The following is a 61,745-nucleotide window of genomic DNA, read 5'->3' as shown; positions in this document are numbered from 1 at the left end:
ATACCTTTTGGTTGAATAGTCAAAAAGTGAACATCCGTTTTCAACGGAAGCAATTGCAATGAAAATAATTATGTGTCAAACTGGAACATGCAGACGATTTAAACATGCAACAAAGGATTATTTAACAAATTTAATCAGTGAAACGTTACAGATATGGTGGACTTAGGATATCATCGTTATTTTGTCAAAAACCGTGCTAAGAATATTCTGGAAACAGAAGGATCAGATTTCACAGATCATAACCATGTAAATGGGTTAGTGTTTTGTTTCCTAAATAAAACCTAGCTTATTGTATGTTTATGATTTGTAGATATCATCACTTGCTTAAAGAATAAAAGAAAAAGAAAACTTCTCAAGTAGGCCTACAGTAAAGTACACTTAAAACTTAAAAGGTAAGGACAGTTTAGTTATTGTTACTCTTGGTTTATTTTTGTTACAGTTAGATTTAGTTGACAATTTCAGATCATCTCAGTATTTTTGTTCGGGGTAATAAAATAAATAACACATGGGTTTGTGAGTAACAGTAAAAATATCATCCCTCGTAAAAATACTGTTACCCTCGGCTACGCCTCGGGTAACAGTATTTTCCTCGGGATGATATTTTTACTGTTACCCACAAACCCATGTGTTATTTATATACTGTTACCTATGTAACAGTACAAAATTCTTAGTCACGTGGTACACTTGCATTAACAGTAAGAATAACTCCCAGAGGCCTATGGGAAATTAACATTACGAAAAAAGTGAGGGGTAATAATAATCGCTTAAGCAAACTGGATTCAATCGAACAGCAAATAACAGTCATAACCAGTAAAATGACTTCATTGGATACAAGAGTTACTTTCCTTGAAGCAACGGCCCGTGAGTCGGATTCCAAAATGAATGATATAGAAAAAAGCAAAGCCTTTGACTCACAAATTTGTGATGAACTGCAGAAAAAAAATTCTGAGCTCGAGAAAGCTTTAAAGGAAGAAAGGTCGAGGATAGCCTCACTGAATAAGGATCTTAGCACCTTAAAATCTGTATCTGAGGATGTCACAGATCTACAATCCAGATCGATGAGAGATAATCTGTTATTTTTTGGGTTTGAGGAGGGCAAAACACCAGACGATAGAAGAACTGAAAATTGTACAAAACTCATATTGGACTTCCTTTCAAACTCTCTTAAGATTCCAGAAGCCCATGTGGCTATCAAAATTGAACGCGCTCATCGCCTCGGATATAAATACGAAATAGGCAAAAGTCGTCCGATTGTGGTGAAATTTAATCATTACCCGGATAAGTTACTCGTAAAACAATTGTCACATGAATTTAACCAATCATTTGGAAAAGGAAAATCTGACGAAAATTCCACGGGAGAGAACAATAGTACAAATAACAGTTATCATGTTCAACGTCCGAAAATCCGAGTTAGCGAGCAGTATCCGAAAATCATTCAAGATCGACGAAAAATGCTTATTCCAACATTAATCAAAGCTAAAGAAGATGGGAAAAAGGCATACTTGTCATATGACAAACTTTACATCAATAACAAAATGTTTACTACAGAGAACGTATCAAGTGCAGGTTACAATTAGGGGCGTGACGTCACACAGTTATCCTTTTTGCTATGGAATGTCCAAGGCATCAAATCCAAATTACGAGAGAATGAATTTATAAACTTTATTTCAAATTATGATATCCTATTGTTCAGTGAAACCTGGAACTCTAACATGACAAATATAGATATAAATGGCTACGAATATTTTAATTGTCCTCGTCCAAAGTTTAATAAAAATGCAAAGAGACATAGCGGAGGTGTAATTATTTATTTTAAAGAATGTTATAGGAAATTTATAAGTCTAGTTTCGCTAGATAATAAGGGAATTATTTGGTTTAAATTATCGAAAGATATGTCATGTTCATCTAAAGACTCCTATTTTTGTTTGTGTTATATACCGCCGGAAGATTCAAATGTATACAGAAATATTAATTCTTCCCTACATGATTTTGATTTTTTTGAGAAATTGAACTCGGACATACGGAAATACAGAGACTTCGGAAATGTGTATTTAAATGGTGACCTAAATTCACGCACTGGTGAACTATTGGATTACATACCTGACCTACATTTGGGGCGTTTCGTTAACTTACCTATGAACGATAATCTCGCGTCTATGTTACCTGTGCGTAGAAATTGTGATAAACAAGTTAATCCATTTGGAGTAAAACTATTAACTATTTGCAAAGAAAATGATTTATGTATATTGAATGGTAGATTGGAAGAGGGTTTTTGTACTTATCATGCATTGTATAGAAATAGACCCGTATCTAGTATGGTCGATTATCTGATTACAGGCTGCGATAATTATAACACAATCAATGAACTGAAAATTTTAGAATTGAACAATTTTTCGGATCATTGTCCGATTAAGTTTTCCATTAATTGTTTTGTTGAAGGCACAGAAATTACTTCTCCTGTATGTGATAAAATTATATGGGCTTTTTCAAAGACCGACTATTTTCATAATGTTTTACAAAGCAAAACTATCCTGTTTGATGATATAAATGAGAATCTTTTATCTGGTGACTATGATATTAACCAATGTATAAACAATTTTTCTGAGCTTATTCATGATATCTCAGCTCAATGTTTCGGCAAAACTTTTAGAGCAAGTCCGAAGTCACGCAAACGTAAATCACCCTGGCTTAATGAGGATTGTAGAAGAACTAAAGCTATTTTTTTTAGCTTCGAAACGCTCATTTTTACTTAATATGTCTGATGCAAACAAGTTAACCTTTTTGCAAAACAGAAGAATTTATATGAATTGTAAACGGAAAGCAAAATGTAAATTTCATTATACAGAAAAAAATAAATTGTCACAAATGAGTAAATCGTCCCCTTGAAAATTTTGGAAGTATATAAAAAAATTTAAATGTTCAAATTCGAACAACAATGATATAAACTTAAATGATTTTTTGAATTATTTCTCAACTATTTCAAATGAACCCCAAGGTCAGTTTGACCCAGGAGCGTATGATTGTGAGCGTGAAAATGTACATAGTGTAGAATTGTTAGATTGTCCTATAACATGTAATGAAATCAAAAAAACTATTTCATTGTTAAACCGCTATAAAAGCGGCGATTTTGATAATAACGTTGCCGACTTTTTTATAGACGCAAAGAATTTCATTTCTCCATATTTATGTACAATCTTTAACCATATATTTGATAATTGTGTATATCCTGAGGCCTGGATCAAGGGAGTGATTGTTCCTATATATAAAAAGGGGGATAGAGATAATCCCTCAAATTATCGTGGAATCACATTGGTAAATGTTAATGGTAAAATATTTTCTCTACTATTGAGAAATCGTATAAATAAATGGTGCGAGACCGAGAATATTTTTAATAATACGCAGTTTGGTTTTCGTGATGGTCGCTCTACAGCTGATGCTATATTTCTATTACATACTGTAATTCAAAAAGTTTTATCTAAAAAGTCAAAGTTATATTGCGTTTTTATTGATTATCAAAGAGCTTTCGATTCGGTAAATAGAGATGCCCTATGGGTTAAACTTATTCAAGCAGGTGTCAGCTGTAAAATGACAAATATGATTAAACTTATCTATAATAATGTACAATCATGTGTAAAAATATCAAATACTATGGAGTTATCTAACTTTTTTGATGTTACAATAGGATTAAAGCAAGGCGATCCATTATCTCCCCTGTTATTTACATTATTTATCAATGATATTGCTGAGAATTTGAACTTTGATACTATGACAGATAAGGATCTAGAACTTTTATCAATGTATTTAATTTTGTTTGCTGATGATATAGTTTTATTCACTACTGATCCAACAAGCTTGCAATCTCAAATAGACCAGATATATAACTATTCTGAAAAAAGGGGTCTCAAAATTAATGTTAATAAAACAAAAGTTTGTGTTTTTGAAAAACGTAAACAAGTCAGGGGAAATGAGTTTTTTTATAAATGGAGAGAAAATTGAATATGTTGATAACTTTACTTATTTAGGTGTCCGATTTACATATACTGGTAATATGTCTGGTGCAGTAAAAGCATTGAACGATCAAGCTCTGAGAGCCTTCAACAATTTATTGTCTTTATTCGATAATATTAGTCTAGACATTAAAACAAAACTTAAACTTTTTGATTCCATGATAGCACCAATTTTATTATATGGGTCAGAGGTATGGGGTCTGTACAATTTTAAAGATGTTGACAAACTACACTTACGTTTCTGTAAATATATCTTAGGTGTTAAAAAACAAACTCCAACATCTGCCGTTTATGGTGAACTTGGCAGAATCCCATTATCAGTCATTTGTAAAGAAAGGTCTATAAAATTTTGGTTAAAGTTTATGAAAACTCCCGACTCCCCTATGTATATGTTATATAGAGACCTATGTAATAATGTAAACACAAATTGTTGTGCTTCTAAACTCCATTCAATTATTGATCATTTAGGTCTTACAAATATTCGCTTAAATTACGACTGTAATGCAAATTATTTAAGTTTATTTAAAAGTAGGATTCGGGACCAGTTTATTCAAGATTGGAATCATACAATTAATACTTCACCGAAATTACACTATTATTGTAAGTTTAAACAATTTTTTGAGTTTGAAGATTATTTAGTTTCAATTAGCAATGAGACTACAAGAAAATCTCTTACTCGCTTTTAGACTTAGTTCACATAATTTGGAAATTGAACAAGGGAGATTTAATGGGATTGATAGACAGAATAGATTATGTAAATTATGTAATCAAAATGTTATTGAATCTGAGTATCATTTTTTGCTATGTTGTAATAAATATGATGATTTAAGAAGACAATACTTGGGAAATATCCCATGGCCAAATTTGCATAAATTCAAACAGCTTATGTCAACAAAAAATAAATTTAAACTTTTTAAAATAGCGAAATTTATAGATGAGTCAATGAAATGCCGAAACAATTATTAAGAATTTCTCACGGCTTCTTAACGAATTCTTAAATCATTGTCTCTTAAGTATAAAATTGATTGATTATTAACTTGTATTTTTCTGTACATTTGTTTGATTATATCAGTGTAAAATGTAAACATGTTTATAGTTATATTGCTGTTAAATGTCTTTGCCATATAATGTATGTGTGTAAATGGCCAAAGACAATGTTCATTGTCGATTTGCCAATAAACTTGAAAATAATAATACTTAAATGTTTGATATCAATGCACTGTTTAAAATGAACGAAAACTATTTTTGAAAACAATCCTCTTTGAAGCAATTTGGTTGTCTGCAGTTTGAAAATGGTGCTAATTAGCAAATACTTATGTTAACGGTCAATGTTTGAGATGAAATGTGTTTCATGGTATTCGTATTGTAATTACGCGCTGTCATACAAATCTTTTGAATGAAAATTTAAAAATATGAATTTGTTTTCTTTTGTGTTACATGTCATTGATTAAAGTCATCACATTATTTAATTTTACCCATGAAATATGGTGCTATATCAGTCAAATATATTTCATATTTTTTAAAAATAAATATGAAATATAAATATGAAAGTGGGTGGATTCAAAACTCATATTTATTTTAAGGGACTTCTTTCGCCATTTTGTTTGAAAAATCTGATAAATGCAAAACAACTTTTTGTTAAATTTCGTTTTGAAAACTATCTAGAATGATTGTCTTACTAAGAAAATAAATCCGAGCACCAATATCTTTCATTCGGTCATCAACGCTGTACAGGCGTTTAAAGAGTTATTTACGTGACGTAACAATGTAGCGCCAAATATCTCATGCAAAACGAGACGCATCTATCCTAATGCGCGCTGTACAATTGCAGTTGCGTAGCAAGCAAGGGGGTTCGTAACCATTTTTCTTTGATTATAACATTAAATTAATGCATTTTATCATGTTTCGTGAAAATATATTCCATATTTCACTCAAACAAAAAATATCCTTTTAATATTTAACGTAAATATAACGTAATACATGGGAAAAATGAAACAGATTTAAAGACTCATGTTTATCTTCGAATATCAGCCATAACGGAAATAAACGTATTTCTTTTTGTAGCAGAACAGCCATTAAGCAGCGTTCTGTTGAAATTTTTTTGTGGTAATTTATTGTTAAGATTGAGATAAGAAAGTCCACAACAATGCATTACGGACCTTTCGTATTCTTCAAGTAAAATTCTGCAAATTATGTATAGAAAAGCTATTACAGTACTTTTCGTAAAAATAACGATTTAAACGGGGGAAAAATGAAACAGATTATAAAATCCATAATTGTCTTCCAGTGTCAGCCATAACAAATAATACGAATTTTTGTTTTTAGCAGTATAACCATTACGATACATTTTGTTAAAATTCGTTTTGTAGTAAAAACGCCATAACATAATTATAATAAATTGCTGTAAAGATGTAGATTAGAAAATCCACAGTGTATGAAAAACGTTTTTTTCCGTACCGTTACGGTACATTTTGATGTTTTACGTAGATTTACGCTAAGGCTATATGGATAGCTAAATTTCCTACCGCTTTATTACGCTATGGACGTATTCCGAGTAAAGAGCATGGCTGTTGAGGAATCAAAATTTCGAGACGCTTTTCTACGTTGTGGCAGATCTACGGGTAGGGTGTGGCCGTCGAAAGGATATACATGTAAGTTATTGAATTTAAAGCAACAAGTATATGGAAAAGGCAAAAACAAGTTTGAGGTTAAAATTCAAGTCATTCAGAGGAAAATGTTTTCATTTACCTATATAAGTCTTCACTAAAAAGAAAAAAAGAAAAGGTTGTTAGTGTAAACTTGGAGAATTTACTTCCAAATTATTGAAATTCTCTAAATATTAGTAAAGGTCACTGATGGAAGGTCTGTCAGGAAAGTGAAGTGTCTAATATTGATAGTTAAACAAGGGGTGTCTACTACTTAATAATATCAATAATTTAACAGTTTCACTAACTTACTAATTTTTTAAAACATTTCCCATGAGCGTTCAAATTGTTCATATTGAAACAACTGTCTGGCACTGTATTTTTCAGTAGTATAACTAGAAACTATTTGTTTCTTGAACATTTCCAAAGAATCCCTTATTTTCTTCAATCTGTTATAGTATATGTACTGTTTTTGCTAGCAATATAATATTATTTAGGATAATGTTTATATTAATATTCCCGAATAAGATATCAAAATTACTCCAATTATTGAAATTCATATTACATTTTTCTTTGATATATGATTGTAATTGTTGCTAAAGCTGTTTAATAATTTCACAATAACAAAACAAATGTATTAAAGTTTCTGGCTCATGTTGGCAGTAAGTACAGTCTTTTTCTCTGATAATATTCAGTTTTTAAGAAGATAGTTTGTGATTAAAATTCGATGGTTGATTATGTATTGAAACCAGATCAATTATGGGTCTTTTGTTACTCTAAAAACATTACTATATAATAAATTGAAATTCAAGTTATTCATATCATCAAAACTTATTAATTCATTTTCCATTTTAGCAATGAATTTGGATATTCTTCTATATATAGATCTGCATCCTTTTTGATCTTTATTTATAATAGCCAAACCTAAAGGAATGAGGAAATTGAATGATTTCTTAGGTAAATGTCTAATATTATTATTCCAAAGAAATTCATTTACTGCAGCTAAAACCCTAATTTGTTCTAATATTGAATTCACTAATAAAATCTTGCCATGTGTAAAATTCACCTTCTTGATTGATAAAGTCCCCTAAAAATATTACTCCCCTAGATACCCATCTGTTATAACAAACACTTGATCCTGCTACTTCAATGCCAGGATTGTGCCATAAATTGACTGAGTAACTTTGCATACAAGAATTCACTTCTACATTTGAAGAAAATAAATAAAAACTGTAAAGTACATCTTTCCAAACAGGATTTAAATCTTGATGTAATTGTATTTTTGTAAAATCTGTACCATACTTATATATTTTATTTAAAAAGGGGCATGCACTTTTAACAATATGTAAAAAATTACGATTAACTGTCTTCTTAGCCATGTTGCTTTTAAACTATACATAAAACACTTGAGGTCATCCATCTTAAGCCCTCAAAACTTGTTTTCCTGTGATATAATATTTTTTTTAACCTTATCTCTTGAATCACGCCATAGAAAATTGAAAAACATTTGCTGGATAATATTTAATTTTGCAAGTGATGGGTGAGGAATACCCAAATCAAATGATTTAATTTTGACAAAGCAAGGGTTTTAATAACCACCAATTTGACAAGTGGCGTTACACTCTTTTTGACTAGCAAGCAAACAACTTTTTAATTTCCTCAATTTTTGAGTCATAATTAATACCAACTATATCAGATAAATCTACTGAAAAATTAATTCCAAGCAGTGTGAATATATTATCATTGATTATTATTATTAAAATGATTATTTTCAATATTATCTCCCCATGATACATTGTATTCTGGGCAAAGTATTGTGCAACTGTATTTTTTTACCCAAACCAAAAAACTTTTGTTTTCTCCATATTTATATTAAGGCCTGAACTGTTTGCATAAAGTTTTAAAGTTAAAATTGTGTTTTTTAATGATTCTGAAGTGCCATCTAAGAATAAACTAGTATCATCAGCATATTGAGAGAGTTTGTACTCTGTACCATTAACACTAATTCCTTTTATATTATGATTATATCTTATCAATATTGAAAGAATTTCTGCGCAAAGAATGAACATGTAGGGGGACAGAGCATCACCTTGACGGCAGCCTCTTTGTAGCGAGAACCAATCGGACAATGACCATTAACAATAACACATGACTCTATATTTGTATTAAAAAGTTTCCGTTCCAAGGCGGCGCCCAACTATGTTCCTCAGATGTATGTCTATGTTGTTTCATACTGTTTTGGTGACACTTTTGCTTGTGTCCCTTGTTGTTTTCTCGTCTACGGTAAGTGTCTTCCCCATTGCCTCTAGTTTTTATTTCTTTGATTAACGCCCCCCCCCCCTTCCCCGGGTCTCATGTCCCCTTCCCCTTTGTGGGTCTATTATTCTTCTCTTTGAATTCCTAATCAGTTACAAACTATTTATCATTTAGTGATTAACCTGTCCGTGCTCTGTCTTTGCCCTGTCCTGTTTTTGTTTGGGGTCCGCCTGGACTCCTTGCTATTGGTTCTTGTTGCTGGGTCATATGGGGGTTGCGTTCATTGGACGCCGCCTTTCCTTGTTGATCTTGTTTATCATATTTTTTTATCCATGATCTGACAGAGGGTCCAAAATTAAAAAAAAATCTCGAACTTGATGCACAAATTTCCACGAAACAATGTCGAAAGCAGCTGCAAAATCTATTAATAGTAACAATCCAGGTATATTATTCTTTTCTGTGTAGAACATGAGATCATAAACTAATATTATATTTGTCTCCATGAGTCTTCAAGGTAAAATGCATGTTTGGTCATCGTTAATGATCTTTCGTAAAATATTTTTTATGCGAAAAGCTATTGAAAAAGAGGCAATTTTATAGGATATATTTAGTAGTGAAATTGGTCTCCAATTTTTCAAGTAGGATTTATCTTTGTTTCCTTTTGGATTGCAGGTTATAAGACCTTTATTTTGAGTTACTGACAGTACACCTATATTATATGCATGATCAATTGATCTTACTAAAAATATACCTAAATCATTCCAGAAAAAATCCAAAAAAACATCTACAGTAAAACCATCATTGCCTGGACTGGTATTATTTGACATGCGTTTCAGACTATTCAACATTTCATTGTAAGTGAGGGCGCTTTCAATAGACTGTTTATCATTATCTGATAATTTTGGTATGTCCGTATTTTACAAAATTTGACTTAAAGACACTGTTTCTGTATTTCTGACTTTATATAAATTTTCATAATGCCTCTTTGCTTCGGCAAGTATTTCTTCCTGATTTTTGTAAATGTTTTCCTTTTTCTGTTATTAAAGAATTCATAAATTTTGACTCATAATTTCTGTTTTCCAAATTGCAAAAGTATCTTGTAGGTTTATCCATTTAGCTCTTCATCTGATAAATACACCATCCATTTTATTCTACCGTTAATCTAAAAGTTCTTTTCTTTTGTTTTCTAAAAGTTCATAATTAGTGTTAGGCTGGGATTCAATATCCTTTATTTCTTTTTAAAAGTTTATCTTTATCATTGATGTTTTTTCTATGAGACGCATAACGAATGGTTATTCCTCTAATAGATAAAAGAAGAGTTTAAAAAAAATAACTGGTCTTTAATGTTGAACTGAAGTTCATGAAGCGGAATGTCATTTATATCATTTATATTTTTTTAATGGCTTTTTTTAACTTCATTTACATATGTTACTTATTTTGATAAAGAATTTTTAGATTTCCAGTATGATATTCCTTTTTTTAAATTTGTCAAAATCGAGGGAAATAATTTATAAATTAAAGAATGATCCGTTCGGTAACCCGACAAAATTAGTGAACAGTCAAGATCTGTATACAAATTATCAGAAATAAGAAAAAAATCCAAGCGTGCCTTTTTAACTGGATTTCTTCTAACCATGTGTACTCTCTATTTATTAATGATTTTCACTCCAGCACTCTTAACGATTGTATTCTGACATAATATTAAAAACTTTATCTCTAGCGTTAAAACTTTATCTCTAGCGTTAGGATTATTTAAATGAACATAATTAAGGCAATCCATTTCTGGGTTTAGAATCAAGTTGTAATCTCCCGCCAAAACGAAGAGAGAATTTTCAAACTGTGACATTTTGTCATGAACCAAATGATAAAAGTCTGGACTATCTCTATTAGGTCCATACACATTTACAAGAGTTATATTTTTTCACATATTTTGCAATTTAGAATCAGCAAATTCTCATTATTGTCCCGGTCAATGCTTTAAATTTCACAATCAAAATTATTGCTACACCTCTAGACTGGCTATTAAAATTTCATAACCCCATTGTGCCCTGATATACTTTTCTCCTGGTTGAGTGAAGTGAGTGTCTTGTAGCATACATTTAGTGTTTGTTACATGTATTTGTTGTTTTGTTTTTTTTTTTCATTCAAAAGGTTTAACACATCTTTGCGTTTACTTTTGTCTCCCAAACCTTGTATATTCATTGAAACAATTGACATTTTATTACTCATAGTAATTCATAATTCCTGACAAATGGTTTTTGAACCTCTTGAGAATAATATTATGTAAAAGCATTTTAAGTGAAAAAGGATATTGTCATTGCTGTAGAACCCAAAAATCTTAAAAGTAAAACCTCCAGAAAGACCATCCATCATTGAATCATTAGTATAAAACAAAAGCATGAGATGCATTTTCGAAGAAAAGTGGGTAGTGATATATCTCAAGTGAAACTACAAAATTGGTCATACTTATATACGAGGGCTGTCCGGAAAGTTCGTAGACAAGGCTATAAAATTATTATAAGCAGTCATATCAATATGATGAGTAAATATTTTGCTTTAGTATTTATTCTGCTACAAATTTCTAAATTAAAAAACTTGATAAAAGTTGTATTCGCAAATCGCCAATCACCATGGCAACATGATCAACGAATCACGGAGCACTTTGATTTCATGACAATAGCTACTCGAATAAAAAGTTGCTAAAAGTTGTAATTCTAACGCAAACTCTTGTTTTAATGTTGTGACATCAAGGGTACTATTGCTTGATATTTAGTGCAAATAACGACGTCATACGCTAGGAAACAACTTGTTAACGACGATTATAGGCAATGAAGTTGCGTAAGTTTTGTGTCGCAAAAAATGACGTCAAATTCAAGGACGGAGCAACGTAATGTTATTTAACTTCACAGCAACGCTAATAATGGCACCAATTGAGATTATAATATTTTCTTTAAAAACAAAATCAACCATAAATTGTTCAGGGAAACTTGTGTTTAATTGTCAAACACTATTAGAAGCGGTAATGACAGTATTTTGTATAAGAAACATATGAGGTGACCAAAAGTAGCATGGCCGAAATGTCGCAGATTGCGTTACAACAATCCTTGAAAAAGACAGACATCTCACACACTGTATGGGAACCAGTGACACCTTTGTTGTTTTTTTTTTTAATGTAGTATATGAAATTCATAAAGTAATAGCAAGGAAACATAACATGTATAAATTATACGCCAGACAGGTTCCATGGCTGTTTAAATCGGAAGAAGTTGAATAGTAGATAAACATGAAGTTAAATTGACGCCGTTGACGTTGTCAAAGTGCTCCATGACGATGTATATATGTTGTATGTAAATACTGTAAAAATACAAACGTAAGTCACAATTCAGTAATTTTTGGTAAATGTGTTTGCTAGATATGTATATTTTTGCTGACAAAATTTGTACAACGTATGTATTGTTATACAATAAAAAATTAAAAAGTATATGAACTTTCCGGACATCCCTCGTACATGTGCCTGTAAATCTACCGACAAAAAAATTGGCTTAGTGTTTGTTAAAAAATAAATATTGCTAAATATAAAAAAAAAACAACCAAAAAGGTAAATGGTTAGTTTATGTTTCAGACAAGAAGAAAGAAAAGAGATTAATGAGGTCTGTTTAAAATACATTAATCAAATTTTTCTACATGGAGACCCGGAGTACTACTGTTACAGTAGATTGACTAACTGTTAATTATTTTCATGAATTTTGATGCAAATGGAGTTCTTTTATTAGAAAATATTTTAACGGAAAGTCCCTGATACAAGCAAAAAAAAAATCATGTTACATGGAACATCCGATAATATGTAACGTTCCACATGTAACATCAAAAATATGACACAAAACATGAGTCTTATTCTACATAGAATATTAGATAAAAGGTAAAGCATGTCTCTTACCACATGGTACATTTGATATATAACAATTAATATGTTTCACAGTCCGTGTAAGTTGTAACATAAGAAATATGGCAAATGATATGTTTCATGCTACATGGAACATCAGGCATGTGGTTAATAATATGTTTCATGATGTTACATGGAACATCAAGCATGTGGTAAATAATATGTTTCATGTTACATGGAACATCAGGCATGTTGTAAATAATATGTTTCATGTTACATGGAACATCAAGCATGTGGTTAATTATATGTTTCATGTTACATGGAATATCAAGCATGTGGTAAATAATTTTGTTTTATGTTACATGGAACATCAAGCATGTGGTAAATAATATGTTTCATGTTACATGGAACATCAAGCATGTGGTAAATAAAAATGTTTCATGTTACATGTAACGTCAAGCATGTTGTAAATAATATGTTTCATGCTTCATTGAACATCAAGCATGTGGTAAATAATATGTTTCATGTTACATGGAACATCAAGCATGTGGTTAATAATATATTTCATGCTACATGGAACATCAGGCATGTGGTAAATAAATATGTTTCATGCTACATGGAACACGACAAGGAGCATCATGTAGAAATTTATATGTCAAATAATATGCTCCAGATACATGCATCATGTATTTGGCAAATATGGTACATCATACTAGAAAAATAACCAACAAAAAAATTAACGATCAACTTTATTCAGGCTATCAAGAAGAAATCTAACTTCAATCTCATGCGCATTTTGCATCATTATCTCTGGCTCTTGCATGTACAGTTCATTGCGAAAGGGAAGGCAACCGCTTGACAGCATGTCCATGACGATGTTGTGGCTGAACTGTGCTCTGTGATTTCAATGTGACTGCCATGGTCCAAAGGATAAACTACCAACATCAGCACAACTGCGTATTTTAGTATTTACAAATTAAACTTAAATGTTTAATAGATATATTCTATTTTAGATACGAGTTTAGAGTTTAGTAATTCCATAACCCAATACAACATATAATTTGGGAGTTCAGAAATTTCAGTTTAAAGCGTATGTCAAGAAATAGATATCTTAATATTTTGAGTGCGTTGTTGTAAATAATGTACGGCTCAAGTTCAAATGAGCAGTATTATTATCACGAACATTAGTAGGCCTGAGCAATTGATTACTAAGAATTTGAACGATAAACCGTGCATTGTTATACTACAACGCTAAAATATTGATATATTTTTTCCATTCTTAAAAGCTTCTAGAAAGAGAGTTCACTTAATTGAGCTGAGAAGTTATTTTTCTGACATCACTTGGTTTATTGACGCAAGAGGCTCGCATTATATATTTTATTCAACTCGTTCGATACATTCAGTACTGAATCTAAACTTATTTAATATCATATTCCCTAAAGCTCGCAAAGATACACTTTCTCGCTCACTGGATTCCGACAACAACCACGTATTTTCTACTTATTCAACTCGTTCATTAAATTTTGTAATGAACCTACACTCATTTAATATCCTCTATTTATTAAAACTTTACATTATGTTTGCACAGGAAAAATGTTAAATGAAAGGGAAAAAATGTGTTTTGTGTCCACGGAAAAAAAGCATATTAAACTGATCGTAAAAAAGCTTTGTGGGACAACGTTGTGAAATATTATGTGAGACTTGACTCGGCCACTGCGTTACTAAATTATCATCAATGAGCAGTCATAAACAAGTTGTTGCAAAATCAATAGCGCTGGAATATTATTGAAATGAAAAAGTAAGTTTTGAAAAGTTAAATCCGTGAACGGTTTTTAACATGATATACCTTTTATGACACGAAAAACATTTACATGTATATTTTATCAATTTTTATTGAATAACTAGTTTATGTCTAGTGTTATCTAACCTTTATCTTTGAAAGACATAATATCACGAGGGTATTTCCCAAATAGTTATTTTCAATGATGAATCATTGGAATCAATAAATGTTTTTCGTGTTCCGTTGAAAAGAAAGTAAAAAATATTCCTCAGAATAAAAAGGTGAAAAAGGTGTGAATAAAGGAAAGAAACAAAATGGTTTGGAGGATATGTTTTTTTTCTGCGACATTAACTATATCTGTAATACTTCATTTAACCTCAGGTAAGCCGAATATTCATTTGTTTTTCTTTTTTGTTATTTAACACTGAACACGATATACTGATTATAACATTACAATTCAATGTACATAAGAATGCCATACAATTGTAAGTAATATCTTCTACTACCCTAAACCAGGCTTTTCACTGTTAATCTTAACCAGAGACATAGATAACAATTATCTCCATTGAAATACAAAAAAAAGCATTGATGCAAAGCATCAAAGGGCGTCCAAGCAAGAAATGCAGCAAGTAAAGATGAACTATAGTAGATATCTGATGACCAGATATTCTTATATAATTTTTAATGGTTAATTGGTTTTTACCAGAAGTGTATATAATTTATGAATGGGCGGACGAAAGACATTGTTCATCATGTACTTTGGTAGGCATGCTAGAAATTAGTATATTACTTTTTTCCTCAGGAACTTGAAATTCTATCAAAAGTAACGATTATATCCAAAATATACAGGTCTATAATACCCAAAATATACCCCATTTATCGTATAAGTTTATATATACTATATATTGGGTATTTTTGGATATTATCATTAATATTGGTTATTTGATAATATTTCAAATTCATGTGGTATTTTCTTTGGAACATACAAAATAGTAGTAAAAATGAACAAAGTCTGTTAACTGATTTATTGGGAGGTCAATCTACTATTTTAATGAATAACTAGTACTTCAAAAACCTTGTTTGACCCTCAAGTATGTTTACATTCCTATCAATGAACCCATAAAAACTCAAGTTAAAATTGCAGACCAAAGTTTCTGTTGTTTAAATGTGACAATATCCGGCAAATCAACATTCCACTCAAACTACCATAAAATCGATTTTCTACAAGCAAAATATTGAACAGCAAAAATTCGGGAAATCAGGGTCGATTATAGCTAAAGAGACTTGAACAGCGAATAGGTTTTATATTATACTACTGTTATGCTAGACCTGTTAACTGTCGCACAGCCTCAAAATAAAAGCGACATTTAAAGTTATGAACTAGGTTTATTTAAATATTCACGGTTAAAATATCATAAGTGCAATCCTGCCGTAAAAGGAAAACCGAACAGAACCTACGAAAAAGGCAATTTCAAAATGATAATACTATGATATAACAATTCGTAAAACCGGCGTTCTTAATTTTTTCAATACATTTATAAAGAGTGCAATTAATTGTTTGAATATGTTTGCATTTCATTTCCTGCAAAATTCTTCAGTTCGTTATTCATTACCATAGCGCGTCACGAATGACCGTTTCGTTAAACTAAAAGTACACCTATAATAGATGTTTGGACTTTTACAATGTTAAGTTCATCATGCTATTTATAGGTACAGCAATAACATACATAATAACCCACTGATAAATTAAAAAACCGAAGAGCGTGATTAATAGACGGATAAGATAATTTCATTGAATATGTTTGCATTGCGAGATTCTCCAGTTCGCTATTCATTGTACATACCACGTATTTCATTTTTGATAATCAAACACCTTCATACCAATCGGAATGATCGGCTATTATGACCGACGAAAAGGCCCGAGAAGTTGCAATTGCCCTTTCACAAAATCTAATTTTATTCCATAAAGGGCGTCAAGCTTCGGGGCGGACGCCAATCACTCATGTCTATCAAAAAAATAGATTCTGTGTAGCAATTAATACTTTATGCATGTAAATTTCATCCTTTTATACTTTACACCATTTGAAAGTTAAATCTTTTATCCATTGCTGCAAGTTAAAAATATTGGTAACTTTCTATGCATCTCACTTAAAATAGCATAGTAAAACAAACCCACGAGCAAACCCACTGAGCCATTTTTTTCCTCATATGCATAGTTTTGTAACAGTTCTCTTTAACACATGATGTATCATTTATCTAAATGGGAATTGTAAATGTTTTTACCTGCAGCCATATACAAATGTATAAGCTTTCAGAAAATATATTATTTTACTGATTTTGATATTTGGTTGAAAAGTTTTACTTGCTACAAGCACGGGTGTTAAGAAGTTGCCTATCTCTACGTTTCTGCTTAAACCAGGGGGAGGTTAAAATATGTAATTCTATTTGAAATCACTGCCTACAAAATTAAACATATCGTAAATGTGTTAATGCGATACGTACTGTACTGCCTTTTAAATGGGTCGACTTAAGCGTTGGAATGTGTGAGGGAGAGATATTCATTGGAGTAGGGAATCGTGCTGTTTGAGCCAGTTTCTGACTTTTAAAATTCTGAAAGTATAGTAAAATGTTGTAAAGATTTATATAATTCATTTAACAATTTGTTTTAAAAGAAAACTTACTTATTACGCAGACAATGTGTAACAATATGCTACAGGTCATACAAGTAATAGATATCATTTTATGACTGTTTAACCAGGTTGGTCTTATCGATTTACTTTACTGATAAGAGATATGTGTTTTAACGAATCACCTAAATCATTGTGTTATCTTTCCAATAATAAAAAATGAAACTAGCTAAAACTAGTTGTAGACGCAAAAAAATGAATAAATTTTACAAATTCGTGTCAGATATAATTTCATCGCCTCTTAATTCACAAAAAGAATTTGCAGCCCTTTCCGTCAATCTACACAGGAAGGATAAGATGTTTCGGGCTTACCTGCGCATGTAAACAAATCCTAAAAAAGGTCTGATTTGTTGGCTTACTTCATGTAATTTTTCACCTAAAAATTAAGTTAATCTATAGATATATAAGAAAACGGTAACTTAAAGTACATTATTTATATACTTTTTCATGTTTGCAGAAACCGAAAGTACAAATGTTATATGTTTACAATATTAAATTATTATCATTTTCCTGATTAATATTAATAGCAAGACATTTCGACCAAAATGATTAATATATAAACAAGTTTGCTTCTTTAAAAAGAAGCATGCAAGAGTCTTTCTGCAGCTGTGGAAGATCAGTAAAACTCTAATTCTTTGGAATAAATTTAGTAAACAAATCATATCATTGAAATACTATTTGTTTACATGTTTGTTTCTTTCTTAGCGAAGATTACCGTACCGTACCCGTTCTGCGTATTCTTACTGTATTGTGTTCAAGGGTTTTCGGAAAGGGCAGAGAAGATGCTTACTTTCTGTGTCTGGGACGTTCACTATATGGGATTATACTAACGATCTTTTAACCCATTGCCAGATATACACGCCTTTAACGCCTCTCCCCCCCCCCCCTTTGTTGTCTCAAATGGTGAAAAAATGCCTTATTTAGGCCGCCAACACTTGTTTTTGTTTGAGATTTGTTGTTTAAAAAAGTGACCACTTTTTCGGCGCTGCTTTGACTCTATTTCAATCCATTGAGAAGTTGAAGTACTTTGAGATCAATTTTGATGGAAAAAACCAACACGAAATAGTGATTTTTGGCCATTTTGAGATCAACAGTCAACATTTGTGCCAAGTTTGATTATTTTTGAAGCAGTTTTATAGTTTTATAGCAATTTGAACTTGTAACGGGAGACTTTTCATGAAAACAGCCATTTTTTACAAAATGCTTCCATTAATGGGTTTAACCAAAAAATAATGGTGTTTTTCTAATGCAATTTTAATTTTCTGTTTACCATATTTCCGGTCCAATTTAACCATTTCCTATTTTGTAATATTAAGTTTTGAACGAAGTTAGTCTTTATCCTTATTATAGAAAACTTTATTGCGATTGCATATCCATCTTACGCCATTTAATAACGTTAACAATCTGCTTCCCATTATTCCATTTGAAATCACTGCCTACAAAATTAAACAGATCGTAAATGTGTTAAATGCGATACGTACTGTCTTTTACTGGGGCGACTTAAGCGGTTGGAATGGGTGCGGGAGAGATGTTCAGTGGAGTAGGGGATCGTGCTGTTTGAGCCAATTACTGACCTTTAAAATTCTGAAAGTATATTTAAATGGTGTAAAGATTTACATAATTTATTTAACCATTTGTTTAAAACCATACTCAGATATTACTCAGACATGTGTGGCAATACGTCACAGGTCATACAAGTAATAGATATGATTTATGATTGTTTAACTAGGTTGGTCTTATCGATTCACTTTACTGATAGCAGATAATGGCCTACTTCTCAATTATTAAAAAATGAAACTAAATTAAACTAGTTGTAGACGCGAATTTAAGAACACTGTATAAGAATTCGTGTCAAATATAAATTCATCCACTTTTAATTCACATTAAGAATATTGCAGCCCTTCCCGTCAATCTACATCATGATGAATTATTACCATTTTCCTGATAAATGTCAATAGTAAGAATTTTTGACAACAATGTTAAATATATAAACAAAATTGCTTTAAAAAAGAAGAAGCATGCGAGAGTCTTTCTGCAGCCGTTGAAGATTTGTGAAACTGTAATTACGACTAATCGGCGAGGTCGGTACATGTAAATTAATTTAATTAAGGAGGAATTTTACTTTATTATCTTGGAATAAATTTAGTAAATCAATCATATTATTAAATCACTATTTGTTTACATGTTTGTTTTGTAAGCGAAAGTTAGACCGAAATACCGTACCCGTTCTGCGTATTCTTACTGTATTGTGTTCGAGGTTCTTGGAAAAGGGTAGAGCAGATGTTTACTTACTGTCTGAGACGTACTCTATATGGCATTAACTTTATAAGATCTTTTAAACATTTGCATTTTTAAAATTTTTTTACCGTATATCCTGTCCAATTTAACCATTTCCTATTCTATAATTTTTAGTTTTGAACAAAGTTAGTCTTTATCCTTATTATGGAAAAGTATTGCGATATTGCATATCCATCAACGTTAACAATCTGTTTTCAATCTATTTATCAATATTCCAGCACAACTATCTACGAATGAAGCATTACTTAACATGACAGCATGTGATTCATCTAAAATCACGTTAGACTGTGGACCGGGCTCAAAGATTGCTATAAACTCATTACATTACGCCTATCATGTTAGCTGTGAGACAACATGTTGTACATACGACAAGTCGCACTGCTTTGTTGAAGCCGAGATAAACGACATTCGAGCTGTAACTCGTGATTGTTCTGGAAAATCATCCTGCCCTGTGCATATAACTACAGAACCAACAGACTTCACAACCACAACTTGTGCCCTAGGCGTTCAGCCTATTTCATATGTTTATTTAGAGTATTACTGTATACCAAGTAAGTTCATTAATAAAAATATAGTAAAAATTCTAATGTAGGACTGAATATTTAAATTAATAACAAAAAATGTTAATCTGTTATTCATTTCTACTATTATATCAATTTAAGTAAATATGTAATAAGTTACTAATAACTAATAATGACAGGCTTTCATTGATCTATTTAGGAAAAAATATCATTTCAAAAGTATATACAATAAACATGTCACAAATACTAATTTAGTTGTTCTTTTTGGTTGCTCTTTATCATCCAGGTGCACGAATAATGTCAGTATGTTCTAAAGGACATCTGGAGGAGTCAGACGGCAAGCCCCTGTATCTAACCAGCGATAATTATCCTGCTGTAACAACTGGAAGCACGTCCTGTTCATGTTCCTTTGAAGTATTCTCCTGTACATCAAAAATAAACATGTATACTATTGATGCAGACTTATATCTAGATACAAATAATTGTGAACAGAATCTGAATTTCCTCGACACAGACAATAATACCTTATCAACGATTGGTTGTGATGAACATTACAATAACAACATAGAAAGTAGATTGTTAAATAGTCACTACGTAAAGATTGATTTCATCAACAACAGTACATCAAACCAACAAGGCTTATTTTTCGTCGGACTTGATGGTAAGTTTATTCTTCCTATACCAGTAAATATTTTCAATATTGTTATTAATACAAGCTGAATAAATCTAACGCGAAGGGGCACAATGTTTGATTATTTACGATATATACCTTTATTTTATGCTTTTCAGTGGATTACTGATTTATCCGTGAAAATTATATTTGATAATTTCACAGTGAAAATTATCAAAATATAATTTCACACTTTTCAATGACGAAACTACTTTTTTAAGATTTTCCCCATGTGGTACCTCAATTTTATTTTTGCTGACAATTCTGACAATGTCAGGCTGTTTAAAGAAAAGCAAAGCTGAAATTGATAAATAACTTAAATGTCAAAAGTAATAAAAAGAAGAAAACTTACTTCTATTCATTCAAATTCCAATTACCAAATTTCGTCTCTAAATTTTATTGTTTCATTTTTACAGTCTGAAAAATACATTCCTTCCACATTCAAAACTGCTCTTGATAACATTTGGGCATATTAAAGTATCCTACGAGCAATAACTCCCGTATGCTTTATGAAAACTTGAAAAGCAATGACAGCTATCCCCGTAGAATAAGTAAACAGCCCAGCGTTCCTGAGCCAGCCTTTGATTAGTTTGCAGTTTTCCATTTTCCTTGCTGCTATTTGAATGATTTCACATCTGTCAACACTTATTTTTTGTCAGTTACAATCCTCAAATAAGTTTTCTTTCTTTTAAAAAGGTGTATTACTAACAAATCCAAATGATATCCCTTGAATCAAACACAATTATTTTCCACCCGTGAAATACACAACTTTAAAAAATGGCTGCTGCTTACATTTAACAAAGCCAGGTCTAATATATATTCGCAGTAAGTAACGGAAATATGGATGGATGGTTGGACTTTTTCTCCTACAAGAATTGTTTGTTTTTATTATTAAAACAAGCGATCATTCTTATTTTTTTAATAAAATGAATAATATCACCGTCATTTAACGTTGATTGTGGAACTAATTTTTCAGCTCAAGACTTCTTGTATTTAATGAGAAATTCCGACTAAATGGGGTTCTCAATGGGGAAAACAGATTTTAATATTAACGTTAATATTATGGAAATTTCGTTTTAACTTGTTTTTAAGCATAAAATAAAAAGAAAATTTTATTTCATCTCGTGAACTTATAAAAACAGTATTCTCACTCGTGGCTACGCCACTCGAGAGAATACTGTTTTTAAAGCCCACTCGATGAAATAAAATTTCATCTTACACACAAACAAACAAATATCCTCTATATATTAATTGATAGGGAACTGGGTAAAATACATGAGATATATCGATCCTGTTAAATGTAACCATATATAACACAACATAAACAAGTTCAAGAGTATAGTCAAAATAAAACTAACAAGATATAATAAAGAGGTCAAGATTGTGTAAGAAACAAATGTAAATAATATTGTAGAACCAATGATAATTGTTGGGAAAGATATAAGACGTTCCCGTATATAGGGTGGTATATGTGCTGCGTTCAATGACAACAGTAACACACCAACTATAACAAAACTATTCTGAAGACGAACAATAGATACAGATACAAATGTACCTGTATTATAAACCGTCCGAACTTTAGTTTCTTGTATTATATGCATAAGATGTGGTTACATTTGACACTGTAAGGTAACATGAGAAAGGTTCAGGCTCTTGTTATCTATCATTTTCAGGTATTCTAATACAATGGCTGTATTCAATATGCACAAAACGTTTATCAGTTCTGAAGTAAAATAAAAAACTTTCACTTTCTTCATTTTAATTTTGAATGGCAGTATTGTGCGACGATGGTTGGGCCCATGGTTTTCAACAAACTATGTCCGTAAATAAACGAAATCCTATTAAATCTCTATTTAAATTTTCATATCAAAACACAATATTAACTTTCATACTTATTGGAATATGAAGCTTGCATTATTATATTAATGCAATTAATGTCAATCCATGTTTGTGTGGGTATTGGCAGATAATTCTAAAGATGAAAGATTTATTTTACTTATCAGTTTCTTTGTTTGATTTATATCATATATTTAAGCTTCAGATACGGGTAAGCGCTATAAGCTGACTTGCAGTTCCCAACCGGAAACATGGTGTGCCGGTATGTTAAAATGGTACCTCGTTTTACTTCTCGCTGAATAACGCAATGAACGCAATTTTACTATTAACTACTTTCAATAACACACGCTTATTCATTTTTTTATTTGAGATTCTGGGAAGATTTCCTTTTTGCATTGGGGTCATTTTTGGACTTAAGATATTATTAAAGATCAAAAACTGGTTTGTTATTTAATAATATACAACAGGAAAAAAAAATTGTACTTATTCAACCAAACATTGTCAGTTCTATATTCTCGAAATCAAAAGATTTTTATTGTTGATTTTGATTTTATAATAATTTGTGACATGTGATCACGTCTAGGATGTGGTAATCTTCCAAATATCGGCAATGGAAACATTACACTTAGCAAAGAGAACGATTTTTCTTATGAAGCAACAGCCGAGGTTACTTGTGATTCAGGTTATAAAACAGATACACCAAATATAAGTTGTCAAACTAATGGATCATGGTCGATTGCAAAGTGTACAGAAAAACGTAAGCCGATTGATAACAATTTATTTTCCCCGTTGTGTTTGTCTTAAATATTTCTTTATAATGTTACTTAGTTATTTCCGAGTTAGTAAATAGATATGTAAGTATAGTTACTAAGAAAATAAAGTATACATTCATGTATATATAACTTATTTTGTACTGGTATGTGTGTATAATCATGTTTACTTTTTATCAGGAATTATGTTACATGACGAACTATTGTTCTATGTATAATATTTTATAGCTCCATGTTCAGCAAATGAGTGGAGATGTGCAAATGGAGATTGTATATCCGTGAGCGAAAAATGTGACAATGTTCCCAACTGCATTGATGAATCTGACGAAAAGAGTTGTTCAAGTAAATTCAAGATGTTTTATTAAATTTATTTCAATGACACATTTGATACAACTTCTCAAGTAAATTCATCGCAATGAAAGTAACCGATCAACAAACTTGTTCACTTCGCTGATTGTGACTTCCTGTTTATTTTATATCATTACTGTAATTATTACTAATGTTTATCTTAACATATAGTTTTAATCACGACAATAAACTGTCATATTATTAATCATAAAGATTATGCATGGTTATGCAATTTTCTGTATATCAAAAAATTATTTTACTTCAATCTGTCATCGAAACCATTAATAACTATGACAGCGAAACCTCCTTTATTAGCATTTTTTTACAGTGAAATCCTAAATAACGTTTGACATTAAGTTTACTATTTAAGATCCATCATGCCCGGAAAGTCTGGAGTTATGTAAACATTCTAATGGAAGCCATGTGTGTGTCGACAAAGGAACTGAGTGCGGTAAGTATATCATCTATCATCGGGACGATCTGTTATTTTTGTTTACAAAAAGTTTTCTCGTATTATTGACGTCAACAATGAATTGTTACCCAATACCTAAGTATTAAAAAAAACATAATATCGTCATTAAAAGAATTAGTATTATCATAATTGTACATGTCTTGTTATTTATACAGATTCCTTTCTGAAGAACGTAAATTAATATTTTGGATGATTGTCAAAAAGTGTTTGGGGTCTGTCTGTGATTTATCAATTTCTCCTGCATCATAATTTATGGTCACTTTTCCAGGTCAATAATTGTGACACGGATTTTAACTAAATAATTGTCCTATTTGAACATTCTTGAAGATTTGTATACAACATCAATCTTCAAATATACTAAAGATATCAAATTTTATCTTAATACAAGCTTTGTGACCATAACTAGAGGTCACTTTCCAAGACCCATATCTCTTGACTGAATAATGACCGTTTGTGACCTAACAGGTCAGTATCCAACATGCAAATTAGTGTCATAAATTTTTAATGTTATCTTTCTTTTTGTTACAGGCTCTTTTTTTACTTTCAACCACGCAGAATAGTCGGGAGCACTGAGAGTTCTCGTTATTATTAAACTTACTTCAGTTATCATTTAACTTACTTCCGTTTTTATTAAAATTACTCAAGTTAAAACTAATTTAGTCATTATTAAACTTACTCCACTTATTTTTTAACTTACTTCAGTTATCATTTAAATTATTTCAGCTATTATCAAACTTACTACAGATATTATTAAGCTAACTCCAGATATTATTCAACTTATTTCAGTTTTCATTAGATTTACTCAAAATGTTTATTTAGAGTAAGTTTAAACAACTATAAGACGAATTAACGGTTATATATTCACTTGTGGGATGGATTTTAAATGTACTTTACTTTAAATGTGTTGTGAATGGTATTATTTGACATCCATTGAAAAATAAAATCTATTTCGTAAAATTATGACTATATAAGGTTAAAACTGTGTTGAAAAGTGCTAAATGAAGTTCATGTTACTAAATATAATCAAGTGCCTTGGTAAGAAATGTTACTTCCCTATTTTATTTTAGCGCGACTTTATTCGAAAGTTATCGATTATGTCCCATCCGACTGAACCGATAATCGATTGGGACAAATTTCATCCGATTTCCATCACTAACTTGTGGGATGGATTTTAAATGTACTTTACTTACAAGATTGTTAGGTAACCCTGTAACATTTCCTTGGTTCTTTTTTTACGCAATTTGTTTCGATGTGCAGTTTTAAACAATGTGCTTTTATGTTGTGGTACTGTACCATCAATTGAAAATGGGATTGTTTCACTTGATTGAAATTCATCATATGGGTCTGTAGCTGATGTGACGTGCAATAAAGGATATGATCCGAGTAGTGCGAACATTACTTGTTTAATGACTGGTTCATACGAGATTGTCTCTTGTTTAGCTAAAGGTCATTCCGAAAAATATATTTTGAATGAGATATAAATATTATAAATCAATATATGTATATAAATGATTTAAAACATCTTGAAACAGAAAAATTAATGACCAATTATAATTTACGCAAATTTTATCTTATTCTTTCATAAACATACAAAAAATCTTCGCATATTTCATAAAAACAGTTCGCAAAGAGCTGTGTCTATCTCATTAAACAAATATGCTTCATCTACCAACAGAATATCATACTCTACGTCTTTATAATTTCTGAATTTCCACATGCATGTATTAAAGTCAAGCTTTAAGATAAAGTTTCATTTTTATATTTTTATAGTGCTTAGGGAATTTAGTTCTATATTTATAATTACCAATGGTTCATTTATCATTTAAATTGCCGTGGATGCAAACAGAATTTAAATTTTACAAAAACCGTCACTATGTAAAAAGCTTGATAGACTGTAGTAAAACATATGCAACCGTATGCAACGGTAAAGTACTTAATAGCCGTTTCAAAAACGGAAGTGTCTGTCTTGGGATGGACGGTGAAATAATGCTGTGCTCCATTCTATCGCGATTGTTCTCGACAAAGTAGCTTCTTTTTCGAAAGCCGTATGTAAAATTGCTTCTGCTATGGTTTTACTGTAATCACTGCGGCAATAGATATTTGCTTTTTGCTTTGTGAGATTTTGACCTTTTTTTCTTTTCATACATATTTTGTCAGGTTGTTCATTGTTTCCTAGCGGTTTATCACGATATTCCCGATAGGCCGTTAAACTGTGGATCTTAGGCCACAATTTACCAGGTATGTATAATGTTTCAAGGTCAAATGCTCATAGGATGTCTTATTTATCCAGCATTACCCCCCCCCCTTTCAAAAAAAATTGATTAAAATTAAGGCTAAAAAAGTTTTTTGCCGGGACATTTCTCATGCATTTTTAAACTGTATTTATTTCTAACTGATACAATTATTATTTAGGGACATGCAATGTCTTGGCTAAAATCAGACATTAACAAGTAATTATGGCGACAAGTAATTCTTAATGCTGCCCTTATATTTATTGTTTTTTCTCTGATAGGTACAACACCAGCACTTCATCCAAAGAAGAAGAAAGACACTGGAGTTGATATAATCATCATCATAGTCGTAGTAGTTCTGTGTTTAATCATTCTACTCCAGCTTCTAGTTATGTGTTATCTACAATGTAAAATACATAATAAAAGAACAACTGCAAGTAATTACGTTGTCATTACTATAAATATAATAGTATACACAGTTGACCACCATCCTGTTTCTTTTAAAGTTGGAGATTTTTATGTATCATTATTCCCAATATTTTCATTATAAATGCTTAATTGTTGATTTTTTTTCGTTCCAATTTATGTTGTTGATTTGTTGTTATTTTTCTTCTTTTTTCATCAAAGAAGTAAATATTCCAGTCAAGGTTTATAGATAATGTTTAGTATCCGATAAATTTGTAACATTTTTATGGTAGTTTACAAATTTGGCGAAGGTATCTTCTTAAAGACTTTAGAAAAAGATATAAACGTCTGATTACAGCACCCGATAAGTCTGAGGTCAGTAAGCGGATAGTGATGACTATATTAGGAAGTATTCCAGTGGTCGGACTTATACCAATCTATATGACATGGAAGATTTCAAAAACGTAAGATAAATTGACTGCATGAACTTGTAAAAAGTCTTCAAATAGACAGTGTTTTTTTATAGTTCTGTGTATATTTAAACGAAATACAACAATTTGAATTTCGCCAAGGCGTCTAACTTCGATTTGTGCAGTTATGAATATTAAATAAAAAGTAGTCTTTGCACAGAGCTAAAGAGTAAAAAAAATTCTTTATTTTAGTCTTTTCCTGCTTGTCACGCATATTAAATTTGTCAATTTAGATTGTTTACTGAGATTAATTTTAATCAAGATAGACATGACTATTATCTAGGCGAGATATATCGAAAATCATGTTTAAATATTGATATTTCAGTGTTAAGCTGAAAAATAATTCATTTGTCATTTTTATATATTATTTGTTGGTTACCACTGTGGTACTGGTCATCTTGTAAATTACTGAATGTTATTTCCTGCAAATAATTTCAGTCAAAAACAAGAATCAAACGAAAGAAGGAAGTCAGAAGGACAGTAAAGGTGCTTCTAATCCTACGCATGGTAACATACCTATAAATAAAAACGCAGGTGAACGTGACTTCTCTCATATTCATGGCGCCAGTGGAATCGAACTAAAACAGACATCAGAACGCTGGAAAAATTGAGTCTGATTCTACACAAAATATTAACCATGAAACACCCACAACGCGTGATGGGTAATCTTATTATGTGTTTTGTTTCTTTGATTTGGATGATTTATTGTTATATAACTGTGTTTTTTTTTTCTTTATCAGAAATTCAAAGTGAACAAAATCTAAACATTCTAAATGAATTTGAAATAAAATACATAACATATCTGTCGTTATATCATTGCCTTCACATTTAATATATAAGCCAAGAACAATTTCTTTCGACCGCCATGAAGAACTTTAAATATGACCGATATTCAACCATATATTATATTCTTTAAATTCAAGTTGTGAATCATGTATGTGGAAATCGTGAATTCATGAAATTGAAATTGTGTTTTTGAGAAGTTGATATTGTGAATTGATGAAGTTGAAATCGTGAGTTCATTAAGTTGAAATTGTGAATTCGTGAATTCAAGAAGTTGAAATGTCACCGACAGTAGATGTCTACAATGGAAAATATGCCCGACAAAGAAAAAGTAATGAGCATTTAAATTTTTCTATATCACTTATAAATGGATACATCAAGTTGGTTTATCAAACAATTAATTGATAAACGAAACATTAATGAAAGACACTAAAATGAGTTTAATTTATTCATTACAAAACATTAAATCGATATACATTTCCTTTAAATAAAATTTCTTTCAATTAATAATACGAAAATTATTCTAGAGGACATATACATAATATTAATTTTTAAGTTTAATTATCATTTTATTTACTTCTTCCTCGTTATAGTTGACATGCAAAAACTTCAATTATTTTTAAATGTGTATATAAAACACTAATAAGATAATGAACACAATTTTTATACTGATATAATGATACTATTATGACGTCACCTCAAGATGTTAGTCCTTGGTGTACGTTGTTGTTGAATGAAAGACTGTCAGGTATGTACAAAATGCTGTCATATAAAACGGAGACTTTTTACTGTATATAATTTATGTCTTAAACAGATATCTAAATGTGCGTTCTTTCCTAACCTTCTGTTAACATCCATTCTTATAATATTTGTAATCCCCCATGATCTTGCAACCGATATTTAAAATGTAATGAACAAACATGTTACAGTTTTTTTTTATATAAAAATGCTGTGTGCAAAGTTCAATCATGTTAACTTCTCCTATAAACATGTAATAAATGATCCAATAATAGCCCTTCATAAACATGTGATTTTTTCAGCTTCGGGTCCACAAATAAATATTGGTTAAGAGAACATTGTAATACGGGGGTTTAATAATTATATTATATGATATTTTTAACTGATGGTTTTGTGAGATTTATTGAGCCCGCGCTATAGGGGGGAGGGGGCATTTAGATTTACCCTTGTCCGTCCGTCCATCCGTCCGTCTGTTCGTCCGTTCTCTTTTTGTGTCGCACGTAGCTAAAAAGTAATTGACCTAGAGTCATGAACCCTTACAGGAATGTTCATCAGCATGTGAAGTCGTGCAACTGGGTATTTTCATGTGGCTATATTAGTATTTTTTAGAGTTATTGCCCTTGACTTAGTATAGTAAAAATTTGCAATTTTCAACTTGTGTCTCACGTAACTAGAAACAATATTTAACCTAGAGTCATGAAACCTTTAGAGTTATTGCCCTTGACTTAGTAAAAATTTCCAATTTTCAACTTGTGTCGCACGTAACTAAAAAAGTATTTTACATAGAGTCATGAAACCTTACAAGAATGTTGCTCAGCATGTGTAGTTGTGCACCTGGGAATTTTTGTGTGGATATATTTAGTATTTTTATAGTTATTACCCTTGACTTAGTAAAAATTTCATATTTTCAACTTGTGTCGCACGTAACTAGAAAAAATATTTGACAAAAAGTCATGAAACCTTACAGGAATGTTGATCAGCATGTGTAGTTGTGCACCTGGGAAATTTTTGTGTGGATATATTTAGTATTTTTAGTGTTAACTTATTGCCCTTGAATATGTAAAAATTTCCAATTTTCAACTTGTGTTGCACGTAACTCAAAAAAAGTATTTGACCTGTAGGCCTGAAAGTTTACAAGAATGTTGGTCAGCATGTGGACTTATGAACCCTGGGGTTTTCTTGTGGATTTATTCAGTATTTCTAGTATTTTCCCTTTACTTAATAAAATATTTTTAGTTTTCAACTTGGGCATATGTAGCCAAAAAAAACATTTGACATAGAGACATAAGATTGACAAATCGGCGGAGTGTGGGGGCACCCGTGTCCTATGGACACATTTCTAGTTTTAGATTCATTTATACTCGTATACTGTTATTTTCTGGCCCTTTTCACCACAGTGCCCCCAGCAAGATAACCCTAAACGAAAAGTGTATACGAAAAACAGATTAGGTCTTCCCGTGGATCATGGTTTAGAAAAAGTAAAAAAGTATAATATGAAAGTATTATGTTATGTATAGTTCACATGATTAATTACATTAATAAAACAATGACCACATTTCCATGCTTCTAAAAGCCATATCTCATAAAGAAGGATAACAACTATAGTTTACCTAACAAATTTACTTCCCTTTATAAGAAGTAGTTTTTTCTGCCTGGTTTAAGGTAATTTTTCAAAATACACAATTACATATTACATAAAAAGATTTAAACAAATAATATCAAAATCAACCACAACTGTCTCCGCCTAATCTATCGGGGACCTGAACACCGTAGGGAACGTGTTACAGTATCGCGTTTTCCGGTTACAGTATTAAAATTTTAAAGATTGAGGATTTTTTGTGGGGAGGACAGGTAGGTGATTTTTTCCGGTCCATACTACAAGTAGTTTTGTTTCTTAAAGTTGCTTGAAAGGAACAAAATTCGGTATCTAGTCATATATCTCTTCAGACCCTGCACCGCAGATTTATCACTATATTGTCTCATAAAAATGCAAATTTGACAGTTTGAATCGAGAGACCAACGCACTTTTCTCCCATTCCGACATTATTTATGCATGCCTAGAAAAGTAAATCTGCAAAACGTTAGTCCTTTATGTTAGGAAACGTTTAAAAAAGTAAATGACCAGGTGAACCTATTTTCCTGTTCGTTAAATGCGTTTGAAAAAATAAACAATGTTACAGTAGAGCGAGGTGATTTGTGCAGGGTTACATCATAGACCTAGCGATTTTTATCCAATTTTGTTACAGTTTTATACCAAGATTTCGGTTACATCATAGACTTCGATATTTTCTAAATATACTAGGTAAAATGTATGAATGTTACAAAGATTTTTAAATCTCTGTGAGCTTATTGGCCCGATGGCTATTCGTCCGTCTGCCGTACACATGTGTGTGCAATCTCATCCGCTCAGTAACTACTTGACTAAATGTGATGAAATTTACATGACTTACTACCAAAGTTGCTTTAAATGGTTTCGGTTGCAATTGGGGATACGAAAACCCAAAACATAGATTTTGAAAAAAGGCAATGTTTAAAGATCCTTCTCATCTCGAATCAAAAGCATTCAAATCAAATTATGATCATGGCGTCATTTCAGATACTTCTTTGTTGAAGTTACGATTATTTTGTCATTATTAAATTAAAAGCCGTTTTTTTTAATTGCAGACATCCTGTGTCAAAGTTTTCATGTTTTTGAAAAAGAAAATAATATTGAAAGTTGTAGAGTATAAATTAAGGTCAGACAATTCAATATCTTCTCCAGTGAGCCTGATGGAGGTACATAATAATGGCAGAGTCGGGATAAGGCCGCCGACTTCAAATCATCTTTCCTTTACGGCTGTAGTTGAAATCCCATCGTAACTTTGGATACTTTGTATGTGAGCAATCTGTTAAGCTAATTTACGGAAGGTCGGTGGTTCTAGCCAGGTGCCCGCTCTGTCTGAAATGTTTCACAACGGGTATCTGGGGTCTTTCTTTACACTAAAGCAGGAATGTTTTCACATGACCTCAGTGTCGTTGAAACTTAAAACCAAGAAAGCCAAACTTAACAAATATGATAAACAAGATCAGCAGGAAATTTATGTTTATTTGTTGAATATTTTGTAAAGATTGTAAACTATGAAATTGACCGTCATTATCTATCAAATCAGCAACAAATGTAATACCTTTTTGAAACAAATTATTATAAAAAAATTGATGAACCTCCAACCGTCAATGTTGGAATGAACCAGGCTGGTTGCTTAAGATATTCTTCTCAATAAGTTATTTGTACTTTTGGATAAAATATAGTCCACGATTAGAAAACAACTTTCCAAAATGGGTTATCGACTCTATGTGACTGATTTTTTTTATATAAAGTCAGGACCCAATTTCGAAAGTTTATATATATTCTGAAAAGAATGTTCGATGATGTTTTTACATTTTTTGTTTTCATTGAACATACGTCTGATCATCGTCGGATACCCACGATTGATAAACATGTTACATAACATGCAATCAACCGTGGGTAAAATGAATCAATTTGCGTCGATATACAGCAACAGGTGCGTAAAATATCTACCAATGACATCGCGGTTAACAAATCTATATTCTTCAACAGCGGAGATAAAAAGCAATAAGAAACAAAATGGCAGCGCCCACGGTTAAAAACTGTTGTACGTTTCTTGCTAAAATCAATGGCAAAAACTATCGCCAAATCAGTTCTTCTGCAAGCAGATATCAATCAGAAAGGAAAACATCACGCTGTAAAAGTAAATTATCCATTCTTTCTTGCTGGAAATCGTTTAATTTTTCGATGTTGAACTTTTCACGTCGTCTATGGTTGTCGTAATAGTGTCTGTAATACCGAACGTCGTACAGAACGAGTGATTTGATTGGTTTTAATCGCCTCATGAAATCGTGAGGCAGCCAATGAAATAGCTGCCTTTGGCACACCTCTAATCGACTGAATATCGGCTAAAAATCCCACGGCTGATAAATGTTAATGGTTCGGCAGTGGGTATCCGACGATGACGTCTGATCCAACCCAACTTTTAAGATTGAATGAAGGATTTTAGTTCAATCCTGTTTATGCCATCTTCTGAAATCGGTTTAATAATAATTTCTCGTTTAATCTTGTCTCTTAAGTTATTCCAAAAAATTTTTTAAAAAATAAAGTTTCTAGTTCTTTGATAACTTCGTTGGGCGGATTTGAGGGAGAATTAAGTAGATGTTTGAGTTTTGATAAAGCCAATGTTTTAAAAACAGTTATTTTCCCATGAGGGGTTAGAATTCTTTTCGACCATTACTGTGTAATAATGATTCTATACCATTGATGTGTAATAATGATTTTATATCATTGCTGTGTAATAATGATTTTATACCATTGCTGTGTAATAATGATTTTATACCATTGCTGTGTAATAATGATTTTATACCATTGCTGTGTAATAATGATTTTATACCATTGCTGTGTAATAAAGATTTTATACCATTGCTGTGTAATAATGATTTTATACCATTGCTGTGTAATAATGATTTTATATATTTTCTTATTATACTCGTAGTTAAGATTGATGATCTCATTCAGATTCCAACATTGAAATTTTCATTTTCCCATATATTTTTTTTTCTGTTTGAAATTTAATATCGCTACCCTTCATGCTTCCAAACCAAAAAACCTTAGTTTTTTTCTATATTGATGCGAAGTTCGGAGGCATTGGCATAGAATTTCAATATCAAAAGCGCATTTTTAAAAGATTTTTCTGTACCATCCAAGGTCAAAGACGTGTATTCTGAATATTGCCCCTTTATATACCCACACGTGCAATCGAACAGAACTAGAAATCGTCTAGCATTGAATCTTTTGAAATTACTGTCATAATATATGGGACTAGGACACAATATTTTCCGGTTTTGATTTATCATGGAAGAAATAGTGTCTTGACAATCTTGACCATACAGAGTTATACAAAATGTGGCCAGAATGCATGGACAGCATACTTAAAAACAAAAACAAAAGTGACAATTAATCCTTTTTAAAAGAATTCGTATAATATGCAAACGTAACATACTTGAATGTATGCATTGATAACGAGGAACATGTGTTTTATTAGTACTAAATTATGTCAGCTTACTTCATGTACTGTACGTCGGTACTTCAAACATTTATTGCATTTTAAGTGCATACGTCGTATTCTGACAAAGAAGCACGAGTCCATCTTTCTGACACTGTGAATGGTATGTCATGAACGAAAGTATAAGAGAAAATAAAAAAATACAATGTATAACACGAATTGTAAATGTTTCATTCATGACTTCAATCAAAATGAGGGTTTTTTAACCAGTTAGCAGTTGTTTTATAACAATAACCCTCATAATACGAGCTAAATTTCGTTACTTCGGTGATTTTAGTATCAATATAAACAAGCTGTTTGTTGGTACGTTTGCGTTTCGAGAGGATATTTATTTGCTATGCATATGATTTTTCTTACAAAACAAACACATTTTCTGTTTATTTCGTGCTTTTTAGTTTACACACTTTTGCCGTGTAACAATACATGTATGTGCTCTCATCACATGAAAGAATCCAACGTCCATGAAATGAGTCAAATCAACATGAAGAAACAGCAACCATAACCACTTGCCCACGGCTGTCCCAAACTAATTTAAGGGCCATTTTCTTATTTCATACTTCAGAAAAAAACTTGACACTTCATTAACAGTACATTTTGATACACTAAATGTACATACATGGGTTACAGGTAATTAGAACGTGACATACATCTAAATAATAAAATCCTCAATCTCAGTTCACTTTCATGAAATCTTCTTACACACCAACACCGAATTTAATCAGTAAATTGGAAATGGCTCATTTACCATAATCAAAATTTTGTCTTTGCTTTTTAATTCAAGCCAAAGACAAAGAAAATTTTCTGCGATGAAACTGACTGTAATTGAATACTTCAAAATTTGCAGGAATGCAACTTTTATCCCTTTTAGACTTGTACAATTCAGAGAGTTTTATCACTTTATTAAAATTTCTGTCCAAAAGTACAGAAAAAACGTATAAATTAATACTTCGTTAGAAAAATGAATAACGGAATGTGAAAGCTAGTATGTTTTCCTGTCTGCTAACCATTTCTTGTCAACTGATATAAACAATTGTCATTCGAGTTCAGTGGAATAGTAAAGCGTGACATAATCTCTACGAGACGTTTGGCATGTAACAAAAGTTACCAACTCTGTCTACTTAAATTAATTTAACATATTTGGCGTTTCCTCCGTCATAATCTTCCTACCATAATAATCGCACTACCAGAAAAACGTTTCATTATCTTAACGACATTCAGATGAAAACTTAACTTTGGAGTTTATCTAATGATGAAAGTTTTGCAGCACCATACAAAATACGAGACGCTTCATTTTATTTATTTTTTTATTTTGCAATTTTGATAGACAGCATCGGCTTATTCCAAAAAAGTCGGATGAAAGTTAAGAAGCTGACTTCAAGAGATCTACGGTCAAGCTGAACATTCAGTTTTCTCATGATGTGTAACCCAGGCCCAGTCGGTAATATACTTAATGTGACAATGACATGTGGAATCCTCTGAAAGGTGGACGTAAAGAACTACTTTAACATTTTCGGCGCGTCAAACGCAACTAACGCTGTTCTAGAACTTGCCTGTCCCCAATGATAGTCGCTACTTCACCATTTGTTATATCTTCGGCGTGTCCCAGCATAACAGTCACTGTACTAGTACTCAATGATCATCATGGTGTGTCCTTCATTACAATTGCTCTATCAACGCTCATTTATATTCTTCGTTATGTTCTGCGAATCTATTTTTTCACATCATCTGTGGGTTACACAACATAACACTTGCCAAACACGCTAAACATTACCTTCGGTGTGTCCTTCATAACAGTTACTATACACCACCTTCGGCGTGTCCTCCATAACAGTTACTATACACCACCATCGGCGTGTCCTTCATAACCATTGCTTTCACCAACTTCGGCGTGTCCTCCATAACAATTGCTAAACACCACATTCGGCGTATCCTCCATAACAATTCAATTGCAATCATGTCCTCCATAACAATTGCAATACACAACGTTCGGTGTGTCCTCCATAACAATTGCAATACACCACGTTAGGCGTGTCCTCCATAACAATTGCAATACACCAAGTTCGGCGTGTCCTCTATAACAATTGCAATACACCACGTTCGGTGTGCCCTCCATTACATTTGCAATACACCACGTTCGGACTACTCTACATAGAGTTTGCTATTCACCATCTTTGGAGTAATTTCCACATAACAATTGCTATACATAATCTTTGGCATCTCTATATTACTATTGTTTTATATTATCAATGGCGTACAGCTCAAATTTGATATTCCTTTCATCATCTGTTTACATCAATATTGACAAATAGGGGTGTCGATAATTCTTATATTAAAGCATATTATTTATAGACTAAATCTTTAACCACCTAAACAGTCACTCATTTTCATCCATTGTGTGTAAGAGCGTAATGATTGAGTGTTGGCTTCGTCAGTGTTAGAGACCCTGGTTTGATTCCAGGAAAATGCATTATTTTCTTTTCTTAAAATTTTTGTTTATAGATTTTTTCCACGAAATGGATTTTAGTTCATCGGGAATTTATGTCATACAATATTTTTTGAGAACATTTAGTTTTTCACACATTCGCTTTTAACAGGTTAAGTTAGAGGCAATACAGTCGTGATTAGAGTGATAAATGAGGAATGGAAGACATTTGAATATATAAATATAAAAATGAGCCGAAATTGTTCAAAAATGTAGCAAATTGAATTCAGAGTTTTAAAAAGAAATAAATTGACAATGCTATTCAATCTATTCATTGACTGTTGAAATCAAATGCATTCAATTTTGCTAAACCGTTATAAGTTTAACTTTAAATTGTACAAAATATTTAACCACAGGTTTATAAAAGAGAATATGAAAACGTTTTTTGAAAGATACACAAAAATGCACAATTGCAGATTTGAAGTCGAAAAAAAATTTCTAAACTTAAACTCTTCATAATCTGAACTCTTAAACCATTACGCTACTTCGATATCCATTTTTATTCTTCCATATTGCAATAAAAAAGCAAAATGTAATAACTGAATATCTTATACAACCCATTATATTATAATGGTACGACTGATTAATGTAAACGTTATCTCTATTTTTTATACGCTCCTTTACAATTTAAACATTTGTTTGAGGTCATATTTGGCCTATCCACCTTAACAATCGCTCTAATTGAACACAATGATCATTTTCGGCATTCGAACGTAACACTCGCGCTACAGAATTTAAAATAGTTTTATTATCATTTTTTATTATTTTCGTAATCATATTCAATTTGAATCTGTACTGTATTTGTGTGTTTCAGCTAATTATCGACAATAGACAACTTATCCTCACAAACAATACTTGTAGTATTACATGAATATACAAACAATTAAAGTTTAAAAAATCCTGATTATATAGGACAAACCGTAATTATAGGTTAAAGTTTATTAGTACGTATTTACAAAATTAAATTGGTCAGGCGCGGCGAGTATTATGTTATCGTATTTTAAAATCATCCAAAGCTTCTCTATTTACGCTTTTAAATGTATTCCGATTATTTTATCATGTTGTGTCCTAATTAATTATCGATTTATACTCTAACATGGCAGTTAGATGGATAATGAAAATATAAATATAGCACAAAAATGTGTGCTCTTATTCAAAGTTGTGAAATATTATAATACACGTTTCAATATGATTTAACATCGTGAAACTTGACTCGGTCGCCGCGATACAATGAGCAAGAAGAATGGACAAATCATAACCAACTTGTTGCAAAATCAATAACGCTGGAATATTAATGAATTGCAAAGCAAAAAGGAAGTATTGAAAAGTTAAATCCGTGAACGGTTTAATAACACGATATATACGGTGGCACAAAGGTGACATGTGTGTGTGTGTGTTTTTATTTATCTTGTGCGCACAAGATACTATGTCGTGGCCACGAGTTAATAAGTCATGACCACGAGTTAATAAGTCGTGGGCACGAGATAATTAATTCGTGGGAACGAGATACTATGTCGTGACCACGAGATACCGTGTGTGGCCACGAGTTACTAAGTCGTGGGCATGAGATAATAAAGTGGTGCGCACGGCATAATATGTCGTGGCGGCGAGTTACTAGGTCGTGGAAAAGAGATAATTAAGTCGTGGGCACGAGATAATTTACCAGACTACTGATTCATCAGATTACACTATATTTTTTTAAACTTAGAAAAATTTCTGTTTAAAGTTTTACATGCAACATTAATTTTTGAAAACACAGAAGATATTCACTGTAAACTTGATAAATGTCTTTCGGAACATATTAGAAATTCACCTTCCAATGCCCATAAATCAGACATTAATTTTGACTAAGTTATAGCCCTTTGTGCGGACAATTCTGTGATAGAATTGGTCAGTTTCTTCGTACAACGGCCTGTTAATGTTGTTTATACGATAACTTGAGCTGGTATTATAAGTCCTGGTTTACTTTATTTGGTAGAGACATTGTCCATGGACAGTAGATAGCCTATAAGGATGTTTGAGGTCGAAGTAACCATGACACTTCATGTAAAATCCGTGTCCGATTAATAATATAGAAGGTATAAGCCATGGTTTATATAACATGGAAAGAAAGATCATTGCACCTGACCTAAAATTTTTGAGGTCATCGGGTCACAATGGCGCTAAATGTTAAATCATTGACCAATCAATAACTTGTACAAATGACACTTTCACAAGCAGGCAAGCAGGTAAAGTAAGGGCATCCTTTTACTATAGCACATGTCTACTTAATTAGGAAAATCCACATAAATATTGTAATCTGATTGGTTGATAGTATTATATAGTATCTCGTGCGCACGAGTTAAATAAAAACACACAATGTCACCTTTGTACTACCGTAGATATACCTTTAATGACATGAAAACATTTAAATTTGTATTATTATATCTATCATAATTATAATCAAGTGTATTAAATAACTTTCAAACTTGTTTATGTCTAGTGTTACCTAACCTTAACCTTTGAAAACATAATTATTTACAAGGGTATTTCCAACATAGTTATTTTCAATTATGAATAGATTCAATCAATAAATGTGTTTCGTTTCCCATGGAAAAGGAAGTAAAATTTGTTCCCGGGATATTTATAATCAGAAATAAAAGGTGTGAATAAAGGAAAGAAACAAAATGGTTTGGAGGAAAATACATTTTACTGCTATATTAAGTATATCTGTAATACTTCATTTTACCTCAGGTAAGCCAAATATTTTTATTTCTTTCTTTTTTTTATTTATCATTGAAAACGATATACTGATTATTGCGTGGATAAGAATATCATAAAAATCGTAAGTAATGAACTTCTGCTATACTAAACCAGGTTTTTTTTCACTGTTTATCTAAACCAGAGACGTAGATAACAATAATCTCCATTGAAATATCAGTCTTGTCTATCAAAAAATGAAAAATGACGCTTTTTGTAGCAATTAAAACTTGTATTGATCCATTATACTTTACAGCATTTGAAAGTTAAACTTTTTATCTATTGCTGCATGTTATTATATTTGTAACTTTCTATGCCTTTGACTTAAAAAGACATAACAGAACAAACCCACTGACCCATTCATATGTATAGTTTAGTAATAAAAGTTATTGATTAGTTCTCTTCAAAACATGATATATCATTTATCTTAATGAGAACTGTAGGTGTTTTCACCTATAGCCGTAGACAGAAATTATATTATTTTACTGACTTCGATATGTGGTTGAAACATTTTACTTGCTACAACTTTTAAGTTATCTACGTCTCTGCCTAAACCATGTTTTTTTTCTTCTTCTTCTTTTTAAATACAATTCGTTTTGAAATCATTGCCCACAAAATTAAACAAATCGTTATTGTGTTGAAAGCGATACGTACTGTCTTTTGAATGGGTCGACTTAAGCGGGTAGAATAGGTCAGGGAGATATGTTCAGTGGAGTAGGGGATCGTGCTGTTTGAGCCGGTTTCTGACCTTTAAAATTCTGAAAGTATAGTAAAATATTGTAAGGATTTATATCATTCATTTAACCATTTATTTTAAAAGCATACTCAGTTAATACTCAGACAATATGTGACAGTCTGTCACAGGAGATATGAGTTTTTATTACTTCACTTTTTTCGTAATGTTAACTTCCCATAGGCCTCTGGGAGTTATTCTTACTGTTAATGCAAGTGTACCACGTGACCAAGAAATTTATAACCTGGTAACAGTACGTTTTAACAGTATAAAATCTGGTCACGTGGTCTATTTTCTAAATAATGAAAATAAAATTTTTTTTTATCGATTCGTTGTTATTTTCGAAGTGTACCACAATAGGGCATTAGTCAGATTTACTATGACCACCCATAAGATTTACTTGCTTGCACCTTGGAGTGCTTTTCGCGTATAAAATATCTTTTTGTTGAATACAGTAGTCGAAAAGAAAACATCGGTTTTCACCTGAAGTAATTGCAATGTGAATAATAATTAGTCAAACTGGAACATGCAGACGAGTAAAGGATTATTAAACAATTTTAATCAGTGAAACATTTCAAATATAATGGACAGACATAGGATATCATCCATCGTTATTTTGAAATTACATAGGTTTAAAACCGTGCGAAGAATATTCTGGATACAGAAGGATCAGATTTCACTGATCATAACCGTATAAATGGGTTCTAAATAAAACACAGCTTATTGAATTAACCTTAAGATCCTTTAAACCCCATTGTGTATTTCCAACGCAATTGTAATTTTCTGTTTACCATATTTCCGGTCCAATTTAAAGCTGCAGATGACCTCCAGATGAGCCAAAATATTTCAAGAAAATAAAACTTGAGAAAAATGTATTCAGGTTTTATGAAAAGTAAAAAGACTGAAGATAAAAGTAATAATTTCCATGTTATTTGCGATTGATGGCTAATTTTTCTGTAATTTTCACCATATTTCTACTGCGTTACTAACGCAGTAAGGGTTAACTTTGCATATTTTGACCTCTTTTTTTGTAATTTACATTGTTTGTAAGTGCCGTTTGAAATGTGCATATTATTTTCTCTGTCAGCTTAACAATATTTTACTTTTGAATACATTTTCAAACTTTTCATGAACATTAAGCAGGAATCTGGAGGCGTGCTGTCTTAACCATTTCCTATTCTGTAATTTTGAGATTTGAACACAGTTAGTCTTTATCCTTATTATGGAAAATTATAAGTATTGCGATTGCATATCCATCTTACGTCATTGAATAACGTTAACAATCTGCTTTCAATTTATTTATCAATATTCCAGCACAACTTTCTACGAATGAAGCATTACTTAACATGACAGAATGTAATTTAAAGTCTGACATCCAGTTAGACTGTGGACCGGGCTCAAAGATTGCTATAAATTCATTACATTACGCCTATAATGTTAACTGTGAGACAGCATGTTGTACATACGACACGTCGCACTGCTTTGTTGAAGCAGGGATAACCGACATTCAAGAGGTTACTCGTCTTTGTTCTGGAAAATCAGAATGCCAAGTCCCTATATCTACAGAAACAACAGACTTCACAACTTGTTTCCTGGGCGTTAATCCTATTTCATATGTTTATTTTGAGTATTACTGTATACCAAGTAAGTGTATTACTTAATGAAAATATAGTAAAGATTCTCATGTAGGACTTAATAATTATCTAAATTAATAACAAAGATTTTAATCTGTTATTCATTTTTACCATTATATCAATTCAACTAAATATGTAATAATTAATAATGACAGGCTTTCAATGATCTATTTTGCGGGGAAAAATCATTTCAAAAGTATATACAATAAACATGTCACAAATACTAATTTCGTTGTTCTTTATGGTTGCATCCAGGTGCACGAATAATGTCAGTATGTTCTAATGGACATCTGGAGGAGTCAGACGGCAAGCCCCTGTACCTAACCAGCGAGAATTATCCTGCTGTAACAACTGGAAGCACGTCCTGTTCATGTTCCCTTGAAGTGTTCTCCTGTACATCAGAAATAAATATGTATACAATTGATGCAGACTTATATTTAGATACGAATAATTGTGAGCAGAATCTGAATTTTCTCGACACAGACAATAATACCTTATCAACGATTGGTTGTGATGAACATTACAAAAACAACATAGAAAGTAGCTTGTTAAATACTCACTACGTAAAGATTGATTTCATCAACAACAGTACATCAAACCAACAAGGCTTATTTTTCGTCGGACTTGATGGTAAGCTTATTCTTCCTATACCAGTAAATATTTTCAACATTGTTATTAATCTAACGGGAAGGGGCACAATGTTTAATTATTTACGATATATACCGGTATTAATTGATAGGGAACTGTGTAAAATTCATGAGATATATCGAACCTGTTATAATCATATATAACACAACATTAACAAATTCAAGAGTACGAGTCAAAATGAAACTTACAAATCTATAATAAAGAGTTCAAGGATGTGATCTAAACTAATGTTAATAATATTGTAGAACCAATAATTATTGTTCGGAAAGATGTAAGGCGTGTATATAAGGCGGTATATGTGCTGCGTTCAACACCAAACATTATACAACTATTCTGAAAACGAACAATAAATACAGATACAAATGTACCTGTATTATAAACAGTCCGAACAAATTAAGTTTCCTGTATTATATGCATAAGATGTGGTTACATTTGACACTTTAAGGTAACACTAGAAAGGTTCAATCATTTTCAGGTATTCTAATGCAATGACTGTTTCAATATGCACAAAAACGTTTATCGGTTCTGCAGTAAAATAAAATACTCTTACTTTCTTCATAGTTTCTTTAGTTTTTGAATGACAGTTTTGTTCGACGATTGATGGCCGTAGCGATGGTTTTCAACAAACTATGGCTGTAAATAAACAAAATCCTATTAAATCTTTATGTAAATTTTTATATCAAAGCACAATATTACCTTTCATACTTGTTGGAACATGATGCTTGCATTATTATATTAATGCAATCATTGTTAATCCATGTTTGTGTGGGCATTGGCAGATAATAAGATTAATTTTACTAATCAGTTTGTTTGATTTATACATGTTTCATATTTGACCTTATTTTAGCTTCAGTTACGGGTGAGCGCTATAAGCTGACTTGCAGTTCCCAACCGGAAACATGGTGTGCAGGTATGTTAAATTGGTACTTCGTTTCGTATTTAAGAACCAAAATTGGCTTGTTATTTAATAATATACAACAAAGAAAAATATTGAACTTATTCAAACAAATAATGTCAATTCTATTTACTCGAAGTTAACAGAATTTTATTGTTGATTGCTATAATAATTTGTGACATATGATCACGTCCAAGTATCGACAATGGAAACATTACACTAAGCAATGAGAACGATGTTTCTTATGAAGCAACAGCCGAGGTCACTTGTGATTCAGGTTATAAAACAGATACACCAAATATAAGGTGTCAAGCTAATGGATCATGGCCGATTGCAAAGTGTACAGAAAAACGTAAGCCGATTGATAACAAATTATTTTCCCCGGTTTGTTTGTCTTATCTTTTCCTATATTATTGGCGTCCGCGCCGAAGCGCGGCGCCCCTTATGGAATGAAGTCAGATTTTGTGAAAGGGCGACAGCAACTTCTCGAGCCTTTTAGTCGGTTATAATAAAAGCCGATCATTCCGATCGGTATGAGGGTGCTATTAAAAATGAAATGTCGCGATATGTACAATGAATAGCGAACTGGAGAATTCCGCAATGCAAACATTTTCAATTGAAATAACCTTTTCCGTCTCTACGTGTTTTTTATTTATCATTTTGTAGTACACAGTGGGTCATTATGGTATGTTAAAATAGAATGATGAGTTGATGACCTTAACATTCCGAAAATCTATTTATAGATGGATGTACTCCTATCGGTAATTCCCGGTCTCTCCCGGTCTATTTTGACCGGGATTTACTAGTGACCGGCGAATAGTATCACCCGTTTATTGTCCGGTCTCTCCCGGTTTTGGAGTAGATGTTTGATATCGTTACAGAACAGAACAAATATTTTACAGATAAATAAGCTTTTTTTCCAAAATGAATGTTTGTCACTTAGTTTGGTTACAATAATTAATAAACATAGATCAACTCTCAAATTTATTGATTATTATTATACATAAACATACAATTCGAAAAAAAAACAACCAACAACAACAATAACAAGTTTCATTTTATATATATGCGATAAAAACAATAAATATGTATAATAATTGAGAAAAAAAGGTACATTTTTATGGTATTAATATGACACTATCAACTTTGAAACATTTTATTTAATTTGTTATTCGTGTTTAGTAAAGATGCCGAGGAATTATTTAAAGTAATACAAATTAGATTTTATGAATTATTCAATTGATTGATAATTTAGGAAAATGATAAATAAAAATACAAATGTACATGTACATGGTTTAAGAATAAACAATATTATATATTGAAAGATTAACCATAATGTACTGACTTTTTCCAGTTAAGTTTTGACTTATAATCGTCGGTCAATATGACAATTGAATTCTTAAAATTTATTTTACAATTTTAATAAAAAGAAAGAGTAGTAAACGTAAAAACTCAGTACTAAAATAGCACATAAAACACAAAAAATAAAGGAAAACAATATTCATAAAATCTGTATTTTTTATATTAAAATAGATATTACAATTATTAATTGTATAATAAACAATTATGCTCAACATGATCAACATGGTAATATAACCAGTGTCATATTTTTACTAAGTGTGAACAGATATCTAATGATTGTATACATGCATGTATATCCATTGCTATTAAAAATCACGATCATAAAGAAATAACAAGTAATATTCTAATCTCTAGCATGCCAATCAAAGTTCATAATGAACAATGTCTTTCGTCCGTTCATTCTGGTAAAAACCAATTAACCATTGAAAAGTTTATAAGAATATCTTGTCATCATATGTCTTCTAGTTCATCTTCACTTTCTGCATTTCTTGCTTGGACGCCCTTTGATGCTTTGCATCAATGCTTTTCTTGTATTACTTAGTTATTTCTGAGTTAGTAAATGGATCTGTAAGTATAGTTACTAAGAAAATAAAGTATACATTCATGTATATATAACTTATTTTGTACTGGTATGTGTTTACTTTTTATCTGGAATGACGTTACATGACATACTACTGTTCTATGTATAATATTTTATAGCTCCATGTTCAACTAATGAGTGGAGATGTGTCAATGGAGATTGTATATCCGATAGCTTAAAATGTGACAATCTTCCCGACTGCGATGACGAATCTGACGAACAGAGTTGTTCAGGTAAATACAAGATGTTTAATTAAATTTATTTCAATGACATATTTGATACAACTTCTCAAGTAAATTCATCGCAATGAAAGTATCCGATAAACAAACCTGTCCAATTCGTTGATTGTGACTTCCTGTTTATTTTACATCATAACTGTAATGTTGACTAATGTTTATCTTAACATATAGTTCTAATCATTTAAAACACGACAACAAACTGCCATGTTATTAATCATAAAGATTATGAATGGTTATGCAATTTTCTATATAGTAAAAATTATTTTACTTCAATCTGACACTGAAACCATTAATAACTGTAACATAGAAACCTCTTTTGTTACCATTTTGTAAAGTGAAACCTTAAATAACGTTTGATATTAAGCTAACTATTTAAGATCAAACATGTCTGGAAGGTCTGGAGGTCTGTTACCATTCTAATGGAAGCCATGTGTGTGTCGACAAAGGAACTGAGTGTGGTAAGTATATCATTTATCATTGGAATTATCTCTCAGTTTGGTTTACGGATTTATTGATGTAAAAAAATGAATTGTTACCTTAGTTGAAAGTCCATATTATTCTCAAAAACATCATATTGTCATATGATTTGGCATTATCATAATTTTATGTCTTGATATTTATCCAAATGCCTTTCTGAAGAACGTCAATTAATATTTTGGATGGATGTCAAAATGCTAATTTAACCAGGGAAAGTGTCCGGGTCTGTCTTAAATTTATTTATTTCTCCTGGATCATAATTTATTGTCACTTTCCAAGGCCAATAATTTTGACACGGATTTTGACTCAATAATTGCCCTTTTTGAAAATTCTTGATAATTTCAGTTGAAGATTTGCATATATCACACTGTATAAATCGTATGTAAAATGGTCTGACATATGGTAGGTTTAACAGTTAATTTAAATACTTTGGTGATAAATCCTAGTTCATTCAGGCTCTTGTTTTACTATCAACCTGTCAACCACGCAGAATAGTCGGGAGCACTGAGAGTTATTGCTAAACTTATTCAGTTTTTATTAAACTTACTCCAGTTATTATTTAACTTACTTCAGTTAGTAATAAAATTACTCCAGTTATTATTTAACTTACTTCAGTTAGTAATAAAATTACTCCTGTTATTATTAAAATTACCCCAGTTGTTATTAAACTTATTTAGATGTTATTAAACTTACTCCAGTTATAATTTAACTTATTTCAGTTATCATTTAGATTACTTCATTACTGAATAAACGAATTTATTATATGATCTAAATATAGTTGTAATCTCATTGGTCCAAACGGTAGTCAACAGAACTTTGTTGCACTTATACATTATCCCTCATGTACAGACTCAATCAAATCGAGTCTGCAATTCTTATGTTATTTTGTTGTGATTGATGCTTCCGAGGGATCACTTTGTTTCCAGTATTTTTATAACATCATATTCACTGGGTTAAGTATCATATTCACTGTCTGAATTGGATTTTCCCAGTCTAAAAATAGATTGAGACGCATATTCAATGATCATAAACCGTAGACTGTTGATTACGCGTGTTAATTAAAAAATAATTGTTGTGTTTTTGTTCTTTTTGGCATATTTCTCGATTACAATATCATTAATTTACAATTATACTTTAAGGCTACACCGCAAAGATGAGTATGCACTTGAATTATTTTTGTATGCGCAGCGTTCGCAAAGTCGTTGCACGCCTAACACGTGCGTCTTTTTTCCCGCGCTTCAACGAGGCAAAATTTGTGCATGTATATAAGGTTGTACTTTTTGTGATTTTTTTATTATGTCTTAGCCTATTCATATAATAAAACAATTATTGACTAGTGAGCCGTTGAATATGATGTGATATTCACCGGCAGAAAGTCATATTGACCTCGGCTACCGCCTCGGTCAATATGTCATCTGTTGGTGAATATCACATCATATTCAATGGCTCACTAGTCAATAAATGTATAATATATTCACCTGTGGGAATTTAAATGTGCATTACTTGCAAGACTGTAAAATAACCCGGTAACATCTACCTGACTCTTTTTAACGAAATTTGTTCCATTGTGCAGTTAAAATAATGTGTTTTTAGGTTGTGGTACTGTACCATCAATTGAAAATGGAATTGTTTCACTTGATGGGAATTCATCATTTGGGTCTGTAGCTGATGTGACGTGCAATGAAGGATATGCTCCGAGTAGTGCAAACATTATTTGTTTAATGACTGGTTCATGGGAGACGGTCTCTTGTTCAGCTAAAGGTAATTCCGAAAAATAAACAAGACAATTGTGAATGATATAAATATATACATTGTAATATATTAATGATTATTTAACATCTAGAAACAGATTAATTACATAGTATATTTAAGACAAATGTTATCTTATTCATTCAGAAACATAGAAAAAAATTACGCACATTTCATAAAAACAGCTCGCAAAGAGCTGTGTCTATCTCATTAAACATACACGCTTCATCTTCCAACAGAATATCATCCTCTACGTATACATAATTTCAAAATTTTCACATGCATGTATTACAGTCAATGTTTAGGATAAAGTTAAATTCTTTATAGTGCTTCAGGAATATAGTTCCATATTTATAATTACTATGGATTCATTTATCTTCGTATGTGTTTTCATTTAGATAAATTATGTCCCGCTTATACTTATAATAAATGTGTTATTAAGAACACATGGTTTATCTACTTTGTCTCAAATTTTCACAAAGCTTCCTTAAGATCATTCAAATTTGATAATAACTTCTATTTTATTCCGAAAGTTGAATTATTATAGAATAGTTTTAAAAATCAACATGATTGTGAGTTCTGAGCTTCCGACAGTTTCAACATTTTCTTTCCGATTCAGTCCAAAACACTCAAGCTTTGTAACCCAAATGTACTTGAGTTTATAAGAAATCTCTTTAATTTAATATAATCTGCTATGTGCTGGCTTTTTTTTCTCAAGTTTTAAGTCCTATTTGGCTCGCGACTTCATTAACTGATTCTGATCTGGTTTTATTAAAACTATACAACATTACTGAATAAGCTGTCACACCTCTAAACAAAGATAAAGTACATAATAAAGAAGTTGAATGAATTAATCTAGATTGTGGACCACTACCAATACTAAATGTTGGACAATACAAACTTGTAAATGGAACTAGCACAGTGTTTGGATCTATAGCGAATGTCATATGTGACACTGGGTATACTTCTGATAAGCCAGTCATCCGCATAATGGGAAACTGCTGTCTGCTCAATTGAGTTCAAATCGATATCGGCCTTCGTGATTATATTACTACGCATTTGAACTCAAACCGTGCATTATTCTACAATAATGCACTCAGAATTGATATCCATTTCCTAATTTTACAACGACAGTCACTATGTAAAAAAGCGTGATAGACCGTAGTAAAACATGTTAAACGGTATGCAAAGGTATAGTACTTAGTAGCCGTTTCAAAACTTGAAAGTGGTCTGTTATGGAACGGTATGTTTTATCATGCTGTGCTCCATTCTATCACGATTGTTCGCTGCAAGTCAAGATAGGTGTTTTTTTTTTGTTTTCGATAGCCGTATGTAAAGTTGCTTCTGCTACGTTTTCACTTTATTCTATGCGGCAATGGATATTTGCGTTTTGTTTTGTGCGAGTTTGGCCTTTTTGTTTCCCCATACAATTTTGTCAAATTGTTCAAAGTTTACTAGCGGTTTACACGATACCCTCGCTGTGGAACTTAGGCCACAATTTACCAGCTATGTATGACGTTTCCAGGTTCAATGCGAATGTTGAAAAAACTCATAGGATGTGTTATTTCTGGGATTTTCGAATCCATAATTACCCACTCCTCCCCCCCCCCCCCCGAAAAAAATGACTCGTTCTAGTGAGACTGTTTCTTGTGTAGCTAAAGGTAATTCTGTGAAATAGAAAAGAGATAAATTATTCAATAGAACAAAATGATGTATCTTTTAAATGAAATTAATACTAGTCTATTCAAATAAATTGTCGTCTGTTCACTCAACTAAAACCTTATTTATTATCTATGCCTCTTTGATAAATTCAAACTTTGCTGTGACCACACGATCAATAATATTTTGACACAGCCATAGCATATCTAATGACCATCAGTTAAGTTTTTTTTAAACTGTATTTATTTCAAACTGATAAAATTATTATATAGGGACAATGTTGTTTTGACTAAAATCAGACATTACCAAGTGATTATGGCGACATGTAATTTTTAATGCTGACCTTATATTTGTTTGTTTTTTCTCTGATAGGAACAACACCAGCACATCGTCCAACGAAGAAAAAGGACCCTGGAGTTGATATAAGCATCATCATAGTCGTAGTAGTTCTGTGTATAATATTTCTACTCCAGCTTCTACTTATGTGTTATCTACAATGTAAAATACATAATATAAGAAGATCTGCAAGTAATTACATTGTTATTGCTATAAAAAAGTATATATATATATAGTTGACCACCATCCTGTATCTTGTAACGTTAAGAGTTTTTGATGTATCATTTTTCCCAATATTTCAGTCACATCATTTGCTATTTGATTATTGTTTTGAAACACTGTTACAATTTTATATGAAACACATGTTGTAAACGAATTTATTTATTAAATATATGTGGTTAATAATGTTTATAGATTATTTCTGTATATTTATGTTTAGTATCCGATAAATTTGAAACACTTTCTATGGCAGTTTACATATTTGGCGGAGGTATCTTGTTACAGACTTAAAACATCTGATTACAGCTCCCGATAAGTCTGAGGTCAGTAAGCGGATATTGATGACTATATTAGGAAGTATTCCAGTGCTCGGACTTATACCAATCTATATGGCATGGGCGGTTTTTTACAGAGATGTTTACAAAGGTAAGATAAGGTGAATGCATGTACTCAAAATAGACAGCGTTTTTACAGTTCTGTGTATATTTATACGAGATACCAGAATTTGAATTTAACCAAGGCGTCTAACTTAAAATCTTCGATTTGTGCAATTATGAAAATAAAAAAGAGAAGACCATTTTTATTTCATGTAAATGTTTTTCCCCTTTTTTTAATCTTTTCCTGCTTGTTATTTACATTAAATTTGTCAATTTAGATACATTGTAGTTTATTGCAATTTAATTTTTAAACAAGGTAGACATGACTGTTTTTTAGGCGAGATATATCGAATATCAAGTTTAAATATTGATATTACAGTGTTGTTTGTGTCGTGTGGAGTCGCCCCGTACATCCTTAAAGATTGTTCAGCACGACATTATTGTTGTGCTTGTGGTAATTAGTTCTATCAATTCGGCTATTTTCTTTTTGGGTGGTTCAGTATTCCTCACTTGAATACTGTTGAATCACCTTTAGGATATGTGGTCTTCTTTTTAAATTTGGCACACGCATTTTTTACTTGGGGACCATACGTCGCTTTTCATGGAATGGCACTCAGGTGTCACATTGAAGATTCCATGATAACCGCCAAATGAACACATCTGCGGATGTTTCTAAATTCAAAATTGTACCAGTTCATGTTAAATGTTGAATTTTGCTGAAGCCGGTGCTAGGGGGCGTGGACGGTAGTTTGCACTTAACAGTACCGTCCATGAACAGGCTCAATCAAACCGAGCCTGCAACGTTTTCACTTGTGCCGTGTTGGGCTTTCTTTAGGAATTCTTATTTTTAATATTTTATAAGAATACTTCACATTTATTATCATTATATCTTTTTTTTACCATAATGGTACTGGTCACCTTGTAAATTACTGAATGTTATTTCCTGCAAATAATTTCAGTCAAACAGAATAAGCAAACGGAAGAAGGGAGTCAGAAGGACAGTAAAGGTGCTTCTAATCCTACGTATGATAACATGCCTATGAATAACAACACAGGTGATCATGGCGCACATACTGAAGTTAGTGGAATCGAGCTAGAATACAAGACACCTGAAAAAAACATACATGTAGAACATGGTGCACTGAAGAAAGGACACAATAATAATGACGCTGGAAAAATTCATTCTGAATCTACACAAACTATTAACTCCGAAACAATGCATGATGGGTAATCTTATTGCATCTTATGTGTGTTGTTTCTTTGATTTGGATGATTTATTGTAATTTAACATTTCTTGATCAGAAATTCAACGTAAACAAAATCTTAACATCCTTAATGAATTTGAAATAACTTTCATTACATATCTATTCGTTATATCATTGCCTGCACATTTAATCTAGTAGCCAAGGACAATTTCTTTCGACCGTCATGAAGAACTTTAAATATGACCGATATTCAACCATCTATTATATTCTTTTATTTCCCCCAATAAGAATTCACAATTTCAGCATTACAACTTCACGAATTTGAACTCGTCAATTCTCGAAGTTGAAATCATGAGGTTCATCATGTTGAAATTGTGAATTCGTGAAGTTGAAATAAAAAATTTATGAAGTTGAAATCTTGAATTGATGTAGTTGAAATCTTGAATCCTATATGTTGAAATCGTGATTCATGAAGTTAATATTGTGTATTTGAGAAGCTGAAATTATGAATTCATTAAGATGAAATTGTGAATTCGTGAATTGAAGAAGTTAAAATGTCACCGGCAGTAGATGTCTAGAATGAAAGTATGCTCGACAAAGAATAAGTAATGAGCATTTACGATTTTTTATATCACTTTCAAGTTGGTTATCAATCAATTAATTGATAAACGAAACATTAATGAAAGACACCAAAATAAATTATAACTAATTCATTACAAGAAATTAAGTATAAAAATATTTCTTTAAAATAAATTTTCTTTTAATTAATAATACGAAAATCATTCTAAAGCACATACACATTTTTAAGTTTAACTATTGTTTTTATTAACTTCTTCCTGTTTGTAGTTGATACGCATCCACTTCAATTCTGTTTATATGTGTATATTAAACACTTATTAGATAATAAACACTATTTCTATATTGTTATAAATGATACCTCGAGATATTGTACGGTGGTGTTGAATGAAAGATTGTCAGGTATGCACAAGATGCTGTCATAAAAACTGTATATATGTCTTAATCAGATATCTACATGTGCGTTCTTTCCTAACCTTCTGTTAACATGCCCTCTGATAATATTTACAATTATATTCACCCATAATCTTACAAGCGACATTTAAAATGTAATGAGCAAACATGTTACATCTTTTCATAAACATGCAATGAGCACAGTTCAATTATGTTAAATTCTTCTATAAACATGTAATAACTGATCCTGTTATAGCCCTTCATAAACATGTGAACTCCAAACCTCAGTTATTTTGTTCAAATCTTCCACTACATGTTGCATTTCTATCAAAATGATCAATTAATAAAAGACGTTTCTGTGTAAGACTTCCATGGATGATTTTTTCCGTTTCCATTTCTATAAATATTTTCCGTACATTTCACAATTCCTGCCAAAATCATTCGTGAATTTGCTATAATAATCAAGAGTTTTATAAAACATTTTAATAAGCAGTTTTCCATAGTTATGTCATTTTCCATAAATTATTTAATGTCTTTTATTTTATTCTATAGAAGTATTTCATTTACATCTTTGGTCCCGTAACACAAAAAAAAACAACAAAAAACATTAAACTGTTTCATTTATATTATAAAGTATTTCATTAGCATGCTTAAACCCTTCTATTTACATGTTTTGTAATGTCAAGTAGTCAATCAAGCTGTTATATCCTTTCAATGTTTTCCATAAGCATTTCTAATACCTGTATTCCATCCCGTTTAAGTTTTCATTGAAATTATTCATCCGGTCCAAGTATTCAATTAACATGTTTTTTCTGTTAAATATCATCCATTAACATGTATTACCCTGTAAAAGTCTTACATAAACAAATATTATGTGAAAATCGTCCATTAATACGTTTCATTCTGTTGAAGTATTCCTTTTCCATTATTTTTCCGTTAAGTCTTTTTTTGTCATAATTAATTATGTTTTGGTCTTCATTTATCATGTTTATCCTGTTGGAGTGTTTAATTAACATGTTTAAGAATTAAAAGTCTCTTTTCTTTCATGTTCAAGTATTTTTATCAACATGTTTTTAAGTCATTAATTAACACGTTTTATCATGTTTAACTGTTTAATTAACATTATATTCCCTTAACAGTGTTTCCGTAATATCTTCTATTGTTTTGTCTTGCGTTAACATGCTTATCAGGTTTAAATATTCAATTATTACGATAATCCTGTAAATTTATATAATTTACATTATGTATCATGTTAAAATCTTCCATTAACATGTTTTATACTTTGGAAGTCTTTAAAAAAATTAAATATTTCATTTACATGTATTCCTTATGATAAAAGACCTTAATTAAGATAATTTCCATTAACATATTTATTTTATCAAGTTTAAGTTTTCAAATAACTTAATCTTACGTTTATCCTGGTGTTATCCTATCTATGTATTAAATAAACATATTTTATCAAATTATTTTCCATTAACATGTGTTATCAAATTAACGTTTTTCATTAACATGTTTTTCTTTTCTATGTCTTTTATTCAGTTATTTATTGCATTGTTTTTATTTAAATTATTTGTTCTGTTGAAATATTATATTAATTAAAGTATTTTACCACGTTAAAGTATTGCATGAACGTGATTTGTCCTGTTGAAATATTCTATTAATTGATGTACTTGATCATTTTAAAGTATTGCATTAACATGACTTGTCCTGTTGAAATATTCCATTAATTAAAGGCTTCAATTAAAATGTTTGATTAATGCTTAAGTACATTAAAATGTTAATTTTCTCTTTAACTTTTGAAAAAACTATGAGTAAATTATTTCGTTATCTTTTTCTGACATCATTTTGGAGAATGTTTCCAATAAATTTCTTCTTTTGTTTCATTTTTGATTATTTTGATTTGTTAACTACACCTTTTCATAAAGAAGTTTCAGGATATTTTAGGCGCGTAAGCTGATTATATATGTTGTGTCACTTACATGATACTAAAAATATCTTTATAAATATTCATTAAGTTCGTGTGATGTTTTAGATGCTAAAATAATTGTACAGTGATTTGATAGATGCATTTCTCAATGTACATTCTTGTTTTTGATTGTTTGTTGGTTTCAGACATCAGCACGGGGAACATGGAGTAACCATGAATCGCGGAATATCGGCCTTATTTACTAATGATGATATGGCTCTGGGACCAGAAAGAAATAGACAGCTTTCCCCTATACCGCAACATCCATAGGAACATAACCATGACGACCATTATCATCATCATCACGTACGTATATGTAGATTATTTCATGAACCGTTTTAACTTTAGTATGTTAGAATCACCCATCTTAATTAAATACCTATGTTTGCATGGATTTTAGATCTCAGACAATTCATTCGCTGGATGATGCTTAAGTGATTGCACATACTCATCAAAATATTTACACTTTACAGCAGTTTGGTTTCTTAGCCCAGCCTTCTACTGTTACCATGTTTTGACAAGCTTCTATAGATTCTTTGTTACAGATTATGTGTAACAGTAGCAAGAAGTCATTCCAGTCAAAGCAAAAAAAATGTTATATTTTACTCACTATCCATTTATATCTATAACATTAATAATATCTGGCATATGTTGCGGTTCAGATGGGAATATCAATCCCAAGGGGAGGACCCCGCCCAATGGTCGGTAACGAGACTTGCCGAGTAACCACCCATTGGCAGGTTTCCGAGTGTCAGATAATCCACCTAGAACACTCCCAGGATCTAGCTATAGCAGTTGACAGTATCTATTCCATCATAATTCCTTATGCTTAACCTCTAATAGGTCAGAATTTCTCCTTCAATGTGTGTATTTTCAGCTTCCCTTTTCAGAGAATATGGGGGCGGTTGAGAGGCAATTCAATAGCACTATCCTGTGTCAGTGTCTGGCCTCCGTCGCCGAGTTCTTTAGGTCTCCAACTTCTTTTCATATGCTTATCACCACTGTGTGTTTGAATCTCTCAAGGGACGTTTAGAAGAAGTATCAAAATATCGTTATCCATGGAAGTTAAACAAATTGTTGCTTTTGTAAGAAAAAAAATGTTTGAAGTAATTTTTAACAAATTAACTTGAAATCATAGTCAATTTTTCATGGGCATGATTGTTTTGCCAGTTAACCTGTCGGCTTTATTGACAGCGTCATGTGTTTTCTCGAAATCAAGAAAATTACCTACTCAATATTGGATTACTAGAAACCACATTGCTTTGAAAATTATGAAAGCTAAATACCATGTATTGAGCATTATTGGTCGTTTAAAAAGAAGACAAGATAAGCTGTAGCATGATTCATTGACACTAGATGTGAATTACATGTATAAAGTTAACATATTTGATTTCTTTGGAGATTTTATTGTATTTCCATTTTCCAAACATTACATTTGTAAGACTAGTGTTCCACCACTAATCAGTCATGATGCTATGAAATAGCTATATCAAAGTACTAGCATTGGAAGTATGATATGAGAAATCATATGCTGCACATGTAAGAAATCAGCGCAAAATACATGTATATAATCTTAGAAACTTGCTTAATTATTTTGCTGTGTTTAATAGATTTTCTTTGGGGATTCTGTATTTATCTATTTAATAGACTATACACAATACATTGATTGCAATCATGCTTTATTCCCTGGGCATTGAGAACTTAGTAGATTGTGTCTTTTTCACATGTGCTTCAAGGCTCTTGCAGGGTTTAACCTTTGATTTATTTCATAAAGTCCCTGTAACATATCTTCTTTTGTGTTTCTTCATCTTGAAATAAATGAGTGAACACATCCAACTCACCAGTTTGACTAGAGGTTTCTTGAACCTGATCTCCAGACTCTATATTAAGCACTTCATATGATACTTTCTCTTGAACAATGTCATCTTCAGCGAGCGATTGGTTTAAATAATTCTTCAAGTTTTGAACGACTCTAGCTAGATTTGTGTGTTGCGAATGGATTTTTAGCTGGTATAACTATTAATAGATTATCACTGTTAAATGTGTCACTGTTCACTTGTGTACTGCTTGCATATGAATGTTCAGAACATGTCATTTGCTTGCATGGCTTCCTTAATGAGCTGGATAGTTGAACTTCCAGACCGGGCAGTTTCTGTCTCTAGGAATGGGTTTGATGGCCCGGCTATTGCTTGTGGCTTTTTCAAAGAAGGGGACAAACATTTTTCTGAAGTTGAAAGATCCTCTGGCCTTGGACTACCCGCCACAAGATTAAATTCGAGTTCTGCTTCTTCCATTTTACTTGAACCTGGAGAAGGACTTTTTAAAGTGTCTCTTAGCATGTTAACCTGGTCTGAAATTGTCTGATCAAAGTTACTGGGTTGTTTAGAGATATTATCGTCTGCAACTGACTGGCTGCTACACACTGAGCCTTGTCTTGGGCTCGGTTGTTTAGCTCTTGTAGGTGTTAGCGAATCAACCGGCAAGGGAAATAAATGACTTGACATTGGAACAGAGCTATTTATATGAATCTGAGAGAATTGAATGTGAAGAGATAGCTCCTGCTTAAAGAATATTTTGATCTAAGTAAACGGAATTACCATCCATTTGCCGATATGACGAGTTTCGTTCAAAATGTTCTGAAGTAGACAGTGAATGAGTGAAACTCATAGAACCGGATATTATTAGGTTGTGAGCAGGCCATGTTCGCCGAAGATTTCACTTTCGTTTGATCTGAAAGATGCCTCCCCAGGTCATGTCTGTCTCTTGTATGACGATGATGACGGTATTGTTCTGATGGAGGAGGGATCTTTGGTATCTGGAATTAAGAGCAAGGGGTAGTAAACAATTATATTTTACTTCTTTTTCATGATTTAACCCTGGATCTTGTTCTGCACTGGTTGCACGGGTATTTTAGGAGGCAAAGATTTAAATCCCTCATTTTCAAGCAGCAACTACAGAATTATCAAATTTCTTCAATCTTGTGATAATAGTAGCGGAATGAAGTCATTTCACTTTTCTCAGTGCCAGATAGAAATATTAGTTTTCACTATTTCTTTTCAAACTATAATTATTAACTATAATTATTATATAAATATGCAAGAAGATGAATCTCACACTGACTGTCGCCAAAGGCTCTTGGGTTTCTGTTAAGTATGACCAATTGATTACTCCAATAAACAGTTATATTTGTACCAGCAAGCCAAACATTTCACTCTGTGTAGTTCTACTATGAGTTATGTTGTTATTCTTATCTATAACGGAAGGAATTTATAACTTGTCTGTTTACAGACTGTGTTTGTTTGCTTTTGATTTTAAGTCACTATGACAATTTGAAAGGTCATATGGCGACATCAAGCTTTACAAGTTCAGGAAGACCTTAACTATTCACCACTCACCCCTGTTATTGTTTTAGATAATATGGAATATCTTACTAAGGAAAGAAAATTTCCATTTTTTTTCAAGAGCGCAATGTTTGATATGCTTAGAAGAATAAAGTGTGTGCTATACTGCTTGGATTTAGTTTGCTAGTGATATGCTTTAACCATCTGAAAAAGCTGTTGTATTATTCTATTATTCCTTCAAATTTCTGTACCTGTATATCACGTACTAAATACCTGTATATTTATTTTATGCTAGATTATGTTTAATTCTAACATCACATGAATATTTCATTCTTAATTATGATTCCTACAAATATTTCAGCCTCCATCTATCATTACCTGAATAACACATCGTGCTGACTGGAGTAGAGATCATCGTCTGTACAGCTGCATTTACTGAGACTATGTGCACGGTTTTCACGATTTTTTCATCTCCACAAATGGTACGGTACCTCCGCTATCTGTACGGAATACACTACTCGGGCCATATTGACTGGAGGCTTGTAAAGTGATTTCAGTAAGGGCACCTAGACCATATGTTCCTTTAGATGTACGATGAGCCCATGGGATTAGAAACAGTATAACGGACCCCAGCACGATTGGTATTCCAGCACAATGAAACGCTATGTTGTACGAACCTGTTAAATCGTATAGAGCCCCTGCAAAAATAAAAACCGTTGCTTCAAACATAGCAACTGTGCTTATCATTTGTTGGCAGTATATGAATTGGAGAACAATATGAAATAAATAAAAAAAGATACTTGTGCAACAAACAAATGAACTACATTTGTAGTATATTATACTTTTTGTTTTTTGTTTATGTAAAAGTTAAAATTCATAAAACAGTACATAAACATATGCTTGCGTGTCGGTAAATTTCATTTCATTTCATAAGTTGCAAGAAAACATATATTATATATGACTGTTTATATTCTGTGATATCATACTGCTTGTATTTTGATATATTGAAATAAATGATATGAATTGACAGCCTTTATCGAGCCATGAGTCCTTGGTTGAATGCCGGTATATGAGGGTATAGACAGTATACCTGGTGAAATTCGCAAGCTCGTGCGATCAAATTAAGTCTAAGACCGAAAACAAGTTTCCAGCTATCAAAGTTATAGAAGTTCTTCACATGAAGAACCTTCGTTTATATTTTTATTATTGTTTAATGTATTTCAGCAATCTACTGAAAAGCATGTAACTTATACTGGATATTTATAAGAATTTGTACAGTTGTGCACACTATTTATGTCTTAACGTGATTAGCTTTTGACATCAGTATAGAACCAGGCCAGACTGTAAATCTGAGCATTCAGACTTGGCACTTTTCTGCATATTACTTTATATTGAAATTAATCATTTTAGCTTTGAATGAATTGTTCCAATTAAATTCACAACTTCCTTAGGTTATGGGTAAAGCGTTTACCTGCAACTGGAGGGCCCAGTGTAAATGTAATCGAGCATGTCCCTATGAGGAATCCCTAAGCTACTACACAGTTTTCTATTCCTATCAGTGATGCGGTCATAATTGGTAGAAGTACCACAAAACATCCATCAACAAGCCCTACCGTTATAACGTATAAAACTATTCCTGGAAAGTGAAATGTTATACGTCATATTAAAAACAGCATTTTGCTGAAACAGTATGCACCAGTCAATTTCACAGTGAAAATAGTGGAAACTAGTGACTATTAAATTTTCAAACCTCAGGTAAAAACTACGTTCTGGGACAGGAAGAAACTATATATCCGCAAAACGATGTGGACAAACCACGGTCATTTTGGCACCAAGACGGCAGTGCATTGTCCCGGCAAAGAAAAGACAGATGAAACGCCAAAACAAGGATCATTCCCCATCCACTCTTCTTTGTTTATTCTTCCCCAAGGGTGGCGGCTTGACTGATGCTTTACAATATAAGCAATACGAAACATATAACAATAATGTTAAGTGTGATTTTCGTTAATTTTTTAGACTATACGAAGGATACAGACAGTAGAAACAACTGCTAAGAACCCTATAGTTTTTTAGTAATGTTTTGAATAACTTTGATACTAATTTTAGTGAGAATAGATGGGAATCAGACTTACAGTCCATTGGAATTTTGAAATACACACATCCATTTACTTACGTATATGAACCTTTCAGTTCTAAGAGCTAAGACCTAAGTTCTAAGATCTAAGTTCCAAGATCTAACATCTAAGTTTTAACTTCTGATTCAAAACTGCCTCAATAGGCTTACGTAGTTTCTTAATACTATTGTGAAAGAACTTTTTGCAAAGGATGGATTCTAAAATATTTTAAATCCATATCAATGGTAGGAAACTACGTCATCGCGGACATGTTGAGTGCTTTTTATCGACTAATAAGAATATCAAAAAAAAAACTGTAGCGCACCAATACATGATGTAATTTTTAAAAACAAAACGTTCTTCTTTAAGCCTGAAAATGGATAAATTTTGTTTGGGAGTCCCAATGGGAGCATTTAGGAGAAAATTTTAGGACTAAACTAGGCATGCAGTAAAAAAATTTTAACATCAGTACCAACATATACTTATACATAACCCTTTAACTCGACGTCTGTGATATAGCAAAAACAAGCAAACGTAAGTACAATTATCTAGGTACATGTATTTCCCTTTTTAAGCTTGACGATTAATGCATGTATTACCGAACTTTATAAATTCTTGCTTAGTTTTTCGGTAATGATATTGTCTTTATTTGGTGCATCTGTTAACCATCAGTTTTAGGCATTGACCAAGGCGAGGTAACTTTGATATTAACAAAGTTACTACCAAACATTTGTTACTTTTCGTAGACATTGCACTCATTGTTTAAGATTCCATTCATATGTAGAGCATTTTTAATCTTCGTGTCAATGGTTTCAAAATATGAAATTATATCCCGCTTAATTGATAATGTTATCTAAGTGATATTGACATCACAAGAAAGGCTCAAGTTAAAATATATTGGTTGGGTTTAATCACCGTAGGGAACGTGTTACAGTATCGCGTTTTCCAGTTACAGTATAGAATTTTAAAGATGGAGGATTATTTGTTGGGAGGACAGGTAGGCGATTTTTATTCCGGTCCATACTACAAGTCGTTTAGTTTCTAAAAGATGTTTTTGTGCTTTGCTTGTAAGAAACAGAATCCGGTATCTAGTCATATATTTCTTCAGACCCTGCGCCGCAGATTTATCGCTATATTGTCTCGTAGATATGCAGATTTGACTGTTTGAAAATTTGAATCGAGAGACCAACGCATTTTTCTCCAATTTCGACATTATTTATGCATGCCTAGAAAAAGTAAATCTGCAAAACGTTAGTCCTTAATGTTAGGAAACGTTTATAAAAGTAAATGACCAGTTGAACCTATTTTCCTGTTCGTTAAATGCGTTTGAAAAAATAAACAATGTTACAGTATAGAGCGAGTTGATTTGTGCAGGGCTACAGCATAGACCTAGCGATTTGTATCCAATTTTGTTACAGTTTATACCCAGATTTCGGTTACAGTTTAGACTTCGATATTTTCTAAATATATTAGGTAAAATGTATGAATGTTACATAGACTTTTAAATCTCTGTGAGCTTATTGGCCCGATGGTTATTCGTCCGTCTGTCGTACATATGTGTGTGCAATCTCATCCGCTCAGTAACTACTTGACTAAATATGATGAAATTTACATGACTTTCTACCCATTAAGTTGTTCAAATGGTTTCGGTTGCAATCGGGGATACGAAAACCCATAACATTGATTTTGAAAAAAAGGCTATGTTTAAAGACCCTTTTCATCTCGAACCAAAAGCATTCAAATCAAATCCATGATCATGGCGTCATTTCGAATGCTTCTTTGTTGAAGTTACGATTATTTTGTCATTATTAAATTAAAAGTCGTTTTTTATTTATTTCAGACATCCTGTATAGCAGTTTTCATGTTTTCTGAAAAAGAAAATAATATTGAAAGTTATAGAGTATAAATTAAGGTCAGACAATTACAATATATTCTCTAGTGAGCCTGATGGAGGTACATAATAGTCGGGATAAGGCGGTCGACTTCAAATCATCTTTCATTTACTGCTGTAGTTGAAATCCAATCGTTGGGATTCTGTTTTTCTCCATTTAATTGTCACATCCGTGTTATTTGTGCCGTGTGGCGGCTGTACAAAGTCTCCCCGTAC

At 31.7% G+C, this 61,745-nt stretch overlaps 2 protein-coding genes across 2 annotated transcripts; both read left to right on the top strand.

Moving 5' to 3' along the window:
* Positions 1-14,603: 14,603 nt before the first annotated feature.
* Positions 14,604-27,870, top strand: LOC132745388 (uncharacterized). The gene is made up of 10 exons (XM_060734302.1): positions 14,604-14,952; positions 19,775-20,107; positions 20,364-20,738; positions 22,783-22,845; positions 23,167-23,340; positions 23,582-23,695; positions 24,072-24,152; positions 26,686-26,841; positions 27,168-27,273; positions 27,718-27,870. Exons 1-10 carry the CDS (start codon positions 14,886-14,888, stop codon positions 27,761-27,763), a joined length of 1,515 nt encoding a protein of 504 aa, XP_060590285.1. The 5' UTR covers positions 14,604-14,885; the 3' UTR covers positions 27,764-27,870.
* An 11,012-nt stretch (positions 27,871-38,882) lies between these two features.
* On the top strand, positions 38,883-58,553 carry LOC132745390 (uncharacterized). Its single transcript, XM_060734304.1, has 13 exons — positions 38,883-39,129; positions 41,183-41,512; positions 41,758-42,132; positions 42,998-43,109; positions 43,243-43,397; positions 45,107-45,220; positions 45,604-45,684; positions 47,297-47,464; positions 49,484-49,639; positions 49,973-50,092; positions 51,003-51,270; positions 54,330-54,489; positions 57,886-58,553. Exons 1-12 carry the CDS (start codon positions 39,063-39,065, stop codon positions 54,451-54,453), a joined length of 2,070 nt encoding a protein of 689 aa, XP_060590287.1. The 5' UTR covers positions 38,883-39,062; the 3' UTR covers positions 54,454-54,489; positions 57,886-58,553.
* Positions 58,554-61,745: the final 3,192 nt, after the last annotated feature.

Source organism: Ruditapes philippinarum, unplaced genomic scaffold (assembly GCF_026571515.1).
Source record: "Ruditapes philippinarum isolate M1 unplaced genomic scaffold, ASM2657151v2 ctg2400_1_1_1_1, whole genome shotgun sequence".
NCBI lineage: Eukaryota > Metazoa > Mollusca > Bivalvia > Venerida > Veneridae > Ruditapes > Ruditapes philippinarum.
This window is presented reverse-complemented; position numbering and strand designations above follow the sequence as displayed.

Bases quoted from the DNA above. Each gene is read 5' to 3' on its own strand.
- LOC132745388 (XM_060734302.1), top strand. From the start codon at position 14,886: ATGGTTTGGAGGATATGTTTTTTTTCTGCGACATTAACTATATCTGTA. The intron at 14,953-19,774 runs GTAAGCCGAATA...TCAATATTCCAG, and splicing joins AATACTTCATTTAACCTCAG to CACAACTATCTACGAATGAA. The intron at 20,739-22,782 runs GTAAGTTTATTC...CATATATTTAAG, and splicing joins ATTTTTCGTCGGACTTGATG to CTTCAGATACGGGTAAGCGC.
- LOC132745390 (XM_060734304.1), top strand. From the start codon at position 39,063: ATGGTTTGGAGGAAAATACATTTTACTGCTATATTAAGTATATCTGTA. The intron at 42,133-42,997 runs GTAAGCTTATTC...ACCTTATTTTAG, and splicing joins ATTTTTCGTCGGACTTGATG to CTTCAGTTACGGGTGAGCGC. The intron at 43,398-45,106 runs GTAAGCCGATTG...AATATTTTATAG, and splicing joins TGCAAAGTGTACAGAAAAAC to CTCCATGTTCAACTAATGAG.